General features: G+C 36.1%; 3 protein-coding genes across 3 annotated transcripts in view; all 3 read right to left on the bottom strand.

Annotated features, from left to right (window-relative positions):
- Positions 1-73, bottom strand: part of LOC128048445 (NKG2-A/NKG2-B type II integral membrane protein-like) — a 4,407-nt gene extending 4,334 nt beyond the window's left edge. Inside the window, exon 1 of the mRNA XM_052640841.1 lies at positions 1-73. This exon is cut by the window's left edge and continues 135 nt beyond it. Coding sequence (XP_052496801.1) covers positions 1-73 — 73 coding nt within the window.
- Positions 74-23,646: 23,573 nt separating this feature from the next.
- On the bottom strand, positions 23,647-33,397 carry LOC128048998 (killer cell lectin-like receptor subfamily I member 1). The gene is made up of 6 exons (XM_052641502.1): positions 33,196-33,397; positions 30,292-30,390; positions 30,073-30,141; positions 25,021-25,172; positions 24,548-24,651; positions 23,647-23,758 (listed from the first exon to the last, which is right to left on the bottom strand). The coding sequence occupies exons 1-6, from the start codon at positions 33,395-33,397 to the stop codon at positions 23,647-23,649; spliced, it is 738 nt and encodes a 245-aa protein (XP_052497462.1).
- A 14,033-nt stretch (positions 33,398-47,430) lies between these two features.
- LOC128048995 (killer cell lectin-like receptor subfamily I member 1) lies at positions 47,431-55,618 on the bottom strand. The gene is made up of 6 exons (XM_052641500.1): positions 55,405-55,618; positions 51,884-51,982; positions 51,670-51,738; positions 49,006-49,157; positions 48,530-48,633; positions 47,431-47,542 (listed from the first exon to the last, which is right to left on the bottom strand). Exons 1-6 carry the CDS (start codon positions 55,616-55,618, stop codon positions 47,431-47,433), a joined length of 750 nt encoding a protein of 249 aa, XP_052497460.1.
- Positions 55,619-72,089: the final 16,471 nt, after the last annotated feature.

The raw sequence follows: 72,089 nt of genomic DNA, 5'->3' as shown, positions 1-72,089 counted from the left end.
TAGGTTTCATTCGCTGTCTCTTTGAGTTCTTGACTCCCTTCATTTCTGCATAGATTACTCCTTGGTTATTCATCTCTGAAGCTGAGTGATGTCAAGGACTGTGCTCTAAGTGAACTGAGGAATAAGTGGTGTATGTGAGACAAGAATCCTACTGCAATAACATGGGGAGGGGCAAAGACCTTAGTGTTCACTTTGCAGCTGAACAAACTTAAAGCCTGGTTCTAAATTCCTTGGAACTTCAAACAAGGATTTCATGATAGAACACTTTTTTAAAAAAAGATATTTTATATTTGACAATATATTATTGGTTAAACATGAAAAGCAATAAATCAGGGAATAATAAGTTTATGACTAATAATATCCTCATTAAGTTAAAGTCAGATTCCACAGAAATATTTTAACAGCATTACAGTGCTTGTATTAAAATGAAAATATTGTGTATTACAACAGAGATTTAACTATAATTTTGATTATTTTGAAATCCAACACTTGTTATAGACTAAGTACTTTAAAGATGAGGATAAAGTTGGCATTTCCTGCACTAAATTACAGTATATGGTGACTTACATTTATTTATTAAAAGGGGTACCAAATGCTCTTTATTTTGAATGGTTGAGGAATTCTGAGAAAACTTTAAAAATTGAGGTACTACTTCATATATTGAAAAATATTACATGACAAACTAAACATAACCTAAACAATATTAAAAATAAAACAATAGAAAAAGACTAAAAAATATTTATTTTACAAATGTAATTGATAATTGATTTAATCACTAAGGTCTGAATCCACAAAATGATAAACAAATATAGGCCATTCATGAAAGAACACTATTGGTTCAAACTTCCAGAAAGATCCTATAGATGTTAAAGTTAGTAAAGGTCATTTTATTTGTATAAGTGATGATAATTGCTTATAAAATCCAGAAAACATAGCTTAATAATTCAGTCAATGGATGCATTAGTCAGAAAGATCTGAAAATTGATTATGGATTTGAAACTTAAAGAAGCGTGTTCTTTAAAAGTTATTTAGTGTTTAGTAACCTATATTATTAATCTAACATGGAAATAATATGTAATATATAATGCATGTTACACTGAGCACTCAATCTGGTACCTATATGTTCTATAAATATTAGTTTTTAACTACTGTTTAAGTTACGATTTCTGTGTTACTATTTCTGATTCATATCAGTTAGAGCCTGGAAAGCAATTTGTTAAACAAGAGTGTCTTTAATTAGTATAGTACATCTTTTTTGAAATGTTTGTTCAATATTTTTAAAAATCCTTTCATTAGTTACAGTTACATTTGTATCAGCATTTAGGAAGCTACTTCATCTTGATTTTTATTAAAAATAAAACTGATTTTATTCAATCTAAGTGCATATATAAAGAATTATGTTTGGCCTTTTTATGCAATGAATTCTTTCCCAAGAATCTATTTATAGAAGTTGAGAGAAATATATATTAACATATTATTATACAAGAAACCTACCTTCTACTGATTATAAAATCCCAAACTAGTTGTTCTCTGTCAAGATGCCTGCAGCTTTCACTTAAGATTATATACAAATCCAAATATGCACTTGACTGGCATTCTACAGACACTAATTTGAATACTTGGAGAAATCTTCCATCATATTTGATATTTTATGGTTGTTTTTTACCCTGAGTTATTTTTTTTAAATTAGTGTTATACTTTGATTTTGTTGTATATTAGCTGTACTTCAGTTGCTTCACATCTAACATTTGCTAGTCCCCACTAAGTGAGATGGCCTAGTAGAGAAACAGGAGAGGAGGGACACATACCTTCTGTTGGCCAGAAAGTCGTGCATCCTTTAGTGGGGAGGTCAGGTTACTCTCATAAAAGAGGCCTGCTATAGCTGTGTAATAAAAGGAGAAATTTAAAAACATAAATCCAGGACAAGAGTAAACAATGTCTGTGACCGTCACATACTGCCCTGTGAAGGCTCAGAGTGAAGTGAGAGTGGAAAAAGATGATTTCTCATCAATGTGTCACTTCAGGGTTGAACAGGAAATTCTCACATTTGGGCTATTTGAAGAGTTTAGCTTATCACACACCTCCAGAAAATAGGAAACTCTGGACTCCAGTTGAAAGGACAGATGGACCTCTAAGTGTGCTATTTATATTTTCAATTTTCAAATGCCTCTGAGAAATTATTTCCATATTCTACAAGATCTGAGGCAACTGAGGTTTAACCACCCATGCAGTTATCTTGCTTCCATCTCAATCATATACATTGCAAACTTAGAATACTTCAAATTTTTCTTTTAAAACTAGATTGCTAAATCTTGGCAGTACATATGCCTTTTCTTTACATCCATTGTTACTTCATTTCCATTGTCATTAAAGAAGTTCTATGAATCATAATCCTATTTTCAATAAATATTTAAAAATATTTGTCCCTAATTATTCTGAGAAATTACTGCATTGCCTACCATAGTGTACCTGGCACAGAGTCCATCATTTTCAAAATACCATCTCTCTTTCTCTGCCTTAGTTCTTACATTCAGCTTTAATCTTATTAAATAAATATTTTAATGTATAAATTTCCTCTGATAAAAATAAATTCCCCTTGAAAGGATAATTATAAACAATATTAAATGTATCATCATGACATAGGTTGAGATATTAAATGACTATTCATCATATCAGATAACTTATCACTTCCCAGCTACCCAACTTCAAACTTTACACTTTCATCTTCCCTTCTCTTTTTTGTTATAATGAAGGAAGTATTAGTACTTTTAATTTCTATCCACCCATTCCTACCTTTAGAGACTAAATGAGTCACCACAAGCATGTCCACTACAGTTTGTTTTACTTTCCTAGTTTCTTCCCACTTCTGTTTTCTCCTTAGGATTCACTTTGTTAGTCCTTTACAACATGAAAAGTGTCAGTTCTTACCCCCAAACTGAGCTATCTTCAGATTACTTGCAATCCAGCATTTTCCTGAGTGCTCAAACCAGAAACCTAGGATGAAATTGAAGCAGGGTCACAGAGATTTGTAATGTGACTAAGATTGGAAGAAAACTATTGGCAATATCAAGAGATGTCCAATATCCTGTCAGAGTAGGAAATGGAAACTCACTCCAGTATTCTTGCCTGGAGAATTCCATGGACAAAGGAGCCTTGTGGGCTACAGTCCATAGGGTCACAAAGAGTTGGACACAACTGAGTGACTAACACACACATCAAATCGATCATGAATTCATCCTCCAATCCTCAATCATGCCTAGTTGTCTATATTTTACTGGGAATATTTATATCACAATATAAACCCAAGTCAAACTTTGCAGTTAAAGAAAAGGTAATTTTTAAACATATCTAACAAAACAATGGGAAGGGGAGGAAAAGAAGACATAAGCCACAAGATAAATGGTACATGCAAATGAAAATGACAAGAAAGCAGGTATAACAATACTCATATCAGATAAAATAGTCTTTAAAACAAATTTCATAATGAAAGACAAAGGACACTATGTAATGATAAAGGGATCAACATAAGAAAAGGATATTATACTTGTTAGCATATATCCACCAATGGAACATTTCATGCAAAGATGGGTTCGATAAAGGACAGAAATGGTATGGACCTAACAGGAGCAGAAGATATTAAGAAGAGGTGGCAAGAATACACGGAAGAACTGTACAAAAAAGATCTTCACGACCCAGATAATCATGATGTTGTGATCACTAATCTAGAGCCAGGCATCTTGGAAAGTGAAGTCAAGTGGGCCTTAGAAAGCATCACTACAAACAAAGCTAGTGGAGGTGATGGAATTCCAGTGGAGCTGTTTCAAATCCTGAAAGATGATACTGTGAAAGTGCTGCACTAATTATGCCAGCAAATTTGGAAAGCTCAGCAGTCGCCACAGGACTGGATAAGGTCAGTTTTCATTCCAATCCCAAAGAAAGGCAACGCCAAAGAATGCTTAAACTACCACACAATTGCACTCATCTCACATGCTAGTAAAGTAATGCTCAAAATTCTCCAAGCTAGGCTTCAGCAATACGTGAACTGTGAACTCCCTGATGTTCAAGCTGGTTTTAGAAAAGGCAGAGGAACCAGAGATCAAATTGCCAACATATGCTGGATCATGGAAAAAGCAAGAGAGTTCCAGAAAAACATCTATTTCTGCTTTATTGACTATGACAAAACCTTTGACTGTTTGGATCACAATAAACTGTGGAAAATTCTGAAAGAGATGGGAATACCAGACCACCTAACCTGCCTCTTGAGAAATCTGTATGCAGGTCAGGAAGCAACAGTCAGAACTTTTTAAAAATAAGAAAATACTATGAATCCTTATGTCAACAAACTGGACAACCTAGAAGAAATGAACAAGTTTCTAGAAATGTACAACCTTCCAAAGTGAGTTAAGAAAAAAAGATATTTTGAACAGAATGATCACTGGAAGTGAAATAGAATCTGTTATCAGGTACACCCATGGTGGATTCATGTTGATGTATGGCAAAACCAATACAATATTGTAAAGTAAAATAAAATAAAATTTTAAAAAAAGGAATTAAAAAAAATTCTCCAGGTCTGGATGGCTTCACTGGGGAATTTTGCCAAATACACAAAGAAAAAATTCATATTAGTTTTTGCACTATTTTAAAAGACTGAAAAGGAGGGAACACTCCTAAAGACATTCTAAGAAGCCACCAGCATCCTGATGTCAAATCAACAAAGATACTACTAAAAAAATGAAGCTTCTCCATCTTTGGCTGCAAAGAATATAATCAGCCTGATTTCGGTGTTGACCATCTGGTAATGTCCATGTGTAGAGTCTTCTCTTGTGTTGTTGGAAGAGGGTGTTTGCTATGACCAGTGCATTTTCTTGGCAAAACTCTATTAGTCTTTGCCCTGCTTCATTCCACATTCCAAGGCCAAATTTGCCTGTTACTCCAGGTGTTTCTTAACTTCCTACTTTGCATTCCAGTCCCCTATAATGAAAAGGACATCTTTTTTGGGTGTTAGTTCTAAAAGATCTTGTAGGTCTTCATAGAACCGTTCAGCTTCAGTTTCTTCAGTGTTACTGGTTGGGGCATAGACTTGGATTATTGTGATATTGAATGGTTTGCCTTGGAAATGAACAGAGATCATTCTGTCGTTTTTGAGATTGCAACCAACTACTGCATTTTGGACTCTTTTGTTGACAATGATGGCTACTCCATTTCTTCTGAAGGATTCCTGCCTGCAGTAGTAGATATTATGGTCATCTGAGTTAAATTCACCCATTCCAGCTATACTAATTACCAATTCTATCCATATTGGATTTGCTTTAGAATTACACTTAAGATGGAATTTTAGACTCAAAAATGAAACTTGAAATCATCTCTTCTAACCTCTGTTTATGTATATGAGAAAGTTAGAATAGTTATTTTCTTAAAGTCATAAAATTAATTTGTATCATAACAAAGATTATAACTCTGTCTCCTAGATTCAGTTACAAAGTTATTTCAGAGAAACTTGAATTGCCTTGTTTTATAGCCTGCTAAATATCAAAAGATTATAAGTCTTAGATTATTCACACCTTCCTAAAATAGCTTGAAACTTTATTGTTCCTCTTAAGTTTCAGAGCAGATTTAGTACCACATTCTTTAAAAATCCATCTATATCTTGCTGAAGAGAACATATTTGTCTCCATTCTAAGCCTTATTGGGCTAAAATAGAAAAAAAGTAAACCTTGCATTTCTTCAGAATTTTTTCCTCCTTAAATTTATCTATTTTTCTGGAGTAGACAGAGGTTATATTTTTGTGGAAGTATAGATGAGAAATTATATTTTGGAGTTATATATAAGTATGTACACACACACACATATATATATGGATTTTGATTAAAGATTATCACTTATTAGTTGACTGACCTTATAAATATTTCTAAGATCAATTATAAATATTTCTAAGATCAATATAGGATTGATCTTAGAAATATTTATATTATTTAGGCTCAATTTTTCTCACTTATAGATTGAAAAATAATGACACCATATAGGGTTGTTATTAGTACCACAAGACATCTTTGGCACCTTCAATGTCACTTTTCAAAGGCTCATTCTTTGAATCTCATGGTTACAGTGTTTTCCTCAAAATGTAAGATTCAAGTTATGAACTCCAGTGACCGTAATGTTGAAGGAACAAGAAAAGTGAATGATAGGATCTGCTATAATACAATTGGTCAGTTAAGGGAATTTTCCAAATTAGACTGTGTGTGTATATTCCTCAAAGGGGTTACTGTATTTGGTGTACCAATATGTGTGCCATTTGAGTCTAATACAGATACTAAGTGATAAGATATAATATTTCTCAAAAGAAGATATTAATCTGGGTTTTTGATGAGTGCAAAATATATCATTTCTAAAACTTTGCAACCAATTACATTGTTTTTTAAGTTTGAAAGTTTAATGCAACATGTCCGTAAGCTGTCATGGATCATTACTTAACCACACAGAAAATAAGTTCTAAAAGCTCCAGAAAGAGAAATTTTAAAAATCATATTTTCTGATATTCCCAGAGAAATGGATATTTTATTTCACTTTTTAAGATCATCTTGGTTATTATTCACTTAGCACCCCATTACTTAATGATGAATATGTTGCCATTTTTCCATTGAATTAATTATACCTTATGAAACTTTATGAAGAATTCTTAGTATGTTTTTTGCCTATAGTCTTCAAAAATGAGTGAGAAGAGAGGGTGACTCATAAACCAGAAATTCTCCTATTCAAAGAAGGATAAAAGGCGTCCAGCTGATAAAAAGGTAAACACTTTTTTCTATATGCTGTGGTTGTTTAGTTCCTAAGTTGTATCTGACTCTTTTGCCACCCCATAGAATGTATTCTGCCAAGCTCCTCCATCCATGGGATTTCTCAGGCAAGAATATTGGAGTAGGTTGCCATTTCCTTCTCCAGGGGATCTTCCCGACCCAGGGATTGAACCCACATCTCCTGCACTGCAGGCTGTTTCTTTACCATTGAGTCCCCAAGGAAACTCTTTTCCTATATATTTGGTTGTTTACTGGAAACAATGTCAAGTAAGAAAAAATTAAATGATAACAGTTGTGTCCATGTATTTATTATATATCTAGTTCTTAATATATTAAGAGGTGTATTTAAATGCAATATTCAATGACATTTGTGATCAATTAAATAGTGATATTAATCTGAAACTCCACAATAAGTTCACTTTTGCTCTGATTCTGGGGGTTTTGCTTACCACATATTTGCCTTCTGATTTTGTGCAGTTTCCGCAGCATATTGTTGCAGCAATCCTGGGATTAGTGTGCTTTTTACTCCTGCTGGTAACCATAGGCTTAGGATATACATATAAGTATCAGGTACACATATTGATCATGAGAGCAATGAACCAGAATTTAAAAAAATGAGATACTATAACTGCTGAACTGCTGTTGAGCTTCATAAACTATAAAGTTCTATAGAAATGTTAGATTCCAGAGGATAATGACTATGATATTGATGATAATATCATTATCTTGTTATCATAAAGTTCTTATGCCACACAAAATAGCTGAAGTCATACAAAAATTTTAGTAAGGAATTTGAATTTGAAATTATTTGAAACTTTCTGTTTGAAATTATATCTATTTGAAATTATTTTTCATGTAAGTTGAATTTGCCATATGGACCAAGACTTAGAGCATTTTATTTGATTATTACATTCCTTACCTTACAGCAATATTACTTCATTAGAAAAGAGTATATTTGATCCCTTTTTATGTTATTAAAATATAAATCATGAGTACTGATATATATCATTTTGTACATTATTCTTGCATTTCAATGTGTTTTTCCTGATAATTATTAATTATTTGGTTCACTTCAAACCATTTTGGGTGTCTTTCCAGGTTAATGTATACTGAGTAGAATCACAAGTTTGAAATTGTTATTTGAGAAGAATATATGGCAAAAAAAACAGTTAATTGTTTCTTTATTTCCACTTTTATGTTTTCTGTTGTATAAATGTTTATTATTGTTTTACTCACTTTAAAAATAACAGAGTCAAATATATGCAGCTACCATTTAAAGAGCTTTTTTATGCTTCAACACTTCAAAATATTTTAACTTTACATATTCACTGATTGTTTCAATTTAGCCAACATCATTCGTACAATAAATTATAATAATGTCATCTTCTCTTAAAGCCATTCATGATCTTATTTTTACAATATGGGTTGAAGTGTTACAGGGCTATTGTGAATGCAAAATACAAAATACAACAGAAAGGAACATTTCTGCACCAGAAGTTGAGAATCACGTAGTGTTACCACCTAATACAGGCAAGTATTAAATACTTAGGCTGATATCTAAGGTATTTTTTCATGGAAATATCCCCTTCTGTACCATTTCAAAATGTAATTTTAAAACTTTATATTGAAACTTTGGCAGAAATTTTAATTGTACTCATCTTTCTTCTTGAATCCATGTTTTACTATAGTTAATTGGATACTTTCACAAAAATCCTATGATAGCATCATAGTTACTTGATTATTTGGATGTTCTATGCTAGTCATAAGATTTCCAGGTGGCTCAGTGGTAAACAATCCTCCTACCAATTCAGGAGACTCAAGACACTTGGGTTTGATCCCTGGGTCAGGAAGATCCCCTGGATTAGGAAATGGCAACCTACTCCGGTATTCTTGCCTAGAGAATCCCATGGGCAGAAGAGCCAGGTGGGCTATAGTCCATGGGGTTGCAAAGAGTTGAATACGACTGAGCACACACAGATGCTATCTATAAATATTTCCCAAAGCAAAGAGTTTTTAGAATTAATATCATTGCCATGTATTCACTTTGATGGATTTTGCCCTTTAGGGAGAAATATTTCATTCTGTTATAATTTATCTACATTTGAGACAAATTTCTCAGTGTAATCTTATCAAAGGCCTTGAGTCTGTCAGAGACAGTCTCTGGCTCAACAGTATTCTTACCTACAGAATTTGGTAGAAGAGCTATTTTTTAAATATAGGCTTTTGGGACACAGAAAATAATCTATTTACTGATCATTCAGTCTGAAGTAAACAGTGAAGTAAAGAAAATATACAGGTCACTAAAGGTCTTAAGGCTGTGGATGATGGTAGTTTTGTTTTCAAGATAGACTACGGCACGTGTCAAGTAAAATGGTCCTGCTGTGGAAAGAAGTGTTATTATTTTTCAAAAGAAGAAAAAACTTGGAGTGAATACAAGAAATCATGCCAAGACCTGGGCCCTAGACTCATTAAGATTGGTGACCAACAAGAAAAGGTATGTTTACTCTACTAAACCTGAGTAAGTGCTTTAGGAGAAGTTTGTACGTCTTAAGTTAGGATAAGTACGTAGACTTTTCCTCCAATGATATTTGGCCAATTTGGTTTGAGCCCTGATACATATAGGTGCAGACTTACCTGCAGAAAAGGGGACACAGGTGTAACAAAGACCTGTAAAAGCTATTTCTAAACCAAGAGAGATAGTTTTGCTGTGAGTGTGGGTGCCATGGAATGATTTTGTTTTTTCATTTTATGTGTGGCATCTTCACGTTTTAATATACCTAAGGCTGTTTCAGTATTTAGCCTCAAAGCAATTTGTTGTTGTTCAGTCGCTCAGTCGTGTCAAACTCTGTGATCCCATGGACTGCAGCATGCCAGGCTTCCCTGTCCTTCACTATCTCTCAGAGGGTGCTCAAACTCATGTCCATTGAGTCAGTGATGCCATCCAACCATCTCATCCTCTGTTGCCCCCTTCTCCTTTTGTCCTCAATCTTTCCCAGCAACAAGATATTTTCCAGTGAGTTGGCTCTCATTAGGTGGCCACCCATTAGGTGGCCAAGGGATTCAAGCTTCAGCTGCTGCATCAGTCCTTCCAAAGAATACTTCTGGGACAAAGGAGAAACTGCTTTCAATGATATAAAGAGTCTAAAAGAGCCGATATCTTATTGCATTGAGTTCTATTCTTCCGCCACCAGTATTTCATGGGTTGGATCCCTGGGTTGGGAAGTTCCTCTGGGGAAGGGAATGGCAACCCACTCTGGTATTCTTTCCTGGAGAATTCCATGGACAGAGGAGCCTGGCAGGCTACAGTCCCCGGGGTTGCAAAGAGTTGGATACGACTGAGTGACTAACACACATAGGTATTTGGGAGGGATCATATTTCTAAGGGAGGATGAGTTTTTCCACTTTCATGACCATAGGAAATATAAAATGAAAAATAAAGAGAAAGAATTTAGCTGGAATGATTCTTTGAAAATGAGTTTTTGTCTTACTCTTAATCCTGAATGACAGAGGAAGCTTCTCTTTTCTGGAAGAGAAAATCTAGGTCACATTTGCCATGACTTATAAAATGTAGAACTATAAAGCCTACCTAGCAGATTTTGTAGATTTCTTTCCAATAATTCGGGTCAGGCACTGAATTTAATTTGTAATATTTAGTCCCAAGAATGCTATTTCTATTAGTCTTATAAAGTATGGGTTAAGAGCTCTATGTTTTCTTGATTGTGAAATGCTTATGTTCTCAAAATAACAGTGTCAGTGAATAACTCTTCACTATAAAAAATTAATTAAGTGATGGACAATGAAGTCAGAGAAATACAAAAATTCAGACACAGATTATAGGTACCTTGATTATTTTAAACATCAATTGTGAACAATCAATCCCTGAATGATATGAGTTTTATTTTACCCTCAGGAAATTAGCTTTATTTTAATCTGTATTTCTCTCATCTCTTCCCATTTTGTTGTCTACAGTTTTACTTCTGCCACTGAAGTTTCTGGACTTTGACATTTCAGTGAAACATTTTGCACCTTTCATCTGTGTACTTCCACGAACTATTCCATCTCCTCTGAAATTTCTGAAACCTTTATTTAATTTTAGTGCTTTTTCAGAGACCTAGAAATGATAGAGTATATTTTTGATGTGCCTCTAGAATACCTGTATTTTCTCCTAGACATTAAACGTTAATAATTAAAATTTTCCTCTATGTAATTTAACTATAGTAGAAAGATATTGCAGTGTGTGTGTGTGTGTGTGTGTGTGTGTGTGTGTGTGTGTAAGTGAGAGAGAGAGACAGAAGGAGATACAGAAAGACAGAGAAAAAGAGAGAAAGAAGTTGCTCTTAGGTACATTTGCATCCATAAGAAACTATTTGAAGTGAATAAAATGCACCATAAATAATGATTGCAAGTAATTGATAGTATTTTTATGGTAAAGATGTTTCAGAAGCTGCGTGCATCCATTATTTCAGTACACAAAGTCTTCAGAATAGACAGTATGATTCCCATTTGATACATAAAAAATGCTTAAGAAAATTTGTTTCCTTACATTGACATGCAAGTAAATGGGATGACCTGTTTTAAAACTTGTAGGTATAGTTTCTCCATCTTCACTGCTATATAATATTCCATAGTACAAATGTAGTTTATCCATAGTCTAAATGATGGGAATTTAATTTTTTTCCAGTTTTTGTTGTTATGAATTGTCCGTCATTAAACATCCATAGATATATCACTTCATAAGTTTATTTTCCCTGTGTCCTATCTTTTCTTTGTCACAATATCCTGAAGAGTGGAATCATAGGATAATTGGGCATGTAAAAGTTTAATTTTATATGATAATTCCGAATTATTTTTCAATATTTTTGGCAATGGTTTAAAAAACATTTTTGATCTCTGGCATCCCATAAACTTGGAGTAGTTATTCTTCAGTTCAGTCATTCAGTCATGTCCAACTCTTTGGAGTTGCTATTCTTAATGTTTGACAGTTGAATAGCTGTCAATATCTTTGTAGTTTTGATTTATATTTCCCTGATTTCTAATGAGCTTGAAACATTTCCATATTTATTGACTATATATTACATTTACTATGTTTTCTTATTGATTTATAAGAATATTTTATTTTTTCTTTAATCTAAATATTGCAGACATCTCCAGATTTGAAGCCTGTCTTTTCACATTTTTAAGATGTCTTTCATTGAAGAGAAGTTTTAGGTTTAGAGCACACATATTAACCTGTCTGTGAAAGTGCTGCACTCAATATGCCAGCAAATTTGGAAAACTCAGCAGAGGCCAAGGGACTGGAAAAGGTCAGTTTTCATTCCAATCCCAAAGAAAGGCAATGCCAAAGAATGCTCAAACTACTGCACAATTGCACTCATCTCACACACTAGTAAAGTAATGCTCAAAATTCTCCAAGCTAGGCTTCAGCAATACATGAACCGTGAACTTCCTGATGTTCAAGCTGGTTTTAGAAAAGGCAGAGGAACCAGAGATCAAATTGTCAACATCTGCTGGATCATTGAAAAAGCAAGAGAGTTCCAGAAAAACATCTATTTCTGCTTTATCAACTATGCCAAAGCCTTTGACTGTGTGGATCACAATCAACTGTGGAAAATTCTGAAAGATGGGAATACCAGACCACCTAACCTGCCTCTTGAGAAACCTGTATGCAGGTCAGGAAGCAACAGTTAGAACTGGACATGGAACAACAGACTGGTTCCAAATAGGAAAAGGAGTACGTCAAGGCTGTATATTGTCACCCTGCCTATTTAACTTATATGCAGAGTGCATCATGAGAAACGCTGGACTGGAAGAAACACAAGCTGGAATCAAGATTGCCGGGAGAAATATCAATAACCTCAGATATGCAGATGACACCACCCTTATGGCAGAAAATGAAGAGGAGTGAAAAAGCCTCTTGATGAAAGTGAAAGAGGAATGTGAAAAAGTTGGCTTAAAGCTCAACATTCAGAAAACAAAGATCATGGCATCCAGTTCCATCACTTCATGGGAAATAGATGGGGAAACAGTGGAAACAGTGTCAACTTTATTTTGGGGGGGCTCCAAAATCACTGCAGATGGTGATTGCAGCCATGAAATTAAAAGACGCTTACTCCGTGGAAGAAAAGTTATGACCAACCTAGATAGCATATTCAAAAGCAAAGACATTACTTTGCTGACTAAGGTCTGTCTAGTCAAGGCTATGGTTTTTCCAGTAGTCATGTATGGATGTGAGAGTTGGACTATAAAGAAAGCTGAGTGCCGAGGAACTGATGCTTTTGAACTGTGGTGTTGGAGAAGACTCTGGAGAGTCCCTTGAACTGCAAGGAGATCCAACCAGTCCATTCTGAAGGAGATCAGCCCTGGGATTTCTTTGGAAGGAATGATGCTAAAGCTGAAACTCCAATACTTTGGCCACCTCATGCGAAGAGTTGACTCATTGGAAAAGACTCTGATGCTTGGAGGGATTGGGGGCAGGAGAAGAAGGGGACAACTGAGGATGAGATGGCTGGATGGCATCACAGACTCGATGGACGTGAGTCTGAGTGAACTCTGGGAGTTGGTGATGGACAGGGAGGCCTGACGTGCTGTGATTCATGGGGCCGCAAAGAGTCAGACTCGACTGAGCAACTGAACTGAAATGAACTGAACTGAACTGATTAACCTGTCTATTCTGTTATACATGGAATTTCTTTTAGTCTATCATGTCTCTTCCTTGATACCTTTCATCCAGACACAAAGAATTGTATGAGTCATTCATGAGGCTTTTCCACTTTCATTTCTCCTCTGCACAATGGAGACATTAGTGCCTTTTTAATTTATCATAGGGGCATTTGAAGACAAATGTGTCCAGTGTTTTATGAGAGTCCCCAGTAGTAAAGTGTTATCATCAATATTATGAATAATGCTAGTGATTCTAATTTTCCCACAAATCATTTGATCAAAAATAAAATACAACTATTGGGTTGGATTATACAAAATAAGGAGCTAATCATCCCTGGATGTGGCTGGATGGTTCATCTCTTTCTCAGAACATGTAAGTTTTCATTTCATTCTCAGTAACTGACTCAGAGATTACAGGTCAAGAACAGAAATGGTCCTTGGGAATTTAGGGACCATATTTAATGGCATTGAATATCACTTCTCAAGGAACCAAATGTAAATCTCAGGCCCCAAAGCATCAAACACAAAGAATATTATTTCTTCTCATGTTCTTTAATAGAGGGGTCTTCCAAACAGAATAAAGTAATACTTTACTTTTGTTTTTCCCTTGTGTATTTGATGATGCTAGTTGTATTTGCACATGTGGCTGGAAGAAAGAGTAAGAATGTAATGAAGAAAGAACAATTGTACCTGAACCTAGCACTCTCTGTATATGAAATTTGTAGCTATTTACTGGCATGTCACTGAAGAATTGAAACAAATCCATTTCCTAATAAATCATTTAGTAATCTCAAATTGCTTATGTGGTACTGTCTTTCAAGCCATTATTTCATGTAAGTTCACATTAATTCCAGTTAACCCTCTCTCATTAGTTAGTCGGTATAGATTTGTCAAGCCATATCTAGGAAGGTAGTTTAGAAAATGAAGAAAAATCACCTGTTAAGTAGCATGGGGAACAATATGAGAAACACAGGCTCTTAACAAGCTGTTTATTGATTTATTACCCACTGTCCCATGTAGCTATTCTAGCTATTGAAGCTATAGCAATAAATAAACATATAAAAATATCTGACTCTTGTAGAAGATTACATTTTAATGCAGGAGAGATAGGGATAATGAGAATGATTGACAACAAACAAAATGTGCCAAGTAAACTGCATAACATATCAGAGAATGATAAATGCTATGATGTGATATGGAGTCCATACCTTCCACTATATCACAAAGTACTTTCTCATATAAGGATGCAAAAGAAAGATACTTCATTGTGTTAAATAGAGTTGCCAAGGACAGCCTTCTTGATAAATTATGTCCATACAATATCTTGAATGAGCAAGCTATTTGGGTTGCCTAGTGGGATAGCTTCCTCACAGTAAAAAATCAGTGTACAACCCAGCAATCCCACTGCTGGGCATACACACCGAGGAAACCAGAATTGAAAAGACACTTGTACCCCAATGTTCATTGCAGCACTGTTTACAATAGCTAGGACATGGAAGCAACCTAGAAGTCCATCAGCAGACAAACGGATAAGAAAGCTGTGGTACATACCTACAATGGAATATTACTCAGCTATTAAAAATAATGCATTTGAATCAGTTTTAATGAGGTGGATGAAACTGGAGCCTATTATACAGAGTAAAGTAAGTCAGAAAGAAAAACACCAATACAGTATATTAATGCATATATAAGGAATTTAGAAAGATGGTAATGACAATTCTATATGCATGACAGCAAAAGAGACACAGATATAAAGAACTGACTTTTAGGCTCTGTGGGAGAAGGCAAGGGTGGGATGATTTGAGAGAATAGCAATGAAACATGTATATTTCCATATGCGAAATAGATCACCAGTCCAAGTTCAATGCATGAAACAGGGCACTCAAAACCGGTGCACTGGGACAACCCTGAGGGATGGGATGGGGAAGGAGGTGGGAGGGGGGTTCAGGATGGGGGACACATGTATACCTATGGTTGATTCATGTCAATGTATGGCAAAAACCACTAAAATAGTGTAGAGTAATTAGCCTCCAATTAAAATAAATTAATTAATGTAAAAAAAATAATTGAAAGATATTATCCAGAAAAAAAAAAAGTCGGTGTAAAAACTCAGAGGTTGGAATGTATATCACATGCATCAGGAAAAAGCAAGAGACCTATAAGACTGGAGCAAAGTAGGGAAAGAGGAAGAAAAGTAGGTCATAGAGCAGAGAAGTAATAAGGATGAGAGAGAGCATGGGCTTCCCTCAGCAGTAAAAAATCTGCCTGCCAATGCAGGAGATGAGGGTTCAATCCCTGAATGGGGAATATCCTCTGGAGAAGGGAATGGCAATTCACTCCAGTATTCTTACCTGGAAAATTCCATGGACAGAGGAGCTGGCAGGCTATGGTCCATGGCGTTGCAATGAGTCGGACACAGCTTAACTGAACAACAACAGCAACATGTAGGAGATCAGATGTCATTGCAAGAACTTGTATTTGTTTTCAGGAGGATAACTACTGGAGGGTTTTGAGCAGAGGAGTGACAAAAGCAGATTTCTAGTTTTAGAGACTCACTCTGGACACTTCTTTGAGATTACACTGTGGGTGTGTGTGTTTAGGGGTATTAATTCAGTTCAGTTGCTCAGTCATATCAGACTCTTTGCAACCCCATGCACTGCAGCCCACCGGGCTTTCCTGTCCTTCACCAACTCCTGGAGCCTGCTGAAACTCATGTCCATCCAGTCGGTGATCCATTCAACATCTCATTCCCTGCTGTCCATTTCTCCTCCTGCCTTCAGTCTTTCTCAGCATCAAGGAATTTTCCAGTGAGTCAGTTCTTCGCATAAGGTAGCCGAAGAGTTGGAGTTTCAGTTTCAGCATCAGTCCTTTCAGTGAATATTCAGGACTGATTTCCTTTAGGATAGACTGGTTGGATCTCTGATTGGATCTCTGATTTCATTTAGGATGGACTGGGTGGATCTCCTTGCAGTCCAAGGGACACTCAAGAGTCTTCTCCAACACCACAGTTCAAAAGCATCAATTCTTCAGTGCTCAGCTCTCTTTATAGTCCAACTCTCACATACATGACTACTGGAAAACCATAGCTCTGACTAGATGGACATTTGTTGGCAAAGTGATGTCTCTTATTTTTAATCTGCTGTCTAGATTGGTCATAGCTTTTCTTCTAAGGAGCAAGCATCTTTTAATTTCATGGCTGCAGTCACCATCCACAGTGATTTTGGAGCCCAAGAAAATGAAATCTGTCATGGTTTCCACTGTTTCCCCATCTATTTCCCATGAAGTGATGGGACAAGGGGCCATGATCTTAGTTTTCTGAATGTTGAGTTTTAAGCCAAATTTTTCAGTCTCCTCTTTCAGTTTCATCAACAAGCTCTTTAGTTCTTCACTTTCTGCCATAAGGGTGGTGTCATCTGCATATCTGAGGTTATTGATATTTCTCTTGGCAATCTTGATTCCAGCTTGTGCTTCATCCAGCCTGGCATTTTGCTTGATGTACTCTATATAAGTTAAATAAGCAGGGTGACAATATACAGCCTTGACGTACTCCTTTCCCTATTTGCAACCAGTCTGTTGTTCCATGTCCAGTTCTAACCGTTTCTTCCTAACCTGCATAGAGATTTTTCAGGAGACAGGTCAGGTGGTCTGGTATTCCCATCTCTTTCAGAATTTTCCACAGTTCATTGTGATCCACACAGTCAAAGGCTTTGGCATAGTTGATAAAGCAGAAATAGATGTTTTTCTTGAACTGTCTTGTTTTTACGATGACCCAGCAGATGTTGGCAATTTGATCTCTCATTCCTCTGCTTTTTCTAAATCTAGCTTGAATATCTGGAAGTTCATAGTTCACGTACTGTTGAAGACAAGCCTGGAGAATTTTGAGCATCGCTTTCCTAGTGCTCAATTGTGTGGTAGTTTGAACATTCTTTGGCATTGCCTTTCTTTGGGATTGAAATGAAAACTGACCTTTTCTAGTCCTGTGGTCACTGCTGAGTTTTCCAAATTTGCTGGCATATTGAGTTGAGCATTTTCACAGCACCATCTTTTAGGATTTGAAATAGCTCAACTACAATTCCATCACCTCCACTAGCTTTGCTTGTAGTGATTCTTCCTAAGGCCCACTTGACTTTGCCTTCCAGGCTGTCTGGGGTATGTTTAGGGGTATAGGAAGCAAGAATTTAGACATGAAGTACTTAGTACGGTCATCTAGGTGAGAGATGATAGTGGCCTGATGAACAAAGATGAACATTAAGGAGAAGGGGATGACAGAGGATGAGATAGTTTGTTGGACATGAGTTAGTGTAAACTTCAGGAGTTGGTGATGGACAGGGAGGCCTGGTGTGCTGCAGTCCATGGGGTTGCAAAGAGTCAGACACAACTGAGGGACTGAACTGAACTGAACTGAACTGATAAACATTGGTTGAGTTGGTCTGCTGACAGATTCCAAACGTATTTAAAGATGTGTGAGTCAGAGATGTCAGGGATGCCTCCAAGATTTTTTTTGGTTGGGGTTCAGGTTAGGGTTAGGGTTAGGGTTAGTAATTGTAAGAATATTTGGAATTAACTCTGAAGGGGCATATTTGGAATTCAATTTTAGATATGTTAGATAAACATATTAAACATTTATCTATCCACAAGATACCACATGATGGTATTTATACATGGTTATCAAGTTCAAATGAGAGGTCCGTGCTGGGGATGCAAGTGTAGCATGAATCATTGCAGAGACAATGTCAATACTATGAAGCTGGGAGTGACCTTCAGGAAATCTAAGCCTGAACTTCTGCAAACACAAACGTTTAAGATAATGGGGAGAAGAGGGTGATGAGGAGAGACTACTAAGAGTGGTTAAAGAGACATAAGGAAAACAGTGAGGCAGGTAGGATCATGGGATACCTTTAATAGAAGTGCTACTGAGATCATTTGCAGAATTTGAAAGTTTGGTGACTTCACACAGATAATTTTGTTATTTAAAAGTATTACTCACTATTGGTTAGATTCAGGAACATTTAGAGAAAATTAAAATTAAGCAACATTTCCTCCTATATATTGCAGCCTCCTCCCCTGAAAATGTAAAATCTATGTTTCCTAATCAAGGCTATGGTTTTTCCAGTAGTCACGTATGGATGTGAGAGTTGGACTGAGAAGAAGGCTGAGTGCCAAAGAATTGATGCTTTTGAACTGTGGTGTTGGAGAAGACTCTTGAGAGTCCCTTGGACTGCAAGGAGATCCAACCAGTCCATTCTGAAGGAGATCAATCCTGGTTGTTCTTTGGAAGGAATGATGCTAAAGTTGAAACTGCAGTACTTTGGCCACCTCATGCGAAGAGTTGACTCATTGGAAAAGACTGTGAGGCTGGGAGGGATTGGGGGCAGGAGGAGAAGGGGATGACAGAGGATGAGATGGCTGGATGGCATCACTGACTCGATGGACGTTAGTCTGAGTGAACTCCGGGAGTTGGTGATGGACAGGGAGGCCTGGCGTGCTGCGATTCATGGGATCGCAAAGAGTCAGACAGGACTGAGCGACTGAACTGAATTGAATGCTTGTGGTTGGTGCTTTGTTACATAAGTAAATATTGAAGCATCTTCAGTCACTAAAGTTTCAGTAACAAAAGATATATCAATATGTTTCTGGTCGAAACCTTGTTAATTATCTGGTCCTGGTTACTTGGGTGTTGTATTTGTTTCCTAGGGCTTCTGTAACAAAGGAGCACAACTTGAGTGTCTTAAAAGAACAGAATTTTTTTTTTTCCACAGCTCTATAAAGATAGAAGTGCAAAATAAAGGTCTCAGCAGATCCTACATATGAGCATATTTGATTAGGCTTCTCTCTAAAGAGAGAAGTAGCTTTAACTTGATCATATCCACCAAGACCCATTTCAAACAAGTTCCTATTCTCAGGTCCTGGGGGATTAGAACCTTAACATATATTTATATGTTACGATCTCAACATATAAATATACAACAAGCATATTTATTTTGTGAAAATTAAACAAGCTCTACATTAATAGTCTGTGCAGCTTTCTGTGTGTTTTATTTACACTATGAATTTCTTTAATATAATAGATGATTCCATTTACATTAGGAAAAATTTAAATACCTATAAGTATCTAGAGTAAATAAGATATTCACTATTTCTATGTAGAAAATTATGAAGTTTACTGAAAAGTATTAAAGAAGATGTAAATTACTAGTGACATCTCTTGCCAATTCATTGAAATCTTTACTTACATTATAAATATGCAAATTCTGCCCAAAGTAATCTAAACACTTAGTGTAACTAAAATAAACACCCTATCATTGTTTATTCTAGACCTTAATCGATTATTTCTAAAAATTTACAGTAGGGCAAAGAGCCTAGAATAGATATTTTATTCCTAAAACTGAAGAATGGTAATAGAGAATTCAGCGTGGTAAATACAAAGCTACATATTATAAAAGCGACCTTAATTTAGATACTTGATAATGAAATAAGTCAGACAGAGACAAATAAATACTACATGATATCACATACATATGGAATCTGAAAAAGCCAAATTCAGAGAACAGAGAGAGAAATGATTGTCACCAGGAACTGGGAGGGGACTGTGGAAATACTAATCAAAGGACATAAATTTCCAGTTATAAGATTAACAGGTTCTAGGAATCTAATGTACAGTATGATAAATAAGATAATAATATTGCAGTATATACTTGGGAGTGGCTAATAAACTAGATCTTGAAAGTTTTCACCACAAAAAAGAAATGTGTGTCTGTGACAGGACAGATGTGCTAGGTAATGCAATGATGATAAGTCATTTTGCAATAGAAAAGTGTCAGATCAACATGCTTGACTTACTCAATGTTGCATGTTGATTGTATCTCAGTAAAACTGTGGAATAAAGTCTTTGTGTCTATCAAAGAGATACTACTTAAAAAGTGGGGTGAAAAAGTGACAACATGGAAAAATGTTTGCTGCAAATGTAACCAACAATATGGGGACAGCCCCACCTGTCAGTGTCCCCTAGTAGTCATCCTATGCTGTCCACAGAGTCACCCCTGGAGCATATGGCTCTGGTGACCAGAAAAGTCTGCTGCTGGCCCCACAGGACATCTCTTACATAAGACCACCTCTCCAAGAGCAAGACACAGGACGAAGCTACCTAATACAGGGAAGTAAACAGAGAATTACAGAAAATTATAGAGACAAAATGTCCTAAATGAAAGAGCAAGGTGAAATCACAGAAAAAGCAATAAAGTGGATATGGCCAATCTACCCGACAGAGTTCAGGAAAATGATTATAGAGACACTCAGTGAGCTCAGGATAAGAAAGGATGAGCACAGTATTTTTAACAGAGAGTTAGAAAATAACAGAAGAAACACACAGAGCGGTAGAATTCAAGGAATCAATGACAGATTAGATGCCATATGAACAGTTCAGTAGTCTGGAAGAGAGAGTAGAGAAAGGCACTTAAGTTGAACAGAAAAGGAAAAAAGGAGAAAAGACTTTTAAAAATCGAGGACAGTTTAAGACACACATTATGCAATGTCAAGTGCACAAACAATTGCATCATACAGATCCCCAGTAAGAGATGGAGCAGAAAACTCACATGAAGAAATAGGAGCAGAAAACTTCCCTAACCCAAGAAACAAATATCCCTGTCTGGGAGGACAGACGGTACAAAAACGTATGAACACAAAAGGGTCCTCAAAGAAACACATTATAAAGATAGTGGCAAAAATTAAAAATAAAAAGAGAATATTATTAATAAAATCATCAAGGGAAAAGCAACTGGTATTGTACAAGGGAGAGGCTTCCCTGGTAGCTCAGCTGGTAAAGAACCTGCCCGCATGCAGGAGACCTGGGTTCGGTCCCTGGGTTGGGAAGATCCCCTGGAGAAGGGAAAGGCTACCCACTCCAGTATTCTTGGTCTGGAGAATCCCCATGGACAGAGGAGCCTGGCAGGCTACAGTCCATGGGATGGCAAACAGTCAGACAAGACTGAGTGACTAAGCACAGCACAGCAAAGTACAATGTACAAGGGAACTCCCACAAGACTATCATGTGGCTTTTCAACAGAGACTTTGCAGGTCAAAAGATAGGAATGCTATATGCAAATTGAATAAAGGAAGTTCAGATCAACATGATGGAGTGAAAGGACATAAAGCTCACCTACTCCTTCACAACATGTCGAAAATATATCCACATGTGGAACAATTCTCACTGAAACCTAGCTGGAAACTGGCAAAAGGACTCCTGTTTAACCATGACTGTAATAAAGATACACAAATAATCAAGTAGGAAGGGAAGAGAAGTGATTGGGTCAGGACTGAAGTGGACTCAGAGGAAAAGGGAGATTATATGGATGGAGACCCACTCTTGGGATTGAATGGGTCAAGCCATGGATTGGGTGTCACAGTCTGGAGTCCTATGTGGGGCAGACAAGTACCTGGGACTGATTGTAAGACTACTAAAACAGATGGAAGGGCTGTGGGAAGCCTGGGCTTTGTTCCTAAGGAGTATGCATGAACATAGGCATACCGGATAGCCTCCAAGACTGGACAGACAAAGGTTTATAAATCTTGCTATTTCTTGTTTTTCCATTAAACCTCACCAATGTGTGCCAGGGTCCAGCCCCCTCAGGGTCCAGGAGAACCTGAAGGAGAAACAGCATCGGTGGATGATTTAGAGAGAGATAAGGAAAGAATATTGTAGATAAGAAAATAGAGGAGAGAAAGAGGCTGATATTCCTTGGTTTACACAGAAAGCTAATAAAGTCTTAGAAGCTCAGGGAGGAAAGTGAACTCAGGGAGCCTCTATGCTCTAAGGGATCAGCCTGAAAAAGAAAGTAAGAGAGAATAAAAGAAAAACACGGGGTGACCAAGCTCTTTTGAGCGAGGCCCAATAGCTTTATTTTAAAAGGTACTTTTATACCTTGTCTTATACATAGAGGGAAATGAAAGATGCAAAGTCATACAGAGTCAGCCCAAACATCTGTTTTGTCTTTATTGAAACCAGGAATTTTTTTGCAAACATTTCCCAAAAACAATATTGTGTACATTATCTTCTGGCCTTGGAGGCCTGTGAACATTTTATGACCCTCTTTTGATAAAGGCTTCTCAACCAGAAAACTTATTTTCCCTCAAAGTGTTTTTTCCTTATATTTTTAATCTATGTCAGCCTCAGAAAGTATTAAACAAGTTACATTTCTCATGGAGCAAAGGTGCAGTGAGTTACAAGAAAGAACCAATTAGCTCAAAAGTCTGATGTGGTTAATTTCAAAGCTACACTTAAACTTACTTTTCAACTATGTTAACTAATGCGCTCCCAGGTGCACAGTGGATAAGAGATATGGGAACTTAGCAACAAGCATTGGCCCAATAATGAAATCCTACATTAGCATTACTCTAATAACTTTTAACTCTTTAAAAGACTCTGTGTTTTAGGCTTTCCGTGCCTTTCACAGTTGGGAGGCTGCGAATAATCACATGTGTAGCTGCAAGAGTCTGGATAGACCCGTCAAGCAAGCTAGAATGCTAACAAAGGGGGTTTGATTTGAAATATTCCTCTCATGTCCAGGAGACTTATTAGCTATAGCCCTAAGTTAATTTTCTCCAGAGAAAGGTGGTCAGGGTTAGCCCCTTGTTAATGTCAGAGGAGTTGGTGAAAGTCATGAAATAGTAAAACAGACAGATTCTGGTTTTGGGGTAGATGCTCAAGAAAGCCTAGGGAGCCCCTTGAGTTCTGAAGCCTTGCTTAACAGTTTTCTTCCACATGACCTTGTCATGGATGAGGTCTCCCGTGGTGGCTCCTGGCAAATGTGGTTTACCATTGTAAATCTCTTGAACAATCTTAAATGTCTATTTCATGCCAGAACCCTAACTGATATAAGTAGAAGCCCTTTTTAGTTTTATATCCCTAATTTTTACAATTTTTTTAGTTCATAAAGGATGTTTGCTAACTTTATTACATAAATAATTACTAATATGAGCTCTCATAAGGAGACTACTTACTCCCAAGGAATTTATGGGTGGTAAATTTTCCTCATTTTGAGTACATTTAAAATTTGGAAAGGTAACTGAAGTATTGTGCATGCAGTAAAAAAAAGCTGAAGTAATAACTAATAAAATTTTATAAAAGCAGCAACATATTTTATGTGCTTTAATTGATTAGGATTCATTAACAACTTGTATTAGCAAAATTGAGCTGCTATACACTAAACTCACACACGTAACTTTTCCCAGATGAACAGTTAGCAGTATAAACATAATTTCCATCAATATATGCACAACCATCTTTCTCCATTTTCAGGAATTCAAACCTGTAAAAAAATTAAAGCAATAAAATCTTCAAATGCCAATTTTGTCTCAAGCTTAAAATTAATAAAACAAACAAAATGAGAAAGAATAAAAGAACAAATTAAACAAATAAAATAAGAACAAACCCTTGAAGATTGACAGTCTTTAAACTAAGTTTAGCAGTTGATACTAAACAGTATCTAATCCTGTTTGTTTAAATAGAATTATAAGCCAAATGACAGTTTATAAGCCAAAGGAAGAACTGATCCTGAAGCTGTAGCTCCAATACTTTGGCCACCTGATGTGAAGAGCTGACACATTGGAAAAGACCCTCACATGGGGAGAGATTAAGGGCAAGAGGAGAAGAGGGTGATAGAGGATGAGATGGTTGGAGGGCAGCCCTGACCCAATGGACATGACTTTGAGCAAACCCAGAGAGTTAGTAAAGGTTAGGGAAGACAGTCCATGGGGTCACAGAATCGGAAATGACTTAGTGACTGGACAACAACAAAAGCAAATCACAAATGATAAAACTGATAGAAATGTATAGATTTATCAACTTGCCTGAAACTATGCCCAAATTTCTCCTAAGAGTCCAGTAAAATTAACAATGTAAAGGTTCTAAAGCTGAGATTATTTAGAAAGGACTGGCACTTTTCCCCCAATTAAATCCCACAGACTGATCCTCAAAAAACATAATTATTTCCTTTATCTTGTTGCTTTTTCTGTTCCCTACACACATAACACACACACACACAAAAAAACCCAGATATAATCTCAGAAAAGTTCAATTATCAAAACACTGTACATACAGGTTTTCAATTACTGTGGTGCCATCTTCCCATAACCAGGATTCACTTGTTTCATTGATTTTGAGACCTATCCATCCTTTTACTTCAAGCATTGATAAAATTTCCTATTTGGAAAAAATCATAAACCATAAATGTGTACATATTATAATACACTCCTTTCTGACTCAAAGATTATTGATTAAATTTCTCCCAAGGGCTGTCACACATCCACTTAGTATTAATACGAGTTTCTCTCAAGATATCTCATTAATTAATGTACTTTTTTCCTAGCATTAAATGTTCAAAAAGTGGAGTTTCTCTAATTTTTCCTTAATAAAACTGAGTCAAAGAAACAAAATATCATAGACTTTTGAGAACTTCAGTTTTCCCAAATTATGGCATCAATCACTAATGTTTTCAAATCAAATACAGTTACGGTATAACAACAACAACAAAAACAAACAAATAAACAAAAGCAGAAGTGTTTCCCCTACCAGCTCTCCCTTGATATCGATCTTTAGAAGGTGGGTATCTAGCTCTTCACAGGCAGCATGGCTCTCCATCCAGGTTTTGGTTTTACTCGAAAGATGATAATAACTACTTCCAAATCCAATCCAGTGAGTTGAACAATGGTCACAGGAACATTCTAAAGAGTAGAAATATGTTTAATGTGTACTCTGTACAATAAGTCACTACTACTAACACAATTCCCATATCTTCCTGTCTGTTATACAGATGGATATTAGGTAGAAAGCAAAATAAGCATTTTTTTGGTAATATTTCTGGACAAGTTTTAAACAAAACCATAGCTAACTTCAGCAATACGTGAACCATGAACTTCCAGAGGTTCAAGCTGGTTTTAGAAAAGGCAGAGGAACCAGAGATCAAATTGCCAATATCTGCTGGATCGTCAAAAAAGCAAGAGAGTTCCAGAAAAGCATCTATTTCTGCTTTATTGACTATGCCAAAGCCTTTGACTGTGTGGATCACAATAAACTGTGGAAAATTCTGAAAGAGATGGGAATACCAGATCACCTGACCTGTCTCTTGAGAAACCTATATTTAGATCAGGAAGCAACAGGTAGAACTGGACATGGAAAAACAGACTGGTTCCAAATAGGGAAAGGAGTACATCAAGGCTGTATATTGTCACACTGCTTATTTAACTTCTATGCAGAGTACATCATGAGAAACGCTGGACTGGAAGAAGCACAAGCTGGAATCAAGGCTACCGGGAGAAATATCAATAACCTGAGATATGTGATGATACCACTCTTATGGCAGAAAGTGAAGAAGAACTAAAGAGCCTTTGATGAAAGTGAAAGAGGAGAGTGAAAAATCTGGCTTAAAGCTCAACATTCAGAAAACAAAGATCATGGCATCTGGTCCCATCACTTCATGGGAAATAGGTGGGGAAACAGTGGAAACAGTGTCAGACTTTATTCTGGGGGACTCCAAAATCACTGCGGATGGTGATCGCAGCCATGAAATTAAAAGACACTTATTCCTTGGAAGAAAATTTATGACCAACTTATATAGCATATTGAAAAGCAGAAACATTACATTGCCTACAAGGGTCCATCTAGTCAAGGCTATGGTTTTTCCAGTGGTCGTGTATGGATGTGAGAGTTAGACTGTGAAGAAAGGTGAGCGTCGAAGAATTGATGCTTTTGAACTGTGGTGTTGGAGAAGACTCTTGCGAGTCCCTTGGACTGCAAGGAGATACAACCAGTCCATCCTAAAGGAAATCAGTCCTGGGTATTCATGGGAAGGACTGATGCTAAAGCTGAAACTCCGATATTTTGGCCACCTGATGCCAAGAGCTGACTCACTGGAAAAGACCCTGATGCTGGGAAAGATTGAGGGCAGGAGAAGGGGACGACAGAGGATAAGATGGTTGGATGGCATCATTGACTTGATGGACATGGGTTTGGGAGGACTCCAGGAGTTGGTGATGGACAGGGAGGCCTGGCGTGCTGCGATTCATGGGATCACAGAGTTGGACACGACTGAGCAACTGAACTGAACAGGAATTAGCTCATGTTTTTAATTTTTCTACTTAAATTTTGTTATAAAATTTTATCTATAGGGAAAATGCATTATAAATATGTTTTTTGATCTAATCAAAATTATACATGCATATCGTAGTCTAGTGGCTAAGACTCTGAGCCCCTGTGCAGGAGACCCAGTCTTAATCTGTGGTCAGGGAACTGGCTCCCACATGTTGCAGCTAAGAGTTTGCATGTGGCAACTAGAAATATTCCACATGCCACAAAGATGATGGAAAATCCCATGTACTGCAACTAAGACCCAGCACAGTCAAATAAATAAGTGAATAAATAAATGTCATAAATAAAAAGCTAATCAACATATAACCATATGAACACAAAAAGCAACTAATGAGCTATTTCACTTTTGTCAAAATTTTTGCTGTTAATTTAAATATTCCTTGCCATTTCCTTCTCCAGGAGATCTATCCTACCAAGGGTTTGAACCTCAGTCTCCAGCATTGCAGGCAATTTCTTTACCAACTTAGCTACCAGGGAAGCAATTTAAATACACAGAATAAAATTCAGTAAGTAATTTTTAAAAACTTATACTTCAACTATTTAATAACCACATAATTTGTGTATTTTAATAATTTTTTATAATCATAAAAAATGTAGACTTAGGGAGGGGGAACAATATGGTGGAGTAGGAAGACATGGAACTCATTTTCCCACAGGCACATCAAAAAAATATCTACATGTGTAACAATGCTCAAGAAAAACTAACTGGAAACTGGTGGAAGGACTCCTATAAAATCAAAACAGCAGGAAATGTGTAACCTGGTAGCATGGGGAAAAAGGCTTCATTTCAGGACCTGCACCACTGGGAGGGATCTGATACAAGGAGAAGGACCTTCACCCTAAAGAACAAGCAGGGTGAGCCACAATCTGGGCATTCTAGTCCTAGGTCCTGTGCATGGGAGACAAGCCCCCTCATCTGCTGAGACAACTGCTGGGACAGATAGAAATACTGGAGAAGCCTAGATAGACTCTACTTATGTGTGTGTAGAGATTTCATTCCTTTTCATTACTGAGTAGTCCATTATTTACTAACCCACGATTTGTTATTCATTCATCTGGAGGTTTATATTTGGATTGCTTATAATTTTTAGTTATTATAAATAAAGTGTCTCTAGATATTCTTGTACATGTCTTATGTGGACATAGGCCTTCATTTCTCTTTTTTAAGTTTCTAAGAGTAGGCTTGTTAAGGGGTTGTGCCAGTACAATAACCTCCACATCCTTACTAAAGCTTGTTACTGTCAGTCTTTTCAAATTCTAATCATATTGGTGATTATGTAATGCTAACTCATTGGGGTTATAATTCGCATTTCCTTAATTTCCTGTTTGATTTCTTTTTATTTTCAAATTAGATAAATGAAAGGAAAACAAAAACACAAGCAATGCGAATGGCTAATATTTGACATTCATAGGTTGTTTATATTTTTCTGAGAGACAACAAGCAGTTTTTCGAGTCAATCACTAATTTAAATAAAAAATTAACAACTGATGTATCTAGTCTCTGTTTATTGCATCTGTTGAGATTTTCTCTTTTTACTCAGAAAATTTATTTTCAATTAGACTTGAAATTAGTTCTTTTCATCTTTTTTAATCTTTACTTAGACTTCCACTTTCATAACTGTTGGGTCCTTTTAAATTTCTTCAGTTCAGTTCAGTCACTCAGTCGTGTTGGACTCTGCGACCCCATGAATTGCAACACGCCAGGCCTCATCACCATCTCCCGAAGTTCACTCAAACTCAGGTCCATCAAGTTGGTGATGCCATCCAGCCATCTCATCCTCTGTCATCCCCTTCTCCATCTGCCCCCAATCCCTCCCAGTATCAGAGTCTTTTCCAATGAGTCAACTCTTCCCATGAGGTGGCCAAAGTACTGGAGTTTCAGCTTTAGCATCATTCCTCCCAAAGAACACCCAGGGCTAATCTCCTTCAGAATGGACTGGTTGGATCTCCTTGTAGTCCAAGGGACTTGCAAGAGTCTTCTCCAACACCACAGTTCAAAAGCATCAGTTCTTCAACGCTCAGCTTTCTTCACAGTCCGACTCTCACATCCATACATGAACACTGGAAAAACCATAGCCTTGACTAGACGGACATTTGTAGGCAATGTAATGTCTCTGCTTTTCAATATGCTATCTAGGTTGGTCATAACTTTTTTTCCAAGCAGTAAGGGTCTTTTAATTCCATGGCTGCAGTCACCATGTGCAGTGATTTTGGAGCCCCAAAAAATAAAGTCTGACACTGTTTCCACTGTTTCCCCATCTATTTCCCACGAAGTGATGGGACCAGATGCCATGATCTTCGTTTTCTGAATGTTGAGCTTTAAGCCCACTTTTTCACTCTCCTCTTTCACTTTCATCAAGAGGCTTTTTAGTTCCTCTTCACTTTCTGCCATAAGGATGGTGTCATCTGCATATCTGAGGTTATTGAGATTTCTCCTGGCAGTCTTGATTCCAGCTTGTGCTTCTTCCAGCCCAGCGTTTCTCATGATGTACTCTGCATATGAGTTAAAGAAGCAGGGTGACAATATACAGCCTTGACGTACTCCTTTTCCTATTTAGGGAGTGTTAAACCAAAATATTTTTATGTCATGCTCAAACTACTGCATTATTTTTATTACTTCCTTTTTATTTCTTTGTTTATCCCCCCGTCCCACCCCCCACCCCACCCCCCCGCGCTTATAGGAAATGTTCATCAGGAATACTCATGAGGAATGTCTTTGGCCTCAGCGACAAAGGGACCCTACCCTTTTGGTTTTAGTGTATGGAAAACCTTTCTTGGCAAATGCATCTGTGCTGAGAATCTAACACTGTTCTTGAAAAAGGAAAGATTTCCTTGAAAGAAAGTCAGAGGGGAACCATCCCGACTTCCTGAAAAAATAGGCTCAGAAATATTCTCTCCCTATCTCTTGCATTCTTTCTCTTTCTTTTAAGTGCTGAATTTACTGTTAGGACTGAGTAAACTTGCAATAAGTGAAAAAAAAAAAAAAAGAATTCAAAACAATAACAGCTCTCTATATTATAGCCAAAATATCAATGTATAAATAAAATTAATGTCTTTTAATAAAATCAAAATTCTTCTAACTTCATAAATGCTAGAGGAATCATCTCCATCAGGGAAAGCTAGAAACAAAAACAATGTTATTGAGACATAACTCCTTTGTTTTTCATTTGTGTTCTTTTCCTCTTCACCCATTTCTCTTGCTCCCACCTTAATATAATTTATGCCATTTTTCTCCTAAAAATAATCAAATCACAAACAACAGTTACCTATTATACATAATACTTTGGGTCTTCTTGCATTCTCCTGTCATCTTTCTCATCTTTCCCAACATTAATAGTTCTGTGATAAAAGATTAAACATACCATAAGAGGATTTTTTTTCTATCTGATTCACTGAAGTTTTGTGGATGTTAGGAAAACAAACCTTTTAACCCTAATAATCAATATTAGAAGTGGACCAAACAGAGAGAGTACTCACCACCATTTTTAGATGATAGAGTGGGATCAGGTGACATTTTTTGATTTGGGTCTTCTTTGTTGGAATATGCTATGGCAAAAATCATGGTAATAATTAGTTCTGTTTAGGATAAAATAATTAGGACAATAAAAATTCAGTCTTGATCACAAATCATTGAAACGTATTACGTGGTTGATATATTGACTGTACCAAGGACAGATTATTTTCTTAATTACTTACAGTTTGCAAGCAAGACACACACTGTTGTCAACAAAACCACGCACAAGGTCCCCAGGCTGCCAGTTATCACTTGCCAGACTATAGATCGGTGGTGTAACACTAAAGGAAACAGAAACAATGATGAAGTTTCATCATTTCCCACAAATCATCAAATATGAAATTTAAATCCATTTTGTTTCACTCTCAGAGGGCAGTCATTCATTTTCCAATCCTTGTATGAGTTCTTTGATACCCAGATTTCCTCCTTTTTAGCTTTTTCTTGACTTCAGTTCTTTCTGATCCTGTTTGATGCCCCAGGTATGTCACCTGACTCACCAGCATCTTTGAGTATTCCTCGCCTAGTCATCTATAAATTATCTACTCTGAACAATTTGAAAATATACTCTCAGCTAGGAGACTTGAAATACACCTAGAGAAAACAATGTTGTCATGCAAAAATTTTTTTTTCAAAATTCTATGTGAATATTAATATTCACCCATTAGCCAATCAATCAGTCAAGGGGGAAATAGCAAAGCACATTTTTGCTCTTTGTTGAGATAAGAAATAATTATCATAAATTTTACAAAGACATACAAGTATGTTCACCAAGTTTTAATCCAGACACATGAGAACAGGAAATGCACTTATTAAAAAAAAAAAAAAAAAGACATTTTACTGAAAGCTGGAGGAGAGTAAGAGCTAATTATTTCTTGAAGTACAAAAGACATGGAGGAAGTCACCACTTGGGGTTGTTGTTTAGGCACTAAGTCTTGTCTGACTCTTCTGTGACCCTGTGGACTATAATCCAACAGGCTCCTCTGTCCATGGGATTCTCTAAGAAACAATACTGGAGTGGGTTCCCATTTCTTGCTCCGGAGGATCTTCCTGACCCAGGAATCAAACTCGAGGAGAGTTATCAATAAATGATTTCAGATGACAGGAAGTTTGATGTACTCATGGAACTGAAATTATAGTCTGACTGGAATTCAGGGAGCAAAGAAGGGAATGGAAGTGGAGGGATAACCTGTAAGACTATAGGATTATTATCATTTTTAACTTTAAGAACAGTATGAAATCTTTGCAGACACCTATTTTAAAAAGGTATGACCATTTTTCTTGAAACATAAGAAAGGATTGAAAAATGTTTAGAGTGAAAGATGAGAGACTTTTAGAGAGTCTGTGTCAGTATTCTTCCTGAAAGCAGGTAGACATCAGTCCAAGAGAGAAGCAGGTTATTTGAACATGTGGTCCTTTTCAAGATTTTTTGAATGTGTCATGGATGAAAGAGTGTGAGGAGTCAAATTTCCAAGTTTAGAAATTAAATAGTATCGTGGATAAATATTAGCATGTCTAATCTTCTTAGTTTTGGTCAATTTATGCCCAAAGTCCCTCTTTGACTACCAAAAAAAAAAAAATTATCAAGCCTCAGTAAGACTCTAACTCAAGCACCAAGAAATTTCTTGTTTTACAAGGAAATTGAAACCATGAATTTCCTTACCTTGACCACCTTCCTGAAAATATGAATGTTCATATATTCTACCCTACTATATGGATATTCATATAGTCATACCTTATTATCTTCTTTTCAATTCAGAGGAAAAGCAATTTCTTTATGGCCCAAGTTAAAACCTATTGTATGCCCTAATTACTCCATGCCACCCAGCCTCCTTTAGAACATTTATTTTCTAAGAGAAAGTTTTTCTTTTTTGCCATCTTCTTCCTCATTTCTTTCTATAAATTTTGTCACATTCATCCAGGTTTGGGCTCAGACATCTGAAAATCTAATATAATTCCTTGTTATTCATATAGGTCTTTCATTTATTATCATCATTTCTCTTATGTTGTTTTTTTCTCAGTGAGAATTGTAAAAATGTTTTCTGGACTAACTTTATTCCCATAATAAATTTCCTTCAACTTCTTAACCCTCAGTGTAGCTTATATGCTTTTCTTGGCACTCAAACAGAAATTCCAATTTTTTGGACTTTGCCAAACCCCCAATTTTTGGACTTTGCTAAGTCCAAAGAAGTAATTTTCCACTTGTCATTTATTAGACATAGTTTATTTTCTCCTCTCTGGACATGCATTTCATAGGTATCCTTCTTGAATCTTCCTCTGCTTAAGTCATATATGTTCTTTTTCTCTATGATAGACTTTTCACCTGTATTGTCTCTGTTTGCAATCTTACCTACGGTCATGTCTTTCCTACCCTTTTCCATCCTCTTCTGGGACATCTAGTCTTTAAAATCCAATTTCTTTATGGGCATTTTCCTCTGAACTGATCAAGAGACAATTCAAATTTTATATACGATCTGCCTTTACTAGATTAAACACATTTTTCTTAATGGTGAGTAAACCTTATTTTTCTTAATGGAACATAAGATGATTAACTACTCAGTTGCTTAGGTTAGAACATTATTATCATATTCTACTCATTTTTCAGCTTTAACTCCAATATCGAATTAATTATTATTATATTTTTCTGTAATCTATCTTTAACAAATTCTGTTAGTTTTTTTGAAGCTAAGTGGTTATTGCAGCTTCATCTTTATAGGTATCATAGTTTTGGATCAGAGCAACAGTAAAAATTCAAAAACAGTTGTGGGACTGAGTTACATTGAACTGAAGACTAATAACAAGAATTATTTTTAAAATTACTTGAAAAATAAGCAGTAGATTTTACAGAATAATTCTTACAAGTAATACAATTCTGTAGGAATATTTCAGAGGAAATGAACATAGTGAAAGATTATTTAAGAGACAAAAAAATTTCATGGTAATATCTAAAATGACTAAGGAGAGTTCTGAAGATAGGTAATCAGTGTAATGAGGCAATTTTATTATACAATGGCTTTGAAAGAAGTAATTTTCAAAACCCAAGAATCAAGATCTAGCAAATAGCAAAATATAGCACTATAATAATGTACCTTTTCCTTTTTTCTGTTTTCTGTGCTGAAGGTGAGATCTGGGAAATTTCAGTTCCATGTAGTCTACTTGCTGTTCTCTTGACTGGACATTTCTCTGATTTGTCTTGGATATTTTTTGCTGTTGAGACTTGGAGAATTTTGGTTCTGCGTAGATTACCTCTTGCTTGTTTACAATACCTTTGTTTTGCTTACTCTTAAGCATTTTTTCTTTTTTTTAAACTTAGACTGCTTCAGCTCACTCTGGGTATCTTTCTGTGCCTCTCTTTAATATCTATGCAGTAGAGAAAAGTGAGGGAAAAGGGTAAGTGGTGATTATATCAAATCAGACAGTGAAAAATGCATTCATTCTGAAGTACAAGTAAGCTTTTAGGTATAACATTAAAAGGGAAAAAAAGGGAGAAAATGGGAGACTAAATCTCCATCTCACTTTGCAGTCCTTATTGAGAAAAATAGTTTTATTCTCCTTTAATAAGATTAATAAGATGCATTTCATTTCCTCTCTGAATCAGGTTTTCAAAGGAGTAGGTTTAAAGCAGATATGTTTTCCTTCTCAACATTCTCTATATAATGAATAATTTCAACAATGTGTGAACTATGGTTAAAACACAGCTATATTAACAAAGGTATAATTATTTAAATTTAATATTAAAATTTTTATTTCAAACCACATTGACATATAGTTCACTGTATCACTGAAATAATTCATTAGGCAGTAGATTCTTGACTAATAGATGGGGAAAAAACCTATGTCTTTCATGAACTGGATAAATTCTACATTTGCATAATAACCATGTATCTCTCCATCTGCCAGCTTAACGTCGTTTTTCTACTTAACTAGATCATATTTGCAAGCACATACACACACAGAGGCAAACAAATAAGCCATCTAAAATTAAGAAATAATACCAATGATTTGCCAAAAAGGGACAAGAGAAATTTAAAGGTGATGAATAAAATTTAAAAAATTTATTGCCTCATTAATAAAGAAACACAAATGAAAATAATAGAGCACATTTCACCTGTGAGAACACTAAATAATTAATACTTTGTTGAACTGCCAATGATTGTGAGTACAAAATTATCAATACTTATGAAAGCATAAAATAAGTAGAATCTTAACCAGCAATTCTATCTTAAGCAATTTATCTTACAAAATATTTTTTAAATATTTAAAGTTAGGCAGAACCTATCTTTTGTTTTTATTTACTAAGAGCTAAATTGTAAAAACAAAGAACAAAAAGTTATCAACAGAATTCACAATTAAGGAAGTGTTAAAGCTATGGTACATTTATACCCTAGTATACTATTGTTTAATGTAACAGATATTATTTTTATATATTATATATTGTATAATGGAATATATATTATTAAAGCAAAATAATAGATTTCTAATAGGCTGTATCACCCTGCTTATTTAACTTAAATGTAGAGTACATCATGAGAAACACTGGGCTGGAAGAAGCACAAGCTGGAATCAAGATTGCCAGGAGAAATATCAATAACCTCAGATATGCAGATGACACCACCCTTACACAGAAAGTGAAGAGGAACTAAAAAGCCTCTTGATGAAAGTGAAAGAGGAGAGTGAAAAATCTGGCTTAAAGCTCAACATTCAGAAAACGAAGATCATGGCATCTGGTCCCATCACTTCATGGGAAATAGATGGGGAAACAGTGGAAACAGTGTCAGACTTTATTTTGGGGGGCTCCAAAATCACTGCAGATGGTGATTGCAGCCAGGAAATTAAAAGACCCTTACTCTTTGGAAGGAAAGATATGACCAACTTAGATAGCATATTGAAAAGCAGAGACATTACTTTGCCAACAAAAGTCCGTCTAGTCAAGGCTATGGTTTTTCCTGTGGTCATGTATGGATGTGAGAGTTGGACTGTGAAGAACGCTGAGTGCTGAAGAATTGATGCTTTTGAACTGTGGTGTTGGAGAAGACTCTTGAGAGTCCCTTGGACTGCAAGGAGATCCAACCAGTCCATCCTAAAGGAGATCAGTCCTGGGTGCTCATTGGAAAGACTGATGCTAAAGCTGAAACTCCAGTACTTTGTCCACCTCATGGGAAGAGTTGACTCACTGGAAAAGACTCTGATGCTGGGAGGGATTGGGGGCAGAAGGAGAAGGGGATGACAGAGGATGAGATGGCTGGATGGCATCACCGACTCAATGGACATGAGTTTGGGTAAACTCCAGGAGATGGTGATGGACAGGGAGGCCTGACATGCTGCGATTCATGGGGTTGCAGAGTCCAACACGACTGAGTGACTGAACTGAACTGAATAAATAGGCTGTATTTTCAGTGGTTACTTGTAGGTAGAGTTTTTGCATGCATTGCTCTCTATTTTTTTGAAAATAAAAGAATGCATGATACAAGCTATTTATTTTTGTTTGTTTGTTTACTTATTTTACACTTTAAAAAATTTTTCAATATTTAGAAGTATTGAATAACAGACAATTTTTTTAATTTTTAAAATATAAGTTTATTTATTTTAATTGGAAGCTAATTACTTTACAATATTATTCATAAAACCTTTTCCATATCCTATATTTATCCTTCTATAAATTTACTAAGAGTAAATTTTGAAAAAACTGGGATAAACTTATTTTCAAATTAAGAATTTTTCTCACCTCCTCAGATTGTTTTCTGAAAGTTTTGACGAATTCATTTAGCACCAGCAAAAATTTGGTATTTAAGAGTATATTGGCATTGTAAGAATGTTGCTGTTTAAATGTTTAGCATAATTAAACTGCCTTTTTCTTTGTCCCAAAAAAGAAAGAAAGATGACTATTGTTTTTGAGGATTGATAATTAAATAAACATGATCTAGGAAATGCTAAAAGTGATAGAATCAGATGGAATATTAGTTCAAATTGAAGCAATACATAGACTTAGATCGCTAATTTCACAACATATACTTGAACAAATTTCAGATAAATCAAAACGTTAAATGCAAACCATGAGATGATAAATTAATAAAACATTCAAAGAAAGTATAAGTAAATAGTTATAAGTTTCTAATCACACATAGACAAGAAAGAGAATTAGGTTAAATTATAAAAACATCATTTTATTGCTAATGTAAAGATTTTTGTCAATAATAACCCCATGAAAAGACTTTTTCTTCATCACTAAACAAAGAAATACAGACCAACATATTAATGATATAGATGTTAACCTACAGAATCAATAAATCAAATTCAACCACACAGAGTTGGACAATGTGCAGGAAAACAGACATTCATTTTCACAGACTTATGGTTAATTTAAATCTTTCCCTTTTGGAAAATAATTAGCTAGTATGTATGGAAACCAAATAATGAAAACATCAACTGATCCAACATTTTAAAATAATGAGAAAAATGTGGGTTATTTAATAAAAGAGGCTAAACAATTGGAGAAAAGAACAACAGGAAAATTCCAAGACAAAGAATCAAAAAATACAAAAGATAGCTTCATTCATACTCCACACCATTGTTTACAAAGTGAGCATGTAAAGTAATTTTACATAAATGATTTTTTCCTAAACTGCAATACGAGTTGATTGTTGATATTAATGTCAAAAATTACATACAATTTTAACTTCTTGAGAGAAGGAAATAAACAGAAACAATCATACTCACCAACTTGAAGAATAAATTTAAAAAGAAACTTTGCAGGAAAGTCAAAGATACTAAACAATATAAAGATATTAAATAATATAAAATTGCTGTATGCTGAAAATAAAGTTATACAGAGGATAATGTGGTGTAAGAACCTTCAGGGAAGATTCTTGGTTGAAAATAATCTAATAATGACTTATAATCATTTGTTATTCAAAGCATGTGTGAAAAACTACAAAGGAAGTTTTCATGAAACTACTCATTTGTAATTTACCTCCCCCACAAAATACCAATCAGGAAATAAAAAATACCTTTAATATTTCAAAAACCATTTCATAAATTACAAATTTCAAATTTAAAATGCATAAGAAAAATATTACATTTAATGACTGCTTAATAAGAGTATTTTAATATCAAGCCTGAGGCCTCAAAGGAAAAGAAAACTGGACAATTGCATATTGTATTAGAGATTACATGAAATAAGAGTACCATGGGATACATGGAAAAGTATGTAGTTATGAAAATAGAAATTATTTTTAGGCTTTACTGGTTAAATTATAATAGATAATTCTTAATTCTTGGTTATTACTTGGTGATAGTTGATATCACCACCCAGAGAATGAAGTTTATTTTTACATTGTGTTCATTATAGCATACAATATAGTTTATCAGCTTAATATCAGCTTCCCTGATGGCTCAGTTGATAAAGAATCAGCCTTCAATGCAGGAGATCCCAGTTGGATTTCTCGGTGGGGAAGATCCACTGGAGAAGGGATAGGCTACCCACTCCAGTGCTCTTGGGCTTCTCTTGTGGCTCAGCTGGTAATGAATCTACCTGCAAAGCGGGAGACCTGGATTCAATCCCTGGGTTGGGAAGATACCCTGGAGAAGGGCATGGCAACCGACTCCAGTATTCTGGCCTGGAGAATTCCATGGACTCTATAGTCCATGAAATCTACAGTTGGGCATGACTGAGCGACTTTCACTTTCATAATATAGTTTAATATAGTCGTGTGTGTGTGTGTGTGTTTGCGGATGTTAGTTGCTCAGTCATGCCTGACTCTTTGCGACCCCATGGATTGTAGCCTGTCAGACTCCTCAGTCCATGGGATTATCCAGGCAAGAATACTGGAACGGTTAGCCATTCCCTTCTACAGGGGATCTTCTAAACCCAGGAATCAAACCTGGGTCTCCCGAATTGCAGGCAGATTCTTTAATATCTGAGCCACTTGGAAAGCTTGGTGTGTTATAATAAATACATATAATTTGAAAGACTTCCATGATCGGCAGCTTACGGATAAAAAAAGAACCATTTTAATATAAATTTCCAAATGTGTCTCTTAGTTTGTACCTGATGACTGAGAACCACAGTACAGACACCATCTTTTTTAAGTCTCTTCCACTTATTTATGACTCTAACATTCATTTTCCCTCCTCTCATCATGGCTTATGTGCTCCCAGGCATCCTCATTATTGACCAGGCTGTTGAATCACAGTATTCTGATCCATTAATGTGCATATGAACCATCCTCTTATATCCTGATTATACAATTTCTCTGTCTCCTCATCTACAGTAACTTCCTCATTCTGCCACAGCCAAGCCCCCCATGGGAACACCTTGGTCTTTGAATATCTTTAAGTATTTCATCTTAAAAAGTGTCTTATATAAACTTAGCAACCTCCACAAACACTCTTACCTTTCAAGATTGCTCATTTATCTCTCTCCAACATGAAAATTCTCTGATCTCGTTGATGTCTGCAGCCCGTTTGACCTCATTCCGCTCTATCAGTATACTTCTTTCTTCACCTTCTTTCTTATCAACCTTGATTCTCTTCTGCCAATCATTAACTTCCTGGAACGTTTTCTGGTCCCACTTGTTCAGTAAAATCACCCTATGTATGAGGTAAATTATCTGTTCCTCTCTGTCAACACCTGAGATGCCAAGTGCTTTTTAGAACAGATCAGATATACTGCAGTATTTATTCACAATCACCAACATGAAATCACTTTAATGCTGCTAGGAATCCTATTGCTTCCTTCAAGTCCTCATTCTTTCACATTCTCTGAAACTAATTTTATCACCCATTCTCCATTCTTAACAAATCTCTCTTCCACACCCTCTCTTTGTTCTCAGAAGATGACCTATATCACAGAAAAAGAAAAACTAACAGATTACCTCATCTTTCTCCGTGTATATGCATGCATCTTATCTTCTCTCCTGTTCAACAGAGATGACTTCCTTCCTCTTCAATAAAGCCAATTTCAACTATATTTGAATCTATTCACTCCACTGCCCAAGAATCACACGCTATTTATCACTCTGCTTTCTTTCTGAATATTCAATATCTTCTTAGTACTATCCTTCACATCAGTTTTAAATTACAATTTTTTTAAATTATACAATTTTCATCATCATTAGACCTCAATCCCAATAAAAGATACTATCTTTGCTCTCTATCACTCAGAAAAATTCTCAAAGTGCCATTGAATTTCATCACTATTATATTTTATTCTCACTACTCAAGCCATTGCATTCTAACTCCTACCTAATGACTCCTCAGCATCAGCACACTGTTAGATCATAAGTGATCTCTGCTTCACTAAATGGATCCTTTATTTCTCTTTTAGTTGAACTTTTTTTTTTTTCACCAGCCCCAAGCATCCTGTATCTAATAGAATTCAATACCATTCACCACTTCTTTCTTCTTAACCATTTCTTCTTTACATTTTCTTGGTCTTCTGCATCCACCATCCTTGTCTCAATTACTACTTATCACGTGTTTACACATGTGCACATGCTGAGAAGATTTCTTCTTTAGGTTTCAGCTCACTTATTCTTTGTCAGTTAGCATCTCCTCAAATGTCCCAAATATTAACAACTAAAACTCCACACCTCAAAAATGAAACAAAGTAAACAATATCATCATCCTACATATGTTCTTATGTTAGTGAAGGTCACCATTTTTCAACTTGTTGAAAGAGTAAAGAATCTGGAATTCCCCCAATTTATTGTTTGTATATCTATGTCAGTTACAAGATTTGACCTGTTTTAAATAAGAAATTATTCTCAATTGCCTGCCTCTGCTCTGGCCTTGTCTTTGAAAGCATTATACACTTTCTTCTATCTTTTTGCTCTTGCCGCATCATTCCTCATTAAATGAACAATTTTTCCTAACATCACTGGGTCTTCACACATCCTAATATTCTTGCCTAAATTGTTCTTCATCCTTTTCTTTACCTAACTAACTGAAATAATTCAGTTTGTAAAATACCTGTTCCAATCTATACTCCCTTAGAGCTCTTTGGAGAACTCTGACATTAGGTCAGTTACCTGTATATTATTTGTCATAGTACCAGGTTGATAATTTACCTTTTTTGAGGCAATAATAAATACCAAAAGCTAAAAATAATTTATTTAGTTATTTTCCTGATGTATATTTTCTCCAACAATTTTAATTTCCACAAGGATATGTCCATTACTATTTATTATTTTAGGTCCTGACATAGTAGACAACCAGACAAGTTACTTAAATGGGTGAATCAGAAAATAAATAATACAAAACTCCATAAATTGTGCTTAAACAACTAGATATACATCTTGGAAAATTAAACGTAGCTCCCTATATCAGGCAAATGAAATGCTAAACGTAAGTATATGTATAAGGGGATAAAGGGCTTCCCAGGTTGCACTAGCAGTAAAGAACCTGCCTGCCTAGGCAGGAGACCTAACAGATGTAGGTTTGATCCCTGGATCAGGCAGATCCCCTGGAGGAGGGAATGGCAACCCAGTCCAGTATTCTTGCCTGGAAAATCCCATGGATTTTTCTACAGTCCATAGGGTCTCAAAGAGTTAGACACAACTGAAGTGACTTAGCATGTACACACATAAGGGAATGAAATACAGAAAATATATTTTTAATCTTTGAGAAAGGTAAAAAGAAATAAAATAAAGACAAAAAATTTTAAATGACATGCTTGTCCAGAAAAAAGGAAAAAAATGAAATATTTTAACTTATATAAAACTCTTTATTAAATATAAAAAATATATAATCTATATATATTACATAATGTTGTTGTTGTGTTACTAAGTCATGTCTGACTCTTTGCCACCCCATGGACTTTAGCCTAATGGCTACTCTGTCCATGGGATTTCCCAGGGAAGCATTCCAGAGTGGGTTGCCATTTCCTACCACATGGGATTTTCCCAACTCAGGGGTCAAACTCGTGTTTCCTACATTGCAGGCCGATTCTTTACCTCTGAGTTACCTGGGAAATCCATGTTATATAACATGTATATATATATTTAAATATAAGGTGATGAAGTTTGATAAAAATACAATGTCTTCTTAAAATGGCTAATCAGAAGTTTCTCCTACCACAGACAATACCACAGACAGTATCAATTCCGTTTTGAAACAATGTCTGCTATTTTCTGATGAAAACTTTGATTTAGTTCTTATGCATGCACACGTGCTCAATTGCTTTGGTCATGTCCGACTTTGTGAGACCCCATGGACTGTAGCCTGCCAGGCTCCTCTATCCATTGGATTTTCCAGGCAAAAATACTGGAGAGGGTTGCTGTGCCCTCCTCCAGGGGATCTTCCCAACCTAGGGACAGTCTTCAGATAAAGATGTGAAAATCTTTTTGACTGCAGCCTGGCATCTTTTTGTTCAGAAGATCTGCTGTTAAGTATAAAAGATACACCTGTGTTTCTTATTTCTTATGTCTACCTCAAAACAGAGTATGTTAGAATCTTTGTGAAATACATCAGTATAAACCAAATTAATTAAATAGATCAATTTTCACATTCTTTTCATATATAAGTGGCTCTCTGTATCTACAAGTTCCACATCCATAAATTCAACCAACCACTGATGGAAAATATTTGAAAAACAAAATTTCAGAAAGTTCCAAAAAAGCAAAACTTGAATGTACAGCAAACTGGCAACTATTTATAAAGTGAGTTCATTGTACTTGAACTTCCCTTGTAGCTCAGATGGTAAAGAATCTGCCTGCAATGCAAGAGACCCAGGTTCAATCCCTGGGTTGGGAAGATTCCCTGGAGAAAGTAATAGCTACTCACTCCAGTACTCTTGCCTGAAGAATTCCATGGACAGAGAAGCCTGGTAAGCTTCAGTCCATGGAGTTGCAAAGAGTGGGACATGACTGAGTGACTAACACTTTTACTTTCCACATTGTACTTAAACTATTTACACAACATGTGCATTGAATCAGATATCATAAGTAATATAGAAATGATTTAAAGTATATGTAAGATGTGCTGAGATTATATGCAAATGCTACACAATTTTATATAAAGGGCTTGGGCATCTGCAGAATTTGGTATCCATAGGGTTCCTGGAACCAATCCCCCAGGGATGCTGAGAGACAATTGTATGCCCCAATTTAAACCTGCTAAAATCATTGGAATATTTCTTGAGGAAAAATAGGAAACAGAAAATTCCTAACAAAAGCTACTCACAATCTGAGCATTTAGATTAATATAATATTTATTTTTAATGGGCTTCACTAGTGACTCAGTGGTAAATAATCTTCCTGCCAATGTAGGATTCTAGGGTTCCATCCCTGGGTTGGGTATATTCTCTGGAAAAGGAAATGGCAACCCACTCCATTATTCTTGTCTGGAGAATCTCAAGGATAGAGGAGCCTGGCAGGCTACAGTCCATGGGGTCCCAAGAACAGTCGGACACAACTTAGTGACTAAACAACAACACAATATTTATTTTCAGGTCTAAAAATTCTTAGCCCTGTAACAAAATGTATTTTAATAATGAATATTTTCTTTTTCAATAAGCATCTCTAAGTAAATAAATTTCCAGTAATAAGATTTTCTCCAACTGATAAATCAATACAGCTGATTTTTGTTAATTAAATCTCCAATTTTACTGGGTTCTAAGGAAGGAATGATGCTAAAGCTCAAACTCCAGTACTTTGGCCACCTCATGAGAAGGGTTGACTCATTGGAAAAGACTTTGACGCTGGGAGGGATTGGGGGCAGGAGAAGAAGGGGACGACAGAGGATGAGATGGCTGGATGGCATCACTGACTCGATGGACGTGAGTTTGAGTGAACTCTGGGAGATGGTGATGGACAGGGAGGCCTGGTGTGCTGTGATTCATGGGGTCACAAAGAGTTGGACACGACTGAGTGACTGAACTGAACTGAACATAGTAAATAAAAGGCATGCAAAAATTTGCTCTACATTTATGAGAGAATAGAACACTTTGCAATTTTATTCTGAACTTATACTGGCATAAACTATTCTTTTACATTTTTGGACTTTATTATTAATCTTTGAAAATTCTAAACTTTTCCCAAACTTCCCAAGTTCACACACTCCTACGAACTGAAATGCCAGTGTCTACAATAGTGGGTCAGAGGTTTTTTTCTAGAATATAGCTAGATTTTAAGCCACATATTTTTAAAACTTTGTTAGCCCAAACTTTCAGGAATGTAGTCTTGTATTTTCTATTTCTTTCTCAGTGAATCTGTAGTTGATTTTGTACTTCAAAGACCTTCACTTACCTAAGGCAACAGGAATTTTGACAAATCTGTTTTCAAAAAACTGGAATCAAAACAAAGATCTAAACATTAGACACAGAATTAAATTTAAATATTCAGTAAAGTAAGTAAGCAGCTTTTTTATATACTAATATTCTAGAAATCTTATCCTTGCATGTAAATTTCAAGTTTATGAAATATAATTCTTTGGTCTATACTATTTAAAAACCCAAATACTTTTAAAATACATCATTTTCAACCAGAAAAAAAGGAGGGAGGTAATCCGCTCTGTATGGACTACCAGACCTTAATATACACACACTGTTTACAATGTTTAGTAAAACAATTACACTCTTAAAGAAGCCATCCCTTAATGGAATAAGATTTTTAATATTTGCAAGATTCGTAAAGTCACTTTTAGTCATTAACTTGCAATTAGGTTCAAAATTCTCACTGGCATATTTAATTATAATACCAAAGTTTACATTTGATAACTCATAATACCAAATTTTACATTTGTACATGTGAATGTAATCCATTAATTCAGGGATATTAATATAATTTCTAGTATTAATAAAAAGGTAACTGAATTTTGATACAATCCATATTAATATAATTCCTATGCCTTAATCTTGCCTTCACATGTGTATGAATGGACAGTTTTGTTTACTTTTAAGTATGAAAGCATAGTCTTTCCCTTTTCTAGAGTATCTGTGAATATCTTAAGACTAGTCTCACTTTCTTCACTAATGTCTTCTTCACTTTATTCCCCTGAAAATGTCCTCATTTCACCCACTTTGTAGTATTTCCTTTGTTAACATACGTTAATATGTTTACAAGGAAAAAGCCATTGTTTCAGCCACATAACGAACAGCACCTCCACCCATGTTGACCTCACAGGCTGAGTGCCATCTCCCCTGGAAGCCACAGTGTCCACCACAGCCTCGGCCAAACTAGAGCTTCCTGCGCAGCTACAGGTGTGAGCAGAGTCGCCTGCTGCACACTTCACCCACTCACACGCAGTCATCTTTCTCTGTTATGTTACCAGTTTTTATGTGCATTTAATTCTATTGGTCATATCTCACTTGTACTTGCTTCCTGAGTGTAGGAGTTACACCACCTCTCATTTCAATTTTTCATAGCATCTTAGAGCCAACCAATATCTTTTTTTGGTGTGGTGTTACTTGATAGAGCATATAGAAAATAGTGTATCTTTGAAATTGTCCCGTCTTATCTGAAATATACTTAATCTTCTTTCATTTGTTTAATATTAAGTATTATACACACACACACATAAGATTTCCACACATACTACATTTTTGTCAGGGCTATTTTATATACTCTTAACGTGCCCCAGGTACCCCTTACCCTTCTTTCTACCCTGCCTTGTAATGGTTTGTTTTTTTTTTTTCTATCCCTTGATAACATCAGTAAGCAATTTTTATACAGAAATTACAGTCCTGTCAATCTGCTATGCATTTTATTGATAAAGAGTAATTATACTGTGGAAAAGGCATTTTATAATAGTAAGAATGGAGAAACACCTTTAACCAAGAGAAAGAGAACATTTAGATCATTAAGTTGATTCTCAAAGCAAAAATATAATGATATCTGGATGACCCAAGGCCTTTCTTGACTTCTTTATTTAAATATCCAATTCTTTGACACTACAAAATACCCTTCACTGCTTCATTTTGCTTATTAGCATTCATGATCACTTATTATACAGAATTTACTTCTTCACTGTCTTTGTCATTTTTCCACTTTAATGTCAGTCCATGTGGACAGTGACTTTTCTTTGTTTTGTCCATTTATGTAGCCTCAGACCTTCGAAGAGTGATGGACATGAAGGAGATGCTCAATAAATATTTGTTGCTGTGCTGTGCTAAGTTGCTTCAGTCATGTCCGACTCTTTGCAACCCTACAGACTGTAGTAAATCAATGAATAAAAACTATAATCTTCAAGCTTAGTTATATCTTAAATTTGGTTAAGACTGCAAGAAAGAGTACACTAGGTGCCGTCTGTTTGGACATTTGCGCCTGTATAGTATCTCCAGTACAGCTCCTATTAATACTTCATTAAAATGGCTGTAGAGAAATTAGGAAAATGTAGAGAAGTAGTTCCTAATACAAAGCTTCCCTGATGGTTCAGTGGTAAAGAATCCACTTGACAATGCAGGAGATGTGGGTTTGATCCTTAGGTTGGGAAGATCCCCAGGAAAAGGAAATGGTGATCAACTCCTGTGCTTTTGCCTGGAAAATCTCATGGATAGGGGAGCCTGGTAAGCTACAGTCTATGGGGCCATAGAGAGTTGGACATGACTTAGCAACTAAACAACAGTTACTAACACCCACAGCCAATGCTGCCTTCTTCCATCTGGGTTTCCCTGATAGCTGAGTTGGTACAGAATCTGCCTGCAATACCGGAGACCCCAGTTCGATTCCTGAGTGGAGAAGATGCCCTGGAGAAGGGGCAAGCTACCCACTCCAGTATTTTGGGGCTTCCCTTATGGCTCAGCTGATAAAGGATACACCTGCAATGCTGGAGACCTGGGTTCAATCCCTGGGTTGGGAAGATTCCCTGGAAAAGGGAAAGGCTACCTGCTCCAATATTCTGACCTAGAGAATTCCATGGACTGTATAGTTCACAGGATTGCAAAGAGTCAGACATGACTGAGCGACTTAAACTTATTCCCATCTGCCAAACAGTCAGCTCCTAGAGCGAGATTGTCACATAAGAGGAACATGTCATGCATTCACTGCCAGCATCAGAGCTGTGGTCAGAGAATTTGCCCAGGAAGAGTGACAGGCCATAATGTAGAATTCCAAATTCCTCCTCCCAGGAATGGAAGACTGTGGGAGATAGTGTATAAATAGCCCTCAAAGACGTTCACATCCTCATTCCTGAACCTGTGAATATGTTACCTTGTATGTCATGTCCTTGGTGACTCAGATGGTAAAGAATCTGCCTGTAATGGGGAGATCCAGGTTTGATCCCTGGGTCAGAAAGATACTCTGGAGAAGGGAATGGTTATGTATTCCAATATATTTGCTGGAAAAAATCTTTTGGACAGAGGAGCCTGACGGGCTACAGTCCATGAGGTCACAAGAGTCAGACACGAATGAGTGACTGACTTATGTCATGTTCCCAGTGAGGTATTTAACTGTTTAAACCTATTTCATGTGCAGGCTGTATATTGTCACCCTGCTTATTTAACTTATATGCAGAGTACATCATGAGAAATGCTGGGCTGGAAGAAACACAAGCTGGAATCAAGATTGCCAGGAGAAATATCAATAACCTCACATATGCAGAAGACACCACAATGGCAGAAAGTGAAGAGGAACTATAAAGCCTCTTGATGAAAGTGAAAGAGGAGAGTGAAAAAGTTGGCTTAAAGCTCAACATTCAGCAAACTAAGATCATGGCATCTGGTCCCATCATTTCATGGGAAATAGATGAGGAAACTGTGTCAGACTTTATTTTGGGGGGCTCCAAAATCACTGCAGATAGTGACTGCAGCCATGAAATTAAAAGACGCTTACTCCTTGGAAGAAAAGTTATGACCAACCTAGACAGCATATTAAACAGCAGAGACATTACTTTGCCAACAAAGGTCTGTCTAGTTAAGGCTATGGTTTTTCCAGTGGTCACGTATGGATGCGAGAGTTGGACTATAAAGAAAGCTGAGTGCCAAAGAATTGATGCTTCTGAACTGTGGTGTTGGAAAAGACTCTTGAGAGTCCCTTGGACTGCATGGAGATCCAACCAGTCCATCGTAAAGGAGATCAGCCTTGGGTGTTCATTGGTAGGACTGATGTTGAAGCTGAAACTCCAGTACTTTGGCCACCTGATGCAAAGAGCTGATTGATTGGAAAAGACCCTGATGCTGGGAGGGATTGGGGGCAAGAGGAGAAGGGGATGACAGAGGATGAGATGGCTGGATGGCATCACTGACTTGATGGACGTGAATCTGAGTGAACTCCGGGAGTTGGTGATGGACAGCGAGGCCTGGCGTGCTGCGATTCATGGGGTGGCAAAGAGTCGGACTCCATTGACTGACTGAACTGAACAGAACAACTTGTATTAGCAAAATTGAGCTGCTATACACTAAACTCACACATGTAACTTTTCCGAGATGAACAGTTAGCAGCATAAACAAAATTTCCATCAATATATGCACAACCATCTTTCTCCATTTTCAGGAATTCAAACCTGTAAAAAAATTAAAGCAATAAAATCTTCAAATGCCAATTTTGTCTCAAGCTTAAAATTAACAAAACAAACAAAATGAGAAAGAATTAAAGAACAAATTAAATAAAATAAGAACAAACCCCTGAAGATTGACAGAATTTAAACTAAGTTTAGCAGTTGATACTAAACAGTATCTAATCCTGTTTGTTTAAATAGAATTATAAGCCAAATGACAGTTTATAAGCCAAAGGAAGAACTGATCCTGAAGCTGTAGCTCCAATACTTTGGCCACCTGATGTGAAGAGCTGACACACTGGAAAAGACCCTGACATGGGGAGAGATTAAGGGCAAGAGGAGAAGAGGGCGATAGAGCATGAGATGGTTGGAGGGCAGCCCTGACCCAATGGACATGACTTTGAGCAAACCCAGGGAGTTAGTAAAGGAGAGGGAAGACAGTCCATGGGGTCACAGAATCGGGAATGACTTGGTGACTGGACAACAACAAAAGCAAACCACACATGATGAAAAGTGAAGTGAAGTGAAGTCACTCAGTCGTGCCTGACTCTTTGCAACCCCATGGATAGTAGCCTGCATCAAGCTCCTCCGTCCATGGGATTTTCAAGGCAAGAGTACTGGAGTGGGTTGCCATTTCCTTCTCAGGGAATATTCCCAACACAGGGATTGAACCCAGGTCTCTCACATGGTAGACAGATGCTTACAAATGATAAAACTATGATAGAAATGTATAGATTTATCAACTTGCCTGAAACTATGCCCAAATTTCTCCTAAGAGTCCAGTAAAGTTAATAATGTAAAGGTTCTAAAGCTCAGATTATTTAGAAAGAACTGGCACTTTTTCCCCAATTAAATCCCACAGATTGATCCTCAAAAAACATAATGATTTCCTTTATCTTGGTTGCTCTTTCTGTTCCCTACACACATAACACACACAAAAAAAACCCCAGACATAATCTCAGGAAAGTTCAATTATCAAAACACTGTACATACAGGTTTTCAGTTACTGTGGTGCCATCTTCCCATAACCAGGATTCACTTGTTTCACTGAATTTGAGACCTATCCATCCTTTTACTTCAAGCACTGATAAAATTTCCTATTTAGAAAAAATCATAAACCATAAATGTGTCCATATTATAATTCACTCCTTTCTGACTCAAAGATTATTGATTAAATTTCTCCCAAGGGCTTGCACACATCCACTTAGTATTAATAAGAGTTTTTCTCAAGATATCTCATTTATTAATGTGCTTTTTTCCTAGCATTAAATGTTCAAAAAATGGAGTTTCTCTAATTTCTCCCTAATAAAACTGGGTCAAAGAAACAAAATATCATAGACTTTTGAGAACTTCAGTTTTACCAAATTATAGCATCAATCACTAATGTTTTCAAACCAAATACAGTTACAGTATAACAACAACAACAACAACAACAAACAAATATGCAAAGGCAGAAGTGTTTCCCCTACCAGCTCTCCCTTGATATCGATCTTTGGAAGGTGGGTATCTAGCTCTTCACAGGCAGCATGGCTCGCCATCCAGGTTTTGGGTTTACTCGAAAGATGATAATAACTACTTCCAAATCCAATCCAGTGAGTTGAACAATGGTCACAGGAACATTCTAGAAAGTAAAAATATATTTAATGTGTACTCTGTACAATAAGTCACTACTACTAATGCAATTCCCATATCTTCCTGTCTGTTATACAGATGGATATTAGGTAGAAAGCAAAATAAGCATTTTTTTGGTCACATTTCTGGGCAAGTTTTAAACAAAACCATAGCTAACTTCAGCAATACGTGAACCATGAACTTCCAGATGTTCAAGCTGGTTTTAGAAAAGGCAGAGGAACCAGAGATCAAATTGCCAACATCCGATGGATCATGGAAAAAGCAATAGAGTTCCAGAAAAACATCTATTTCTGCTTTATTGACTATGCCAAAGCCTTTGATTCTTGGATCACAATAAACTGTGGAAAATTCTGAATGAGATGGGAATACCAGATCACCTGACCTGCCTCTTGAGAAACCTGTATGCAGGTCAGGAAGCAACAGTTAGAACTGGACATGGAACAACAGACTGATTCCAAATAGGGAAAGGAATATGTCAAGGCTGTATATTGTCACCCTGCTTATTTAACTTCTATGCAGAGTACATCATGAGAAACGCTGGGCTGGAGGAAGCACAAGCTGGAATCAAGATTGCCAGGAGAAATAGCAATAACCTCAGATATGCAAATGACACCACCCTTATGGCAGAAAGTGAAGAACTAAAGAGCCTGTTGATGTAGTCAAAGAGGAGTGTGAAAAAGCTGGCTTAAAACTCAACATTCAGAAAATTAAAATCATGGATCTGGTCCCATCACTTGATAGCAAACAGATGGGGGAAAAGTGAAAACAGTGAGAGACTTTACTTTTGGGGGCTCCAAAATCACTGCAGATGGTGACAGCAGGCATTAAATTAAAAGACGCTTGCTCCTTAGAAGAAAAGTTATGACCAACCTAGACAGCATATTAAAAAGCAGAGACATTACTTTGCCAACAAAGGTCTGTCTAGTCAAAGCTATGGTTTTTCCAGTTGTCTTGTATGGATCTGAGAGCTGGACTATAAAGAAAGCTGAGCACTGAAGAATTGATGCTTTTGAACTATGGTGTTGGAGAAGACTCTTGAGAGTCCCTTGGCCTGCAAGGAGATCCAACCAGTCCATCCTCAGGGAAATCAGTCCTGAATATTCATTGGAAGAACTGATGTTGAAGCTGAAACTCCAATGCTTTGGCCACCTTATTAGAAACACTGACTCATTTGAAAAGATCCAGATGCTGGGAAAGATCGAAGGCAAGAGGAGAAGGGGATGACAGAGGATGAGATGGTTGGATGGCATCACCAACTCAGTGGACATGAGTTTGAGTGAACTCCAGGAGTTGGTGATGGACAGGAAGGCCTGGTGTGCTGATGTCCATGGGGTCACAGAGAGTCGGACATGACTGAGCAACTGAACTGAACTCAATTTTCAAACCAGGTGAATGAAAGGAAACCAAAAACACAAGCCATATAAATGGCTAATATTTGGCTTTTATAGATTTTATTTTTTCTAAAAGCCATCAAACAGGTTCAAAAACAATAACTGATTATAATAGAAACTAGTAGCTGTCTCCTGTTTCTTGAATCTATTGGGATGTTCCCTTTTTATTCAGGCAATTTATATTAAACTTGAAATTAGTTTTTTCTTCATCTTTTTCATACTTGGACTTTTCTCCTTTCATAAATGTTTGTCTCTACTTTCTTAGAGAATGCTAATCTAAATTATTTTCATGTCATGCTTGAATTACTCCATTATTGTCATAATTTTTCTTTTCTTTTTAACCGCTTAGAAGGAATGTTCATGGGTAATACTCATGGGTAATGCTGTTGGTTGATATAGGAGCCCTACCCTTCTGTTTGTGTGTGTGTGTGTGTGGAAAGACACTTTGTTTCTTGGCAAATGCATTGTTCCTGAAAATCCAACCCTGTTATGAAAATGCAATGATTTCCCCAAAAGGATAACAGAGGGGGAAAATCCCAACTTCCTGGAAAGACAGGCTCAATTAGGAATAGATATATCTTTTTTCTTTATAAGTGCTGAATTTACTGATAAGGATTTGAGTAAACTTGCAATAAAAGCAACTTTCTATATCATGGCCACTGAATCTGGATGTACAATAAATATTAATGTAAAATATATATGCTTGTAATTTCAAAAATGGTAATCATCTCCATCAGATAAAGTGAGAAAGAAAAATTGCTAAAGAGACACAACTCCCTGGCTTTTCACTTATTTTCTTTCTACTTTCTAGACATACTTCACCCATTTCTCACACCTTCAGCTCAATATAATTTAAATCCCGTTTTTTCTCCTAATAAGAATCAAATCACAAACAATACTTACACACATAACACTTTGAGTATTTTCACATTCTCCAATATTATCTTTCTTCTTTGGCCCAATATTAATTTTTCCTTAATGAAAAACTGACCATACTATAAAATGATATTTTTCTATCATGATTGACTAAAGTTTTGTGAATGTCAGGAAAATAACCTCTTTAGCCCAGTAATCAATATTAGAATTAGACTGAACAGAGAGAATACTCACCACCAGTTTTAGAAGATAGAGTGGGAATAGTTGATATTTTTTGGTTTTGGTCTTCTGTGCTAGAAAATACTTTGGCAAAAATCATGATAGTAATTAGTTCTCTTTAGGATAAAATATTAAGACAATGTAAAAATTCAGTCCTGATTTCAAATCATTGAAACACATTGCTGATATACTGATTGTGATAAGAACAGATATTTTCTCAATTACTTACAGTTTGCAAGCAAGACACGCAGTGTTATCATCAGGACCACACACAAGATCCCTAGACTCCAAGCTAACAGTTGCCACTTTGTAGATCGGTGGTGTGACACTAAAGGAAAGAGAAACAATGATGAAGCTTCATCGTTTCCCAGAAAACATCAAATATAAAACTGAACACCAGACTGTTTCACTCTCAGAGGGGAATCATTCATTTTTAAAATTCTTGAATGTGTTCATCCTGAATAAAACCATTTCTTAGCCACATTCAGAACTCTAATTTTTCCATACTCAAATTTCCTCCCTAATAGATTCTTCTTGATTTCACTTCTTATCCTGCTTGAGGCTCCAGGTATGTCACCTGAACCACCACCACCATCATTTTTGAGCCTCCTTTGTCTATGATTTTATAAATTATTAACTCTGAGCATGCCACAAATATACTTTCTTCTAGTAAACTCAGAAATGAAATACATCTAGATAGTGAAAATAATATCCCGTGCTTAGTCGGTCAGTTGTGTCCAACTGTTTGGGACCCCATGGACTGTAGCCTGCCAGGCTCCTTTGTCCACGGGGATTCTCCAGACAAGAATATTGGGGTGGGTTGCCATTTCCTTCTCTAAGGGGTCTTCCAATCCCAGTGATCAAACCCAGGTTTCCCGCATTGCAGGCAGATTCTTTACCATCTGAGCCACCAGGGAAGCCCAAGAATGCTGAAGTGGGTAGACTATCCCTTCTGCAGGAGAACATCCCAAGCCAGAAATTGAACTGGGGTATCCTGCACTGCAGGTGGATTCTTTACCAGCTAAGCTACCAGGCAGCATGAAGTGAAGTGAAGTGAAGTCACTCAGTCATGTCCAACTCTTTGTGACCTGGTAGACTGTAGCCTACCAGGCTCTTCCATCCATGGGATTCTCCAGGCAAGAATACTGGAGTGGGTTGCCATTTCCTTCTCCAGGAGAACTTCCCGAACCAGGGATTGAACCCAGGTCTCCCATATTGGAGGCAGATGCTTTAACCTCTGAGCCACCAGGGAAGCCCCACCAGGGAGCATAGTGTCATGCAAATAAAAATATTAATTATAAATTCCATTGAACATTAACATTCTTTTATTAGCCAATCAATCACTCAGTATATCAGTCAAAAGGGAAGTAACAAAATACATTATTATCTTTTGTCAAGAAAGAAATAGCTGTCATAAATTTTATAAAGATATATGAGCATGTTCACCAAGTTTTGGCTTCCCTTGTGGCTCAGACAGTAAAGAATCCCCCTGCAATGTGAGAGACCAGGGTTCAATTCCCTGGTTGGGAAGGTCCCCTGGAGAAGGGCATGGCAACCCACTCCATGGCAATACTTGCTTGGAGAATCCCCGTGGACAGAGGAGCCTGGTGGGCTGCATTCCATGGGGTCGCAAAAAGTGGGACACAACTGAGCGATTAGGCACACACCAAGTTTCAGCATAATGTTAGAAAATGTTTCTGTCAGAAAGTGGCGTCGTACTTAAAATTGGAGGAAAATAAAAATTCATTGTTCCTTAAAGTAGGAGAAGCATGGGGAATGGAGAGAGGGTGTCTTCAACTTGGAGAGGCAATCTCTGACACTTTAAATGACAGGAAGCTTGGGGCTGAAATACAATCTAGCGGAGCTCAGTAAAGAGGGAAATGGAGATGGAGAGATAGTCTGTAGGACTAGAAGACTATTTTTTTTTTTTTTACTTTAAGAACAATAGAAAATTTTGTAGGAACTTTGTTTAAAAAGTCATGATCATTTTGCTTGAAATATAAGGAAAGGATTGAAAAGTGGAAGATGTGAGACTTTTGAGAGTCTGTCTCAGTAATCTCCATGAAAACATATGAATCTCAGTCCAAGAGAGAAGCAGGTCAGCTTGAACACACGACTTGAATGTGAGGAGTCAAACTTTACTTTCAGGTTTTGAGATTAAGCAATGAAGGAGTTAAATACTAAATTCAATCCTCTTAGTTTTGGTCAACTTCTGCCCCAAGTCCTCCAGATATTTAAAAAAAATAAAAATAAAAATAAATCAAGCCTCGGAGAAGCTCTATCCAAACACCAAGTTATTTCTCTTATTTTTCCAATATAGTTGAGGCTATGAATTTCTTTAACTTGCCCACTCCTATATCTGTATGTACGTGTGTGTTTACATATATTCATATATTCATACCCTGTTGTCATTGTCTTCTTTTTATTTCAGAAGATGAGCAATTTCTCTATGATTCAAGTCAAAACCTTTTACAGATCCTATTTATTCCATGCCACCCAGTCTCCCTTAGAGCATTTATTATCTAAGAGAAAATTATCTTTTTGTGCCCTTTTCTTCATCATCTCTTTTATATAAACTTTATCTGGTTAGTCTATACATGGGCTCAAATCCCTCAAAATATAATATTTTGAGATAAGGGATTCCTTGTCTTGGCTCAGGTCTTCCACTTTTCATTGTCATTTCTCTTATGTTGTTATTATCAGTGAAAATTATAAAAATGCTTTCTGGACTCTTTTTATTCCTATACTAAACTTCTTTCGATCCCTTAACTTTCAGTTGTAGCTTATAAGCTTTTCTCCATAATCAAACAAAAACCCCAACTGCAAAATCCAAGGAAATAACTTTCCACTTACACTTTATTAGACATCGTTTAATTTCTCCTCTCTGGATATGCATTTCATATGTACCTTTCTTGAGTCTTCCTCTGCTTAATTCTTACATGTTGCCTTTTGCTATGGTAGACTTTTCATTCACGTCGTCTCTATTTGCAGTCCTGTCTACTCACATAAGCCTTACCTGCCCATTTCCATCTTATTTCTAGAGATTTAATCTTTCAAATCCCATTGCATTATGTATGTTGTCCTCTGAATCGATTAAGAAATGATTCAAATGCCATACATGATCTGACTTTTACTGGATTAAATATTTTTCTTTATGGTGGTTAAGATGATTAGCTATGCAGTCACTTAAGTTAGGAACCTTGCTATCTTATTCTACTAATTTCTCACCTTTACCTCCAATATCCAAATGATTGTAGAGTCTTAAAAAACTTTACCTCCAAAACATTCTTTTTCTTTCTGTAGTCTGTCTCTCTGCTAATAGACTCTTGTTAGTTTTTTGAAGTTAAGTGATTATTGCTTCTTTACCTTTATAGGTACCATTTTGTCCAGAGGAGGCCCACAGTACAAATTCAAAAAATAATTGTGGAATGAGTTAGACTGAACTGAATTGAAGACTGGCATCAAGAATTATTTTTAAAATAATACACAAAGGAAGCAATAGAATTCATATAATAGTTCTTACAAGTAATGCAATTGTGTTGGAATTTGGATCAGTACAATTTTAGAAGAAATGAACGTAGTGAAGGACTATTTAAGAGACAAACAATTCCACAGTAATATCCTAAAATAATCAAGGACAGTCCTGAAGATAAATAAATAGTGTAATGTGGCAATTTAATAAAGATTTTGAGAGAAGTATTCTAAATGCAAGAACTGAGATCTAATGAATAACAAAATGTAATATTATACCTTTTCTTTTTTTTCTAAACCATTTTCTGTACTGAAAGAGAAAAAATCTGTGTGATTTTGGTTCCTTGTGTCTTGCTTGTTGTTCACTTGATATGACATTTCTCTCATTTGTTTTGGGTCTTCTTTGCTTCTGTTGAGATCTGGGAAATTTCAGTTCTGTGTGGGTTACCTCTTGCTTGTTTACAATACCTTTGTTTTGCATATTCTTAAACATTTTTTTTTTTCTGAAAAGACTTGGATTCCTTTAGCTCAATCTTGATATCTTTCTTTTTAGTATCTATGCAATAGAAAAATGTGAGGAAAAGTGTTAAGTGGTCATTGCATCAGGTCAAATAGTGAAAAATTATTTCATTCTGATGTATAAGTAAACATTTAGGTATAACATTAGAAGAGTAAAAAAGGCACCAAATGAGAGATTAAGTCTCTCTCCCAACATTGCAATCCTTATTTAGAAGAATGATTTTATTTTCCTTTAATATGATTATACATTTCATTTCCTCTTTTAATCATTTTTTGAAAGGAGTAGATAAAGTATATATATATATTTGCTTCTCAATAGTTTTTATGTAATGAATAATGTTAATCATGTGTAGACTATGATTAAGGACATTAACAAATAACTTATTATTTAAATCTAATATTAAAGTTTTTAAATCTCAAATCAAGTTGACATAAAGATTGTTGTATCATTGAAATAATCCATTATTCAGAAGATTCTTAATATAGGAAAAACTCTTTCAGGAACTAGGTAAATCTTACAATTCGTAAAATAACAATTTATCTCTCAATCTGCCTGCCTACCATCTTTTTCCTACTTAACCAAGTCATATGTACCTATCCATATACACAAACAAGCAGAAGCAAGCACATGGATCACCTAAATTAATGAAACAATGCCAATGAACCACCAGAAATGAACAAAAGAAATAAGGTAAAATATAAATTTTTTAAAAAATTATTGTCTTCAAATTCATTAATAAATAAAAAAGGCTAAATGAAAGAATAAAATGACTTTTACCTGTGAAAACACTAGATAACTTAACAGATATTTTTGTATTAGCAAATTATTGTGAGTGCAAAATTATTTACCAGTATTTACAAAACATAAAGTATGCAAGCTGTGAAACAATTCTACTTTTAGCAATTTATCTTACAATTTTTTAAACATCCAAAGTTATACAGCACAGTTTTTTTTTCCCTTATACTTTATTAAGAGTTAAGCTGGAAAACAGAAAACAAAAAACAAAGTTATTAGCAGATGTGTTTGTAATAAAGTGAGTTGTGAGATAAGTTAATATTTCACATTGATATATTGATTCTCTAGTACACCTTTAACTATTTAACATAAAAAATATTGATACACGAAGCAAAGTAATAGATTTTCAGTGATCAGTGCTAGGTACAGTTTTGGCAGGTTTGCATTGCTTTCCATTTTACTGAAAATTAAAGAACGTGTGATAAAAGCAACTTAAAGATGAAATTTTGAGAATTTAAAAATGTTGAAAATCAAATAATTTTATACATAAGGTATTTTCTACATTCATGGCTATTTCAAGAGTAAATTTCACGAAAAAAATGGGATGCAATTTTTTAATTAAAAAATTTTATACTTCCTTACATTGTTTCCTGAAAGCTTTGCTCAATGATAGCAAAAATGATATTTAATTGAAGTATATATTGGTATTGTAAGAATGTAGCTGTTTAAATATTTGATGCAATTAAATTACATTTTTTGTACCAGAGGAGGAAGAAAAATGACTATTGTTAAGAAAAAGTAATTAAATAAGCATGGTCTAAGAAAAGTTTAAAAGTTATATAATCACTGGAAGATGGACTATTGGTTCACACTGAAGCATTACACAGACTTAGATCACTAATTTCACTACAATACTGAAACAGATTTCAGATAAGTCAAAATGTTAAATGTAGGACATTAGATGATAAAGCTAATAAAGGATTAAAATAAACTATAAGTAAATAGTTACAACTTTCTAATCTCACACAGTCTAGGAAAATAATTAAGTTGAATTATAGAAATGTCATTTTTATTACTAAAATTTTTTGTCACCAATAATCACACTAAAAGATTTTTATTTCACCACTAACCAAAGAAATGTGAACATACTAATGATATACATTTTCACCAAAAAAAATCACTAAATTTAAGTCAAATGCAGTCACATAGAGTTGTGACTGCAATGTGACTACAATGTGCAAGAAAACACATTTATTTACAGGGACTTCAGGTTAATCTAAATCTTTCCCTATGGAAATTAATTTGTTGTTATGTACCAAACCAAATAATGAAAACATCTACTGATCCAATAATTCAAAATAATGAGAAAATTATAGCTTTTTAAATAAATTTACTGGAGAAAAGAGCCCAGGTAGTTGAAAAAATGAAAAAAAAAAAAAAAGAAAATTTCAAGTCAAAGAAACAAAAAAGTAAATAAATAAAAGAGATAGCTGGATTCATACTCCATGCCATTGTTTATGAAATAAGCATGCAACATAATTTTACAAAAGCTATTTTTTCCTAAACTATCATTTAATACATTCTGAGTTACTAGTTCAAATTAATGCTAATCATTACATACATTTTTTTAACTTCTTGAGAGAAGGAAATAAATGGAAACAATCATACTCACTGACTTGAAGATAAATTTGTAGGAAAATCAGAGACTTAAAATAATGTAAAATTGTTGTATGTTGGAATTAGTTATATAGTAGATTATCTGGTATAAGAACCTCTAGAGAAGGCTCTAGGTTAAAAAGCACTCTAATACTGACATAAACTTTTGTTGTCCAAAACATATGTGAAAAACTCACAGGAAGTTTTCACATAACTGCCAATTTGTAGTTTTTACTCTCCCACAAAATAGTGACGAAGAAGTGAAAATGTTGCTTCAATACATCGTGAGACTTTTAGTACTCTGAAAACTGTATCATAATTTACAGACTTTTTAGTTTAAAAGGTCTGCAAAAATATTAATTTAATGGCTGCTTAGTAAGAATATCCCTTTATCAAAGCTGAAGCTTAATCGAAAAGAAAAATGAGCTAAATTACATATTTTATTAGATGTTACATGGAACAAGAGTACCATGGGATATGTAGAAAAGTATGCAGATGTATGAGAATAGAAAGTATATTTTAGGCTTTACTGGCTAAATTACAATAGATAATTCTTAGTAACTATTTAGTGGTAGTTGCTATCACTACCCGGAACGAAGTTTACGTTGTGTTTATTATAACATGTAATATAGTGTAGTAGAGTTTGGCATGTTATAATTAATAACTATGTAATTTGAAAGACTTCCATAGTCACCAACTTGTGGGTTAAAAAGACAACATATTATGATAAATTTCCAAGTGTGTCTCTGTTGTTAGTTTGTACCAGATGACTGAGAATCACAGTACTGATACCATCTTCCTTAAGTCACTCCCACTTACTTATGACTCTAACATTCCGTTTCCCTCCTCTCATCATGGTTTATGTGCTCCTAGGCGTTCTAGATATCGATTCGTGATAATGGATCACAGTCTTCTGATTGATTCATCAGTGTCCATGTGAACCAGCCACTTACACCCTGGTCGCTCAGTTTTTCTTTCTCCCCATTCCCAAGTGACTTCCCCACTCTGCCTCAGCCAAGCCCTCCCATGGGAACATCTCGGTCCTTGTCATACCTTTAAATGTTTCATATCAAAAAATGTCTTATTAAATCTTCCCACCCTCTACAAACACTCTTACCTTTCGAGATTCCTTATTCATCTTTCTCCAACATGAAAATGCTCTGATCTCATTGACATCTCCAGCCCTGTCTCCAACTTGATCTCATTCTACTCCATCAGTATATTTCTTTCTTCACCTGCTTTCAGGTCAACCTTGATTCTCTTCTGCCAAATCACTAACTGTCTTGAACATATTTTGGTCCCACTGGTTCAATAAAACCATTATCCTATGTTTGAGATAAATTATCTGTTTCTGTCTGTCAACACCTGAGAAGCCAAGTGCTTTTAGAAGAGGTAAGATTTACTACAATACAATTTCTTTGTCACCAGCACCAAATCGCTTTAATGCTGCTAGGTGTCCTATTGCTTTCTTCAGGTCATTTTTCTTTCACATTCTCTGCAACTGATTTTATCACACATTCTCCATTCTTAACAAATCTCTCTTCCACACCCTCTCTTTGTTCTCAGAAGATGACCTATATCACAGAAAAAGAAAAACTAACAGATTGCCTCATCTTTCTCTATATATACACATGCATTTTATCTTCTCTCCTGTTCAACGGAGGTGTTCTTTTTCCTCTTCAATAAAGCCAATTTTAACTATATTTGAGTCTATCCACTCCACCACCCAAGAATCACACACTATTTATCACTCCACTTTCTATTTGAATATTCAATATTTTCTTAATATTATCATTCACATCAGTTTAAAATTACATGTAATTTTTAACATCATTAGACCTCAAGCTCAATAAAAATACCATTTTTGTTCTCTATCCCTCTTAGAAAAATTCTCCAAGTGCCATTGCATTTCATTACTATTTATTATATTTTACTCTCACTACTCAAGCCATTGCATTTTGACTCCTTACTAATGACTGCTTGGCATCAGCACACTTTTAGGTCATAACTGATCTCTACTTCACTAAATGGATCCTTTATTTCTCTTTTAGTTGAACTTTCCATAGAATTCAGCACCTTCACCATTCCTTTCTTCTTAACCATTTCTTTTTTTAATTTTTTAAAAATATAAATTTATTTTAATTGGAGGTTAATTACTTTACAATATTGTATTGGTTTTGCCATACATCAACATGAATCCACCACAGGTATACACATGTTCCCCATCCTGAACCCCCTACCCTCCTCCCTCCCCGTACCATCCCTCTGGGTCATCCCAGTGCACCAGCCGCAAGCATCCAGTATCATGCATCGAACATGGACTGGCGACCATTTCTTCTTTAGTCTATATTCTCTTGGTCTCTTCATCCACCATCCTTGTCTCAATTACTACGTATCACATGTTTACACATGTGCACATGCTGAGAAGAGTTCTTCTTTAGGTTTCAGCTCACTTATTCCCTTGCCAGTTAGCGCCTCCACAAATGCCCCTAATATTAAACACTAGAACTTCACACCTTAAAAATGAAAACAAAGTAAATATATCATCATCCCACAGATGTTCCTACATTAGTAAAGGTCACCATTTTTTGACTTGTTGAAAGAGTAAGGAATCTGGAGTCCCCCTACTTATTCTCTGTATATCTATGTCAGTTATAAGATTTGGCCTATTTTAAATAAATTATTCTCAAATTGTCTGCCTCTGCTATGGCCTTGTCTTTGAAAGCTTCATACACTTCTATCTTTTTGCCCTTGTTACATCATTCCACTTTAATTAAATGAACCAGTTTTCCTAATATCACTGGGTCTTCACACATCCTAATATTCTTGCCTAAATTGTTCTTTGTCCTTTTCTTTACCTAACTAACTGAAATAATTCAGAGTGCAAAATACCTGTTTCAATCTATACTCCCTTAAAGCTCTTCAAGGAACTCTGACACTAGGTCAGTTACCTCTATAATATTTCTCATAGCTTGACAATTTACATTTTTGAGGCAATAATCAACACTGAAACTTATAATAATTTCTATAGTTATTTGACTGATATATATTTTCTCCAACAATTCTAATTTCCACAGGGATATGTCCATTATTGTTTATCATTTTAGGCCTTGACATATAGTGGACACCCAGACATGTTACTTAAATGGGTGAATCAGAAAATAAATTATAGAATACTCAACAAATTGTGCTTGAACAACTAGTTATATTTTTGGTAAAACTAAACTTAGCTCCCTATATCAGGCAAATGAAGTGCTAAACGTAGGTAATATGTATAAGGGAATAAAGGGTTTCCCAGGTGGCACTAATGGTAAAGGACCTGCCAGTCAATGAAGGAGACCTGAGATGTGGGTTTGATCCCTGGGTCTGCAAAATCCCCTGGAGGAGGAAATAGCAACCCACTCCAGTATTCTTGCTTAGAAAATGCCATGGACAGAAGCGCTTGGCAGCTACAGTCTGCAGGGTCTCAAAGAGTCAGACATGACTGAAGCAACTTAGCATGCACACACATAAGGGAATAAAACACATAAAATGTATTTTTAATCTTTGAGAAAGGTCAAGAAAAAATAAACTGAAGACAAAATTTTTTTAGATAATGCGTTTGTCCAGAAAAAAAGGAAAAACAAAATATTTTAAATATGCAATACTTTATTAAAATATGAAAAATAACCTATGTATATGACATTGTTATTGTTGTGTTGCTAAGTCATGTCTGACTCTTTTTGCAACCCCATTGACTGTAGCTCACCAAGCTTCCCTATCCATAGGATTTTCAGGCAAGGATACTGCAGTGGGTTGCCATTTCCTCCCATAGGGTATCTTCCTAACCCAGTGATCAAGCCCATGTTTCCTGCATTCATTGCAGGCTAATTCTTTATCTCTCAGTCACCTGGGAAATCCATATTATATAACACATATAAATTTAAATATAACATGTGGTGAAGTCTGATAAAAATATAATCAGTTTCTTCATTAAATGGCTAATCAAAAGTTTCTCCCACCATAGACAATGAGAGTTCAGTTTTTAAACTATTAATTTCCAATTATACGGTGGAGGGTGGGGCTTCCCCAGTGAGGCAGTGGTTAAGAATCCCCTTGCCAATGCAAGAGATAAAGAGATCCCTGAGTCGGGAAGACCCCCTGGAGAAGGAAATGGCCACCAGCTCCAGTATTCTCACCTGGAAAATTCCATGAACAGAGGAGCCTGGAGGGCTACAGTCCATGGAATCGCAAACAGTTGGACACAACTGAGCACACAAAACATATACTTGCTATTTTTTATTTCCAGTTTTCAGAAATAGAGCCCCAAAGATATGAAATAGCAATCTAAAATGATGAGCCCTAGCTGTGAGGAAAGAAAGCAAAAGCTTGGACTGGGGTGGAGTGAGGGGGGAGAAGGTGGGGTAAGGGGGCAGGGGTGGAGGCAGCAGGAGGGGGAGACCATAGGAGCCCAAGCCTAAGGCTAGGAGCTTGATGGCACGTTTTCTCCTGTAGCAGAAGCTACACTTGCCTCTTCCACTTTTCTTCCTCAGTGGATCAATAGGGGCTGAGTCAGGCAGAAGCCAGTGGCCAGAGATCTTAAGAGAAAACCCAACATGGAAAGGCATCAGTAAAATTTAAATAAGAAGGGGAGTTCAGTCCATGCAAATGCTTTAAGTAGATAATAAATATTGAAATTTAGTTTAGGTTCAGAAAGTAGAAGAGTTTGCAGACCTTTAAAAGCAAGTTTATTGAATGTCAAAAAAGATAATTTGTAGGACTTCACCTTCCAATTCTTCCCTGGTGGATCAGTCTGTAAAGAATCTGCCTGCAATGCAGGAGACCTAGGTTCGATCCCTGGGTTGGGAAGATCCCCTGGAGGAGGGCATGGCAACCCACTCTAGTATTCTTGCCTGGAGAATTCCATGGACAGAGGAGCCTGGTGGGCTACAGTTGATGGGATCGCAAAGAGTCAGAAATGACGGAGTGACTTTCACACACACAAACACACACACACACACACACACACACACACACACACACACACACACACGCCTTCCACTGAAGGGGGTGCAGGTTTGATCCCTGGTCAGTGAGCTAAGATCCCACATGCTTTGCTTTGCAGCCAAAAAAACTGAAAAATCATAAAACAGAAGCAATATTGTAACCAATTCAATAAAGACTTTTTTAAATTTTACTTTACAATACTGTATTGGTTTTGCCATACATCAACATGAATCCACCATGGGGAAGACTTTTTAAAGGCCGCATCAAAACAAATCTAAGAAAAAAAAAGAGAGAGACTTTAAGGACAGCACTAAATTGGAGAACAGAAGGCAGAGCATGGACCAGGTGCTGATTTAGATTCAAGACAATCAGGTGATAACTTTTTAGGAGACTTTTCCAATAAATTTTTTCAATTTTTCTCTTCTCCATCCTTATATTTTTTTCCTACCTGAGATATTATTTCCTGGGTCTTCCCATCTCTTTTACTTCAGTTGTTGGATTAACGCCATAATTATAAATTCAATCATGCTGCTTTATAAATTATTCAATCAGTGAAGTGAATCCTTTTTGAAGCATGTGCATAATATCAGGTGGGTAATAAATCCTTGATCCTAAATTAGGACTTGAAAATTTGAAAAGGTGACTTTGTGATGTATACTTTGAATACATATCAGAAACCACCTTCATTTAAATTTCCATCCTATCCTAATTTGTCTGAGGTTCAATGGCAACATGTATCTCTCTTTTTATTTAAGTTCTGACAATGAATTTTTAATGGTGCCCATGGCTTGTGATACATATGGTACACATTTTACTTTATGTGTATTATGTATTGGTGCACATATTATAATTTATACCAAATTTTTCTTCCTGACTTACAGACAATCTATCCTGACATTTTCAGGCTGTTTTGTACAAGAAGTAAAAATACTCAAACTTAACTGAATGTATACTGTTTGATGTTGTTCAGTCATTCAGTCGTGTCTGACTCTTTGCGACCCCATGGACTGCAGCATGCCAGGTTCCCTGTCCTTCACCATCTCCCAGAGCTTGCTCAAACTCATGTCCATTGAATTGGTGATGACATCCAACCTTCTCATCCTCTGTATATTACTTGATACCCACTAATTTCATTCATCAAACTAATAATTATTGAGTGTATAATGTAACTAGGTCTCTGCTACACACTGAAGATGGACAGTCACTAAAACCAAGGTGTTTAGTCTATTTGAGAAAATTATAGAAATGATTGTAGGTAATTGCATAGGGTGCAGTGATACGAGTGTGCAGCTTGAAAAGAAAAACACAAAATCAAATCCTGGTACAGGTTGAAGTAGCGTGGACAGGAAAAACAGATTTTTAGAAGTAGCAGTTGATTGGAGTCCTAAAGAATTACTAAGAAGATAACAAAGTTATGGACAGAACAAGCAGTCCTTGTGGCAACAGAAAGCATTGCATTAGGAGGGCAGTGAGAGGAAATGAAACTGAAAAGGTGGCAGGAGTGAGGAAGAGTTTTGTGTTTCTGTAAGCAACCTTATTGTCGCTTCATAGACAATGGAAGCTTACTGGGTTATATAACAATATGAGATTGACTTATTTGCCTTTTAAATATATTACTGACAGCTGTGCAGAAATGGAATTGGCTTTCAGTTCAGTTCAGTCTCTCAGTCATGTCTGACTCTTTGCGATCCTATGAGCTGCAGCACACCAGGCCTCCCTGTCCAACACCAACCCCCAGAGCCTACCCAAACTCATGTCCGTTGAGTCGGTGATGCCATCCAAGCACCTCGTTCTCTGTCGTCCCCTTCTTCTCCTGCCCTCAATCTTTCCCAGTATCAGGGTCTTTTCAAATGAGTCAGCTCTTCACATCAGGTGGCCAAAGTATTGGAGTTTCAGCTTCAACATCAGACCTTCCAATGAACACTCAGGACTGATATCCCTTAGGATGGACTTGGGTATCCTTGCAGTCCAAGTGACTCACAAGAGTCTTTTCCAACACCACAGTTCAAAAGCATCAATGCTTCAGTGCTCAGCTTGTTTTATAGTCCAGCTCTCACATCCATACATGACTACTAGAAAAACCATAGCCTTGATTAGATGGACCTTTGTTGGCAAACTAATCTCTCTGCTTTTTAATATGCTGTCTAGGTTGGTCATAACTTTCCTTCCAAGGAGCAAGCATCTTTTAATTTCATGGCTGCAATCACCATCTGCAGTGATTTTGGAGCCCCCAAAAATAAAGTCTGACACTGTTTCCACTGTTTCCCCATCTATTTCCCATGAAGTGATGGGACTGGATGCCATGATCTTCGTTTTCTGAATGTTGAGCTTTAAGCCAACATTTTCACTCTCCTCTTTCACTGTTATCAAGAGGCTCTTTAGTTCTTCATCACTTTCTACCACAAGGGTGGTGTCGTCACTTTCTACCACAAGGGTGGTGTCATCAGCATATCTGAGGTTATTGATATTTCTCCCAGGAATCTTGATTCCAGCTTGTGCTTCCTCCAGCCCAGCATTTCTCATGATGTACTCTGCATAGAAGTTAAATAAGCAGAGTGACAATACATAGCCTTGACATACTCCTTTTCCTATCTGGAATCAGTCTGTTGTTCCATGTTCAGTTCTAACTGTTGCTTCCTGACCTGCATACAGGTTTCTCAAGAGGCAGGTCAGGTGGTCTGGTATGCCCATCTCTTTCAGAATTTTCCAGTTTATTGTGATCCACACAGTCAAAGGCTTTGGCATAGTTGATAAAGCAGAAATAGATGTTTTCTGGAACTCTCTTGCTTTTTCGATGGTCCACCAGATGTTGGCAATTTGATCTTTGATTCCTCTGACTTTTCTAAAACCAGCTTGAACATCTGGAAGTTCACGATTCACGTACTGCTGAAGCCTGACTTGGAGAATTTCGAGCATTACTTTACTAGCATGTGAGATGAGTGCAATTGTGTAGTAGTTTGAGCATTTTTTGGCATTTCCCTTCTTTGGGATTGGAATGAAAACTGACCTTTTCCAGTCCCGTGGCCGCTGCTGAGTTTTCCAAATTTGCTGACATATTGAGTATAGCACTTTCACAGCATTTTTTCAGTTCCAAAGCTCTGCTTTTAAATATAAAAGACAAACCTCTGTTTTCTCTTGTTACCCATGTCTGCCTCAGAACAGAAACTTAGGTTGTAATTTAGAATCATTGCTAAATACATCAGTATAAATTAAAGTGACTAAATAGATCAATGTTTACATTAATTTTCATATTCAAGTGGCCTTCTGCATCCATGAGTTCCGTATCCATAAATTCAACCAACCACTGGTAGAAAGTACTGAAAAACAAAATTTCAGAAAGTTCCAAAAAGCAAACCTTGAATGTGCTGCACACAGGCAACAATTTACATAGTTTTTATATTGTATTTAAGCTATTTGTACAACATTTGCTTTGAATCAGGTATCATAAGTAATCTAGAAGTGATTTAAAGTATGGAGGATGTACTGAGATTATATGCAAATTCTAAAGATTTTGATATCCATGCGGCATCCTGAAACCAATCTCCCAGGGATGCTGAGAGACAACTGTATACTCCTAACTTTAACCTTGCTAAAATCCTTGGAATATTTCTTGAGGGAAAATAGCAAAAAGAAAATTCCAACAAAAACTACATGCAATCTGAGTATTTAGATTAATATACTATTTATAATATTTATTTATCAGTCCTGTAACAAAATGTATTTTAATAATGAATATTTTCTTTCAGTAAGGATAACTAAGTAATAAATTTCCCAGTAAAAATCTATCTTCAATTGAAATAACAATATAGCTATAATGAACATATTTCATTAATTAAATCTTCCACTTTACTCAGTTCTAACAGACTAATTCCAAGATATGCAAAAGTTTACTGTTTGTTTATGAGAGAAAGGACATTTTCCAATTTTATTCCAAACTTAAAATGGCATATATCCATTCTTTTATATTTTGTACTGTATTATTTATTAACCCTTTTAAAATTCTAAACTTTTCCCAAACTTTCTAATTTCACACACTCCCAAGACTGAAATGCCAAGCTCCACAACCTTAGATCGGGGGATTTTTCTGGAATTTAGCTAGAATTTAAACATGTATTTCTATAAACTTTGCCAGCCAGAATATTTAGGAATATAATCTTGTATTTCCTCTTTCTTTCTCAGTGAATCTGTAGTTGATTTTGTACCTCAAAGACCTTCACTTACCTAACGTTGCAGACATTTTTACAAATCTATTTTCTAAAAATAGGAATCAAAACAATGAGTTTAACATTTAAAGCAGAATTAAATACAAATATTCAAAATATTTGTAGAGTGAGTAGCTTTTTTATATATGAATCTCCTATAAATCTAACCTTTGCGTGTAAATTTCAAGTTTGTAAAATATAATTCTTTGGTTCCATAATTGAAATGTTAATCAAGAAGACATATCACTTTCACTTTTTATGGTTTTATTTTTTTATTGGAGTATAATTGCTTTGGAATGTTGTATTAGTTTCTCTTATACAGTGAAGTGAATCAGCTATATGTATGCATATATTCCCACCCTCTGGAGACTCCCTTACACCCAACCGCATTCCACCCCTTTAGTCATCACAGAGCACCAAGCTGAGCTCCCTGTGCTATACAGCAACTTCCCACTAACTATTTTATACATGGTAGTGTATATGTCAATGCTCTCAGTTTGACAAATTATTTTTAAAACACATCACTTTCAACCAGAAAACAAAAGGGGGGGGGGGTGAAATCTATAATGTATGTACAAATAGACCTTATTATACACACATTATTTTGTGTTTATGTTCAGTTACTCAGCCCTGTTTAACTCTTTCCAACCCCGTAGACCGCAGCACACCAGGGGGCTGTTCTTCCCTGTCCTTCACAATCTCCCAGTTTTGCTTAAACTCATGTCCATTGAGTTGATGATGTCATCCAACCATTTCATCCTCTGTCACTCCCTTCACCTCCTGTTCTCAATCTTTCCCAGTATCAGGGTCTTTTCCAAAAAGATGGCTCTTCCCATTAGGAAGCCAAATTATTGGAACTGCAGCAATAGTCCTTCCAATGACTATTCAGGGTTGACTTCTTTTAAGATTGACTGGTTTGATCTCCTTGAACTCCAAGGGACTCTCAAGAGTCTTCTCCCACACCAGAGCTGGAAAGCACAAATTTTTCAGCACTCAGCCTTCTTTACGGTCCAGCTCTCACATCCATACATGACTACTGGAAAAACCATAACTTTGACTATAGGGACCTTTGTAGGCAAAGTGATGTCTCTGCTTTTTAGTGTGCTGTCTAGGTTTGTCATAGCTTTTTTCCAAGGAGCAACCATCTTTTAATTTCACTACCATCTGCAGTGATTTTGGAACCCAAGAAAATAAACTCTTTCAGTGATTCCATTGTTTCCCCATCTACTTGCTATGGAGTGATGGTACTGGAAGGCATGATCTTCATATTTTGAATGTTGAGTTTTAAACCAGCTTTTTCTCTCTCCTCTTTCACCTTCATCAAGAGGCTCTTTGGTTCCTTTTCACTTTCTGCCATAAGGGTGGTATCATCTGCATATTTGAGGTTATTTATATTTCTCCCAGCAATTTTGATTCCAACTTGAATTTCCTCCATTCTGGCATTTCGCATGATGTATTCTGCATATAAGTGAAATAAGTAGGGTGACAACATACAGCCTTGACATACTCCTTTCCCAATTTGGAACCAGTCCATTGTTCCATGTCCGGTTCTAACTGTTGCTTCTTCATCTGCATACAAGTTTTTCAGAAGACAGATAAGGTTGTCTGGTATTCCCATCACTTTAACAATTTTCCACAGTTTGTTGCAACCCACGCAGTCAAAGGCGTTAGCACAGTCAGTGAAGCAGAAATAGGTATATTTCTGGAATTCTCTTACTTTTTCTATGATTCAGCAGATGTTGGCAATTTGATGCCTGATTCCTCTGCCTTTTCTAAATCCAGCTTGTACATATGGAAATTCTTGGTTCACATATTGTTGAAGCTTAGCTTGAAGGATTTTGAGTATTACCTTGTCAGCATGTGCAATGAGTGAATGGTGGGGTAGTCTGAGCATTCTTTAACATCGCCCTTCTTTGGGATTGGAATGAAAACTGACCTTTTCCAGTCCTGTTGCCACTGTTGAGTTTTCCAAATTTGCCAGCATATTCAGCGCAGCATTGTCACAGCATCATCTTTTAGGATTTAAAATAGCTCAGCTAGAATTTGATCACCTCCACTAGCTGTTTAATTAAATAATTAAATGGCTTTAAAGAACCATTCCTGAGTGGATTAAGGTAATTAAATTTTTTTCAAGATTTGTAAAGTCCCTTTTAGTCATTAACTTGCAATAATAGATTCAAAATTCATATTTTTATTTCTATTTCATAACACCAAGTTTTATATTTGTATTACTGTACTAGTAAATGTAATCCATTAACTTGTGGGTATTAATATTACTTCTAATAAGAAGGTATCTGAATTTTAATACAAACCATATCAACATGATCCCTATGCTTTAAATTTGCCTTCACATGTGTATCAGTGGACAGGTTTGTTTGCTGCTCTGTATGAGAGCATAGTCTTCCTCTTTTCTAGCGTGTCTCTGAATATCTTGAGACCAGTCTCACTTTCTTTGCTAGTGTCTTCTTCCACTTTATTCCCCTGAAAATGTCCTCATTTCGCCCACTTAGTACTATTTCTGTAATCAAGAAATGTTAATATGTTTGCAGGGAAAAGGTCATTGTTTCAGCCACATTGTTTCAGCATCTCCACTCTTGTTGTAGAGTCACCACAGGCTTAGTAACATCTCCCCTGGAAGCCGCAGTGTCCACCACAGCCTCGGCCAAGCTAGAGCTTCCTGTGCAGCTACAGGTGTGAGCAGAGTCGCCTGCTGCACACTTCACCCACTCACGCACAGTCATCTTTCTCTGTTCTGTTACCAGTTTTTATGTGCACTTAATTCTATTGGTCATATCTCACTTGTGAGTGTTTCCTGAGTGTAGGAGTTACACCACCTCTCATTTCAGTTCCTCATAGCACCTAAGTTCAGTTCAGTTCCACCATCTCATCCTCCATCATCCCCTTCTCCTCTTATAATTTCATGACTGCAGTCACCATCTACAGTGATTTTGGCCAACTGATATGAGGAGCCGACTCATATGACACTGGGAAAGATTGAAAGCAAAAAGAGAAGGGGATGATAAAGGTCAATATGGTTAGATAGCATCACCAACTCAGTGGACATGAATCTTAGCAAACTCTGGGAGATAGTGGAGGGCAGAGGAGCCTGGTTTATCAGGTTGCAAAGAGTTGGACCTGACTTAGCAACTGAACAACAACAAGTGAATGAGAAACTTGAAATGTGACCCTTCCCTCATCTTTACTGTTGCCCTATGGATGCTTCTTGAATATTACCACTCAAAACTAATATGAATAAAATTACTAATTTCACTGTAGAGGACTTCTCCTCTGCAAATTAAAACAATATCAGATTAAAGTCATTTTCAGAGCATATACAGCTTGAAATCTTTCAAAATATTGTCACTACAACAGGATGATATAAATCTTTCTTCTCTCACAAATTCTTTAAAATTACTTGCCATTCTTTCTTTAAAACAAGTACTGTTCAGCACTCAAACAAAATTTAAACTAATAAAATGAAGATAAGAACCACAATCTAGCTATTTATTCTGAATAAAAGTCAAGATAATAAAGATTCATCTTCTGAATTAGGATGTAAGAAAAATCTGTAGTGCAAAATTCTTAACTGTGTGGTTTGGTTTGTATCTTCTTAGAAATATAACAGCAGGTGCTTTATCTAAGATTTATTTTTCTGTAAATGGATTGTAAAAGTCCATTTAAAAATATTTATCTATAGTCAATAAAAAAATCTTCTATCATGTTGTAGGGATAAGTAATCAAACTTCTCTTCAGTCCTGTAGTATTTTGATGATACATTTATGGATACTATCACCAACCTAAAAGAACACTAATTCCCACATGTACTGTCAAGAATATATAACAATTAAGAAAATAACTCTGGATAATCAATTTTTTTCTGTGAATGGATGACAAATTAACACTTCTGTGATTTTTAAAGTTATCAATCAACAGATCCCTCAAACTTAGGATTTATGTATAAAATGTTTTGTGTTCAGTGGGTACATCAATTCTTGGAAAAATTATTAAAAACAAAAGTCACCTGAGAATGGTCAAGTGTAAACGTCTTTAAAATATCTAATATTCATGTAAGCTAATATTATACAGTACTTATCCTCCTTCTCACTAGTTTCTACTTTTTTCTTCAAATAAATATACTTATTGTTTGTTACAAGTAAAGAATGCTCTGAACTTTATTGGTATACAGTACCCATTCTAGAAAATAAAGCAGCAGGCCCCAACCTTTTTGGCACCAGGGACGAGTTTTGTGGAAGACAATTTTTCCCTCCTTTTTGCTTAAGTGTTGAGGAACAGAAAACTTACTTTTAATATACAGATCACTGGACAGAAAGGACCTCCTTGTGAATCTGATCCCAGTGAACATAACTCAATGATCCTTATTCACAACTTGACTTTATTGAAATGATGAAATCCTAGACTTCAAGATGAATACATTTTTTAAAAATATAAAGTTATTTATTTTAATTGGAGGCTAATTAAGGATGAGCAAATTTTGAATGTGGGAAAGATGTGAGTTGTGTTCACATCTTTCCCACATTGTGTTTCCAAAGTTAGCCACAAAAATCTCTCCTTTTCTAATATGTTCTCTGCTATGTATCTATGCTTTACCTTCATCAAAGCATGTAGTTTATTTCCCTTCTGCTTGAACTTGTCTTATGGCTTGTGTTAACCAATACCAAGCCTTAAAACTATTTAAATCTTGAGTTACTTATACCATAGAAAAATAAAGACATTTTTGTGACCATATTGATTTAGAAGTACACTGACTAAAAGGGATGTTGGGTGAGCAACAAATTGACCCTTCCTGGACAGGGAGGCCTGGTGTGCTGCAGTCCATGGGGTTGCAAAGAGTCGGACACAACTGA

Source organism: Budorcas taxicolor, chromosome 5, assembly GCF_023091745.1.
Source record: "Budorcas taxicolor isolate Tak-1 chromosome 5, Takin1.1, whole genome shotgun sequence".
NCBI classification, from domain to species: Eukaryota; Metazoa; Chordata; class Mammalia; order Artiodactyla; family Bovidae; genus Budorcas; species Budorcas taxicolor.
Note: the sequence above shows the minus strand (reverse complement) of the source record. Positions and strands in the feature narration are given on the sequence as shown.

Excerpts from the sequence above, each read along its gene's own strand:
- LOC128048995 (XM_052641500.1), bottom strand. The coding sequence starts at position 55,618 with ATGTTTAAGAATATGCAAAACAAAGGTATTGTAAACAAGCAAGAGGTA. Across the intron at positions 49,158-51,669 it reads TCTATCTTCTAAAACTGGTG|AATGTTCCTGTGACCATTGT; the intron begins GTGAGTATTCTC and ends TTTACTTTCTAG. Across the intron at positions 47,543-48,529 it reads ACCACAGTAACTGAAAACCT|GTTTGAATTCCTGAAAATGG; the intron begins GTATGTACAGTG and ends ATTTTTTTACAG.
- LOC128048998 (XM_052641502.1), bottom strand. The coding sequence starts at position 33,397 with ATGCTTAAGAGTAAGCAAAACAAAGGTATTGTAAACAAGCAAGAGGTA. Across the intron at positions 30,391-33,195 it reads AAAACAGAAAAAAGGAAAAG|TGTTACACCACCGATCTATA; the intron begins GTACATTATTAT and ends TGTTTCCTTTAG. Across the intron at positions 23,759-24,547 it reads ACCACAGTAATTGAAAACCT|GTTTGAATTCCTGAAAATGG; the intron begins GTATGTACAGTG and ends ATTTTTTTACAG.